Below are 72,089 nucleotides of genomic sequence, written 5' to 3' on the forward strand. Positions count from 1 at the left end.
TCAGTTGATTCGAGCATTATTTCAAAAGGTTGCGGGTTTAATTCCCAATCAGCCCACTTACCTGGGTTTTGGGTTATCCTGGTCGGGGCACACACAGGAGGTAACCAATTCTTCTCTCTCTCTCAAAATACAAACAAAAATCAGTGGATCCCTGGCCGTGGGCTCAATGGTTAGAGCACCAGCCCAAATACCAAAGGGTTTTGGGTTTGATTCCTGATCAAGGGCACGTAGTACCTGGGTTGTGGGTTCGCTTCAGCCCCCAGTTGGGAGGCATACGGGAGGCAACCAATGTGCCTCTCACACCCATGTTTCTCTCTCTTCCCTCCTTCCCTCCCTTTCACAGTCTCTGAAAAGCAATGGAAAAATATCCTTGGGTGAGGATCAACATCAATGGAAAATATTCTCAGGTGAGTTTAAAAAAATGTTTCACACTATAGTTCACCAAAAAAATAGGAAATTCTTTTGTTTTTCAGGTAAGGAGTCAATGCTAAGAGGGTTCATCTTCCAGAATAGCAAGCCTGCCTTCGTGCCATGGGTAATCAGCTGACTTCAGCAGGAATTGGCCTTTGGTACATTCTAGTATTGCTAGTTGGAAAGTGACTGAAATTGTGGTATCTCTTTTGATACCAGAATGAGTTTTTTTAGTGTCCTAGAGATAAGTCTATTTTTTAATGTAGTTTCTTACCAAAGATAGTTCTTGAAATTGCCTTCTCAGTTTTCTCTAGGTTGAGAAAGTTATTTCCCTCCTATTTGTCCTCTAATATTCATTCTGCATTATTTTTCAAAGTAATCCTCCATCTTCAACTCCATAAATAAATGAAAACCAAGCCACACAGTTGGAAATCAAGTTTTGTTTTTATATGAACAGAAGAAGACCATCTAGAAATATTTCAGTTTATTTAAATTGTTAAGTAGAATATGAAACCGAATTTGTAGCTAGTACCAGAGAATGGACTTAACTGTTTGGTATTTAATGAGAACAGCTTCTACACAGGATCCCAAGAGACTTACAGAAAAAGGGGCAACGCCCTAATATTAAGCAAATAAAACTCAAACAGATTATACAAAAATTGATTTATACTCCATTTCCCTTTTTTTTGATATTTAGAAAGTGCAGAGTTAACAAAAGGTAGCCATATCCTTTCTATGTACAATGCCGATTATAATTATGCAAACAACAAAACTGTCAGTCTGTTACCCAAAAATCCCAGTGTTGAGCTCTCAAACCTTAAGTCACTGACTGAATTGAATAAGGATTAAAGGTTAAAAATAAAAAAGCTACTGCCACATTCCAGATAAAGGAAAGCAACAAACACATCAAAATTAATCTGAGAACAGGTTTAACCCAAAGCTTTTCAAGAAGCTTAACATCATTTCATTATTCTTAGAGGAAAATTAGGGATTATTTGGCAATGCTGCTTTTACTAGTAGTAAACAATGATAAAATTCAAGTGAGGGGAAAATAACGAAGAACCATCATCAGGTGAGGCGTAGAAAATGGTTTTTAGGGCACTACCTGAAAAATGCCTGGGTGTCTGGAGCAGATCCGTCCCTGTGTTGTTTATGAGAGCCAAGAGGGCATTAAAATGCTGCCCACGACACAGAAAAGACTTTTCAATGGGAGCTGCTGTCCTAAACTCAGCCTCTGCTAGAAATGAATCATGCTATTCACAATTATTTCAACAAAGGTATCATCTTAGGATGCTAGCAGCATAGCAAACTTAACTTACCCTATCCTACTGATAAGCAATGAAGCAAAACTAGAAAAAATGAAGTGAAAAAAACCGACAGGGTTAGAGATAGCTAGAGATCTTATCTCTCCATGAAAAGCCTTTTGTTCTTTTTCTGAATCCATGGTAATACAAGTTTTCCAAAGGGATGTGAAGAGAGGACTTAAAATTAATAATACACTAAAGTATATCTAAATCTTAAGGTAAAGATAACTTAACACTGAAAAAGTGTTCCCGAGAAGGCCAAATCTCAATATATTTGGCAAACATGTTAATAAATTCCACTCCTCCTTCCCACCTTTTAAAAACAACCTTTACCGGGCTACCAAACTGCTAGAGGAGTTGCCAAAATGAAGATTACTCAAATTTAGGTGAAAGATTTATTCTAGGAAAGTGAATAGGCTATACACCTAATTAGAAAGACAAACCACAACGCCCTCCAAACACTAGCGCATGCAGTGAACTCTTCCGTTTCATAAACTCAATAGTGAGGACAGGAAGGGAGCAAAGAGGGAGGGGAAAGAGGAACATGAAGCCGAACAGCACTTGAAGGAATCTGGGGCAGCAGTTTAGGGGAGACAAAATGAGGGGAAGACACAACTGACTGACGTTTGACTAGTAGGCAGTTAGGACTTTCTTTCAGTTTACTTAGCAAGTTAAATCAGTGCTTTCCGTTAAACTCGACAGACAAACCTACTAGTTTGCCCCTTTCATTTTTAAATAACTCATACCATGAGGGAGGGGGGAGAAAGAAGCAAATAAAGGAGCATGCAGGAAGACAAACAAGGAAAAGTGGCCGAGGAGAGAACGGAGGAGAACAGGTGGCAGGAAATAGTTTTAAATATCAAGGCCACTTAAAATGAGATTCAGCAAACCAAAGCTATTACTTCTGCATTATCCTTTGTCCTCAATTGATTACTTTGAAAATTACAGCCAAGCAAACCACAAATATCTTAATGTTTATATCTGGATGATAACTCCTGCACATGCTTCCATCAAAACAAAAAAGGAAAAACCAAAGAAGTTCCTTTCCACATAAGGCACAGGACAAAATTAACCCATTTACATATTCAAGGCGAAAATGAGTGTTTTCCTGGCTTTTGTTTGTTTCTTTTGTATTACATGTCTATAGATTATAGGGACTCAAGCACATTATCCGTGACAGAAAATTCCACTGTTGTACAAAATAAAATTGTTAATTCTAACTTTTATTCTTATACAATTTGCAGAATAGAGTTGAAATGATTGCTGTAAGTTTTAATGTTGACAAGAATTGGACTATAATACAACTGAAATGCAGTGGTAAGCTGAGTAAGTACATTTAAAAATGAAGTCACAGACATGATTTTTCTATACATTTTTTTGTTTGAAGAAAATTATAAAGTCAGCAAGCAGTTACAGATGAAAGAACAAATAAAACAGGTGGATTGGATAGTTAAGATGAGGAACAAAAATATCTGTTTAGAGTTAAAAATGGACAGAGTGGTTTATTTTGCAGCAAGAAGAGAACACAGGGTGGTGGATGGCAACTGATGGAACAGGAGAACGCTCAGCAGCATTTGCTCTTCCAGCCTGTCACGCCTCCTCCACTGCTGATATCTACATTTTCACTGTTGGGCTCTTTTACAGGGGTCTGGAACAAATACACAAGGAAAGGAACCCATGAAAAAAACATTACCACGGATAAATCAAGATTCAACAGAAACACTCATAAACATTAATCTATGTAACAGAATGCAATTACAGTCACGGGACCCATGCAAAGTAAAGATCTGGAAGCTTTCTTTTCAAAAGTCTTCCTTTTGCCTGCCTTCTCCAAGCTGTGAAATGTCTAGAGGCCTCCCAGCACTCCTTTATAAAACTTCTGAAATCTTCCCTGCCGCTAACACTTCAGCAGAAAGGTTCGTTATCTCCTAGCCTAGAGCCCTGAGAACTTAGGACTTAAAAAGCATTATCATCAAGCATATGCATTAAACCAATGTTAGGTCATGCCTAACTTCAGGAAAGTAAAACAGCCCTTTTCTGTGTAGTTATTTGCCTTTTAAGACTGGAGTTTGTATTATGGTATGACTTTTCTTTTATCAACTCAGGAGAGAAAATACTGCAAAGAAAGTTGCTAGTCAAAAATCACTACTGTAGCCCAGCCAGAGTGGCTCAGTGGTTGAGCATCAACCTATGAATCAGGAGGTCACAGTTTGATTCCCAGCCAGGGCATATGCACGGGGTTATGGGCTCCATTCCTAGTAGAAGGCATGCAGGAAGCAGCCAATTAATGATTCTCTATAATCACTGATGTTTCTATCTCTCTCTCTCTCCCTACCTAACCTTTCCTCTCTGAAGTCAATAAAAATATATTTTTTAAAAAATCACCATTGTATTCCACATCTAGTTTGTTAAGCAAGTTTACATTTGATGTTTTAACTCATATTACCAGATTAAAGTGTATGAAAATAAAGCTATCTCATATTTGGGCCTGCCTACATGGGGAAGATGCTAAACTGAGAGCTTTATTTATTGGTGCATCCATACTTTTTAACCTTTAATATAGTAACAAGAAAGACTGACCTCATGGGGACACAGATTATATCATGACTATATTGCACTAGTCTGTGTGTTTTTTTTAATACGTTTTATTGATTTGAGAGAGAGAAACATCGATCAGTTGCCTCCTGTACTCGCCTGACTGGGGATCAAACCCACAAGCTGGTAAGTGTCCTGAATGGGAATCAAACTGGTGGCCTTTTTGGTGAACAGGACAGCGCTCAGCCAACTGAGCCACACGAACCAGGGCAGCACTAGTTTTTAAAATATGCAAAGATTAATGAGAAGATCAGGGAACACAGTAGGAACAGAAATAAATAAAAACAATGAAGAAGACCAAAATATCCAGAAAGTATACAGAGACAAGGGTATTTCAACAAGTTTTGTGATAAGTTCTGTAAATACTGGAATAATTTTTCACTGAGCCTCACCTACCTCTGAAATAGAAAGTGCTTTCCACCACTTGGTGATTCTGTCCTATATCCCCCTCCTCTTACTCCCTTGGAGTACTCACTATCCTTCCAGTTTATTTGCTAAACATAACCAAAGATGTGTGCGTGCTCATGCATATACGTGTGTTTGGTATCATACATAGTTTTGAAAAATAAGATCACACTACATATATTACATCCTAACTTACTTTTTATTACTCAATATATATTAACTATCAAACTTAATATGCAGGATGTTGACCGATATGAAAGGGCACAACCTTTGTTTTGCAGTCACCCTGAATGGCAATAACTGATAACTATCTTACGCAGTTTGAACACTCAATCACAGTTAACACATAACATTTCCCTCCAGAAAAATTAAGTTGCTTGGTTTCTCAGAAATTTTACTAGATTTTTATTTGATATACCACCTCTATTTTTATACACACACACACACACACACACACACACACACACACACTATCTCTGAGTTGGTTTTTTAAAAAAATATGAATATTTCAAGTATAAAAACAGAAAGGTTACCAGAAGCAATGAAATTTTCTCCTATACACTGTCTGCTTCTCCTTTAGGATTTGTGTCAGATTTCTCTAATTTTATTTGCATATAAATATACCACACACTGAATAGAGAATTCAAGACTCATAACTAAATCTAGTCATTATTATTTTTTACATCACAGATTGAAATGATTCCCTAATGAAACTTGGGGGTAGATTTAGTCTGTTTATTCAGTATATAATATATGCATGCCCTTTATTGGCATGTCTGAGAACGACTGTACAGAAGAATACTGATTCTGTAGCATTAACTTCAGAATACAGTATCGCCACTTACCTTAAATTAAAAATAATAATCTATGGAAATGCGAAGGATGTATGAGAAATCAATCCAAAAGTAAACAGAAAGCCACCACACAATGGATCAGACAAAAAAGGAAAAAAAGGAGTAGGAAATTGGGGCCTAGAGAATAAGCATAGGTGTTCAGAATATTAACTGAACCGACTAGATCCTACAGATTTCTAGATGGCTCCCTGTTCTTCCAGTACCTTACTTCACTTTGAAGGATTAGATACTGGTGATGCGTAACTGTTTTGAAACAGTTAACACCCAAGCCTAATTTTTGGATGTAAATCTAGTACTTTAGAAAAGACTATAAGTATTCAACGATGACACTGGGCACCTTAACAGTAGATAAAAATAGCAGCTTACCTTTCGAAGGATATCTTCAGCTAATGTGAGAAAGGCCTTTTCAATGTTTATATTTGCTTTTGCACTCGTCTCAAAAAATCTAATACCATGCTCCCTTGCAATCTGAAATAGAAGCAAAATGTCATAAAATTATCAAGTACAGATTGCCAACTGATGACTTAAAGGAAATAGTAATATTATGCTATAGGCAGCAGTTTTAACTAGGCTATATAAAACAGATTTAAATGGGTTAAGATTCAAACAGTCAAGCTCTTTAAAAATAAATAAAATAAAAGAATCCTCTCTTCACTATAAGAGTTTACTTCAGATATTCTGAAGTATAGCTGACCCTTGAACAACTCAGGTCTGAACGATATGGGTCCATTTACATGTGGATATTTTCCAGCAGGCAATACAGTATGCCCCCCAAAATGTATACACACACTTTGAATAATTATAAAGGCTTTGTTTATTAAAATACATTTTATTTTCAAAATTGAGCCATCAGCTATTAAAGTATGTACACATTTTGGGGGACATCCTGCATATTTGGCCTTTCATATCCTTGGGTTTTGTATCTGCAGATGCAGAGGGCCAACTGTATGCATTACCCTATGCCATTTTATATGAGATTTGAGCATCCTCAGAGTTTGGTTTCCACGGGGGGTCTAGGACCAAGTCCCTGTGGATACTGAGTGACAACTGTAGCCAAGTTTTTATGTGGATTTTCGATTGCACAGGAGTCAAGGTTCGGCACCCTAAACCCCACATTGTTCAAGGGTCAATTGTGATTTTACCCAAGGGGCAAACTTAAGAAAAGTTCCAAGTGACTTAAGCAGTATCTAGTTTCTGCTTGTCACAGGCTACTGACTGTCAAACTGAAACAATTGATATATTTCTTTAATGTCTTAAATTTAAAAACTGAGATCACTAATTTGTATTTTCCCCTCTTTGTAGTATAAATAAGGCTGAAAATAGTACTGCCACAGAGCTGGTTATGTATTGAAATAAATTCACTCAAATGATAAGCTACTGTTTCCAACAGCATTTAAAGACCGATGTGAGCAGCTCAGGGCACTCCATTACCACTATTATAAAAACAATCAAATGCAATACCATCTTCACAAATTAAGGACAGCACATAAGTTTCATTCAGAACTTTTTACCTGTTCTCCTTTTCCCTTAGGTACAACCCTTTTATCTTCCATATCACACTTGTTTCCTAGTAACATTCTTTCCACATCTTCATTGGCATGCTGAAATGGAATAAAAAATTTTATTTACACACTACCATGAATTATGGCTTAATATTCCCTCCAAATGACTTTTTCTCAATTTACAGTGCCATTTCAATAGTCTGAAAGTTTTAAACCAATCACCCTGAAACCACCCCAAGCTAAAAGCCTACATAAATTCTTAAATTACCTAGAAAAAGAAACAAAGACATATCCCTGTCAAATATTATTTTCCCACTATATAAGGCTGTCTAGTTCCTAGTTATGTTCTCATCAAAAAAGGATCTGGGCAAAAGATCTAAAGCCTAAATCTCTTATGCATAATCTAAATTCAAGCTGGATCATGATTTTAGATCATGTATTATTCTATAGAAGTATAAATTAAAAATTCTACAGAGCCCTTAAAGTCTCAAAACGTTACACTGCTCAGTTAAAAACAAAGGCTCACTCCATCAAAAAGAAATGCTCAATAATAATGACTTCAATAATGATAGTACAGTATATCCTAAAGATCAATTAGAACACTTATTCTTCTCAACCAAGTATACAAATGTGTTTATGAAGGGTTTATGCAATTTCTTCATCTTACCTCATCTATGTTTCTAAGCCATTTGCTGATGTTTTCAAAGCTTTTACCATTGGTGATGTCATATACTAGCATAATACCCATTGCTCCTCTGTAGTAGGAGGTTGTAATGGTGTGAAATCGCTCCTGGCCTGCTGTATCCCTGAAATAAACAACAATAATTTGTTTGTTTTTTTAATATTTTATTGATTTTTTACAGAGAGCAAGGGAGAGGGATAGAGAGTTAGAAACATCAATGAGAGAGAAACATCAATCAGCTGCCTCCTGCACACCTCCCACTGGGGATGTGCCCACACCCAAGGTACATGCCCTTGACTGGAATCGAACCAGGGACCTTTCAGTCCACAGGCTGATGCTCTATCCACTGAACCAAACCGGTTAGGGCAACAACAATTTGTGTTGAGCATTTTGATATTCTATATCCTATGTAATAACCCCCTAATATGCAAATGGACCAAACAGGGCAAACGACTGGTCGCTATTACATGTGCTGACCACCAGGGGGCAGACGCTCAATGCAGGCACTGCCCCCTGGTGGTCAGTGTGCTCCCATAAGGGAAGCACCACTCAGCCAGAAGTTAGCTGACTGCTGGCGAGTGCAGTGGCGGTGGTGGCAGCGTTAAGGACCCCGAGGGGGATGTCTGACTGCTGGGTTAGGCCCACACCCCATGGGGATTGAGCCTAAGCCAGCAGGAGGACATCCCCCAAGGGGTCCCAGACTGCGAGAGGGCCTAGGCCGGGCTTAGGGACCCCCTCCCTCCCCAGTGTACGCATGTCGTGTACTGGGCCTCTAGTTATAGATAAAAGGTGAAACAGTAGAATAGTTTAGTTAAGACAGAAATATATGACACAACACAAAACAGAACCACCACTCATTTAATTCTTAAATGGTTAACCATTATGGTTATCCATAAACATATATGTACATATAAAACTTGTTAGTCAAAGAAAATTAATGACGTACCTATATTGGATGAAAAAGTGGAAGGGAAAACAGTAAGAAGTGACACATAAAACTCTTAAAGTTATTTTTAAACGAACACCAGTAGCCCCGGCCCACGTGGCTCAGTTGGAACGTTATCCTGAACACTGAAGGGTTGTGGGTTTGATTCCCAGTCAGGGCACATGCCCTGGGTTGCAGTGTATATGGAAGGCAGCCATTCGAAGCTTCTGCCTTTTTCTTCCTCTCCCTTCCTCTATCTCTAAAATCAATTAAAAAACAGATGTGTGTGTGTGTGTATGTTGTGGGGGAGGGGGAATTAAAGATTATGTAGGATCTTATCAGCCTCTGCAAGGATTTCTGCTTTCCCTAAGCGAGATAGGAAGTCTATTGGTGCATCTGTGCAAAGAAACACCTGGGTTTATAAAGACTCTGTCTACTGTGTTGAAAATGGGTGTGTGTGTGCAAGAAGCAGAGCTAGGAGTAATGCAACACCTATCCAAAAAACTGCCAAAAGAAATGCCATTTAAGAAAAACCATTGGGGGTAGGGGTGGGGTGGGGCAGAAAGACAGGAAACATCTGTATTACTGTCAACAATTTAAAAAATATTAAAAAGAAAAACCATCTAAGAGACACGCTACCAATTCTTCTAGGTTGTATCCTTAAATCATGTTAAACCAGTAAGAGGATACACACACACACACACACATTTGTATTTATATATTTATTTACATTCTTAGGCTACAATTTTTATCTCCATTACCATTAACATTATATCAACTTATTAAGAATCACTACAAAATCTAGCTCTATGAAAAATTTATCCTGTTTTTGATATAATGCCCCCCCCCCACATTATATTTGTGGGTAACACCCCCTTCCAGTCCCTTTTGTTGCATTGGTTGCCAAAAAGTTTATAGGGCCCTAAGCTGGTTTGGCTCAGTGGATAGAGTGTCAGCCTACAGACTGAAGGGGTCCTGGGTTTGATTCTAGTCAAGGGCACATGTCCAGGTTGTGGGCATTGCAGGAAGCAGACAATCAATGGTGCTCTCTCATCATTGATGTTTCTCTCTCTCTCCCTCTCCCAAATCAATAAAAATGTATTTAACCCTGACCGGTTTGGCTCAGTGGATAGAGCATCAGCCTGTGGACTGAAAGGTCCCAGGTTCGATTCCAGCCAAGGGCATGTACCTTGATTGCGGGCACATCCCCAGTAGGAGGTGTGCAAGAGGCAGCTGATCGATGTTTCTCTCTCATCGATGTTTGTAACTCTCTCTCTCTCTTCCTCTCTGTAAAAAATCAATAAAATATATTTAAAAAAATGTATTTTAAAAAAAAGTTTATAGGTAAATTTTACAAAAGCAAGCATAATAAACAAACTGTCCTTTAGAGATACTATATTTATATCTTCCATTTTTCTGAATTACAAATTCTTATGTTTTATTAATCTTACCTATTTAGTTACAAAGTACCTTAAATCAGGTGTAATTTATAAATGCTTTCATGAAAAAAACACACACAAAAAACTGTCTCTCATCACAGTAGAAATAGTTCAGTTCTTTTCTGAACTGGTAAAAAGTATAAATTAACTAATTATCCTATAACCCCAGAGAGAGATTAACATTCCCTACTTAAAACCCAGGCTGGAAATGCACTTATCCAAGACAGCGTGTACAGGACCTGGGCTTCCAGCAGTGCCAAGCAGCTGTAGTACAGGAGGAATAGAAAACTTTCACTTCAATTTTTGTCATAAGTAGTGACAATTTAGGGAGACCTAACACTACATTCCACTATGAGCACCACCCCAACACTATGTATTATATGCTTCCTTCTTCCCCATTCATTCACCTTACACAATTAGCAAATAATACACACACTTCAGTGTCAAATCTATATCTAAATTCACCACCAAGAAAGAACACTCTGCAAAAGCAACTAAGTCTACATCAACAGCCCTTGGAGAGAAGATTTTATATTATAATGCTGGTTAGTTATGAAATATTAATATAAGAGATAGTGAAACATTAATGGCTTCTGAAAAGAAAAATAATCACTATTTAAGTTCAAAGTAACTTTCTGTTTTGATCCATGGCACACTACTCTATTCTTTAATTTTGTCTCCTCCATCTTCCAAAATCCCTTGCACACAAATATCTTCCCTCTTTTTATATGCTCTCCCTATTAAGGTTTTTAAAACTTTCTATAACCTATTTTCATTTATGCATTTTATACTTTGACACTTTTCAACATCACTGTATCCACCCCACAAGATGATTTGGCTCCTTGACACCTTGATCTCAAATTACCCTTTTCCTGGATCTTCATTATACCAGCCCACACCAATTGTTAAGGCAATCTACAGAGCCCTTTCCCCACTACTGCTAGGCTAATTGGTGACCCTTTGCCCAGAGCTAAAAATAGCCACAGCTGCTTATTCATCCTCAAATTATTTTTAGGTTTGCCCCCACACACATACACCCGGGTCTAAGGACAGCAGGTTGGTTCCAATAAAAGCAGATGTGAACTATCTGGAGAGCAAATAAACATTGTATATATTCAGAATATTTTTTTTATGTCACCATAATACAGGTTTTTACAAAACTACTCACTTGATTTTCCTCTCCCATTAATTTTTTTCTTCTAAACCTATGTATAATAGTCACGTTTCTGAAATTGTAAACCAATGACAATAGAATTCTCCTTACATAAAATGACAATACACAGCTAAGAGAATATTTTTTCCCAATGACACAGTATAAAAGGAGTGATATGTTTTTAGCAACTAAAATAGCTTATTTCCTTAATTGTTAGTCCCACATGCAGGGTCAGGGGAGCTGTGTACTCTAGCTGCTATTATGATAGTTATTTTTAGTCTGGGCACTGACAGCCCTGGAACAGGCCAGAGACAACATCAATCTGCTCTATAAGTTAAAGGCTCCAAATTTAAATTAGGATGTCAAATTTCTCAGACTGAGTTTTATTTTAACAAGATCTGGGTTTCCTCATAGATGTGTAATTTCTCTACATCCAAACCACCATGAGCTTAAATTATTATCTTCATTAAAAAAATAGAAAAAAGTCTAAAACAAAAAAAATCTAAAGCCCAATTCCGGCCCTGCAGAGCTTACAATCCTATGGGGATAGGAATGAACAAGTAAATAAATATATAATCCTAAATTGTGACAAATGCCAACAAGGTAAACAAGGTGGCATGATGAAGAATAAGGTAAGGGAGGAAGTAATCTAGATAAAATGATCAGGGTGTTCCTCTCTATAAAGATGATGCTTAATGTGACGAGAAATATGAACAGAAATTAATGAAAGTCATTTAGTCAATAAATATTTATTGAGTGTCTACATTTGCTAGGCTCTGTTCTAGGTGGTTATATAACCACAAATTAGACAGATTGGACCCCACCCTCAAAAAAGCTTACACTGTAGTGGAAGGGGCAATAAATAATACATTTTAAAAATATGATAAGTTTTGCCCTGGCCAGTGTGGCTCCATGGTTAGAGTGTCAGCCCACACACTGATGGGTCATGGGTTCGATTTCTGGTCAAGGGCACGTACATGGGTTTTGGTTCGCTCCCCTACCCTGAGTTGGGATGCAAGAGCAGAAGGCAACCAATCGATGTGCCTCTCACATTTCTCTCTCTCTCTCTCTGAAAAGCAATGGAAAAAATATCCTCTGGTGAGGAATAAAATAAACAAATAAATTGAGATCTGAATGAGAGAAGACAGGAGGGCAAAGATCTGACGAAAAGCATTCTGAGCAGAAGGAACAGTTTGATATACAACGGCCCTGAAATGGGACCATGCTTGGCATGGTCAAGGGAGGAAAAAAGTGGCCATAGTAACTGGAGCAAAGCTGAGGAGAGATGAGGTTGGAAGGGACAGTAGCCAGAACATGGAGTTTTCAAATTGTATTTCTGTTGAAATGAGAAGCCTCTGGAATGGAGTGGCACTTCGGAATGTTCAGCCTACCTACAGTCGGGAGGAAGTGGGAGGTTAGGGGGTTGAGGGAGGGCTACAGGGAATGTACAGAAGTCCTAACTGGAAAAGAACTTACCATTTTCATGGAATTAAAAGGAGATCAGCTGGGGGCAGAAACTATATATACATAGGAGCACAAAATGAAGTCAGAAAGATGGGCAGGACCCATTCTACAAACTGTAATAAGAAATTTGGGCCGAAACCGGTTTGGATCAGTGGATAGAGCGTCGGCCTGCGGACTGAAGGGTCCCAGGTTCGATTCCGGTCAAGGGCATGTACCTGGGTTGCGGGCATATCCCCAGTGGGAGATGTGCAGGAGGCAGCTGATCGACGTTTCTCTCATCGATGTTTCTAACTCTCTATCTCTCTCCCTTCCTCTCTGTAAAAAATCAATAAAACATATTTAAAAAAAAAAATTTGGATTTGAAATTTGGACTTTCATTTGAAGTGAAATGGAAATTTAAAACGGTTATAAATAGGAGAAGGAATGACAACCATGATGACCAGATTTAGACTTGAAAAGGTTATTACTCTGGCTGTTCTCTGGAAAAAATTACTGGAAGAAGGCAAAAGGGAATTAGGACCTGTTACAATGATTCAAAGAAGTAATAGTGGCTTCCACTAGGGTGGGTAACAATGGAAATGGCAAATTGTATATGGATTCTAGATAAATTTTAAGAGGTTTGCTAAAATTGGGTGTTGGGGTTAAAGGAAATGGAAAGACTCAAAGATGATTCTGAAGTCTCTGGCACCTTACGAAGGTAAACAGTTAATTCCTCTACAATGGGACACTAACAATTTTTAGTGACTGGGGCAAGTACTTCTGACCACCCCTCCTTAAAAAAAAGGCTAACTTGAAGCAACTATGGCTGTTTTCCTGAGAGGACCCGTTATTCCATGAAAAATGTAGTGGAACTTTCTAGAGATCTGGGATTTTAAAAGCTGCAGATACTTCTCTATCAGCCAAACAAGCTAATATTAGGCCTACAGACATGTGCGTTAACCAGGGTGAGACCCATCTCCCACTCTTATGCAACAGATAGACTACAAGTCTCCTGGGAAGAAAACAAGAAGGGAAGATCATTTGAATAAAGAAAAAATAAGACATTAATGAGACATAAATTGTGTCTCAACAAAAATTAAATGGACATTTCAGAATAAATTACTGCTGTGTTAAACACACACACACACACACACACACACACACACACACACACACATATATATATGAAAAAGCTTTAAGCACAGACTGAAGTTTCCAAACCTAAACTTTAATCACAGAACTTTTCATGCTGAAGCAAGAATCTGAATTTATGCATTTAAACTAGGAGGAGCCCAGCTGGCATGGCTCAATAGTTGAGTGTCGACCAATTCAATTCCCAGTCAGGGCACCTGCCCAGGTTGTAGGTTTGATCCCCATTGGGGTGTGTGGCAGGAGGCAGCCAATCAGTGATTCTCTCCCCCTCTCCTTTCCTCTCTGAAACCAGTAAGTAAATTTTTTAAAAAAGGTGGGCAGAGCTGGTTGAAATTCAGAATAACTAACATCCTTTCTTTCCTTGAGATCAGCTTTAGTTATAATGAAACAATATGTTTCATTTGCTGAGTTATTTCTCAAAGTAAGGAAAACACACTGATTATCAATTGGGTTATGTTTCAAATAGATTCATTAAATTTAGAAAACATTTTAGAATGTTTAAATTTTATTTAAATTTGTATTAAATTTTAAAGATGCCATAAAGACTGTACTTCAAATTACACCATCAGGTAATGAAGACGTTTTGGTTAAAAAAAAAACCTACTATTAATTAGCTTCCTTTAAAAGGGAACTAACTTTCTGAAACTGTCTTTTGGATTCTAAGACATTGTTCTCCCCTAATTTTCCTTTTCCCTCTCTAAGTATGGCTTTGCAATCTCCTTTGCTAACTTCCTCCTCTGCTCATATCCTAAAATAAAATATTATTCTTAGGGTTCTATCCTCAGAAAAGGTGATTCCCAAATAGCAGCTATGATTTATTGATCATTAGTTATGCATCAGACACTGCTCTAAGTACTTTACATGTCTCACTCATCCTAATAACCATTCTATGATAGGTCCTTCTACAACGAAACCCAAGGTGAATGCAAACAACACTACTGATTTGCAATGAAGAAAGAAAAGGACATAACTGGAAGGAGCAGCAAAAGCAATTAACAGTGCCACTCTTGTCCGGCTGGTGTGGTCAGTGGTAGACCCAAGAACCAGGATGTCAAGGTTCAATTCCCCATCAGGGCACATGCCCAGTTGTGGACTAGATCTCCAGTAGGGGGCGTGCAGGAGGGAGCCTATCAATGATTTTCTCTCATCATTGATGTTTCTCTCTCTCCCTCTCCCTTCCTCTGTCTGAAATCAATAAAATATATTTTAAAAAAAAAACAATGAAAAAAAGAATGCGACTCTCAACTTATATTCTGAGCAAGTAATGAATTCTAGCTCTGACATTTTCAGGCTACAAGACCTTAGTTAAGCCAAAACCGGTTTGGCTCAGTGGATAGAGCGTCGGCCTGCGGACTGAAAGGTCCCAGGTTCGATTCCGGTCAAGGGCATGTACCTGGGTTGCGGGCACATCCCCAGTAGATGTGCTGGAGGCAGCTGATCGATGTTTCTCTCCCATCGATGTTTCTAACTCTATCTCTCTCCCTTCCTCTCTGTAAAAAATCAATAAAATATATTAAAAAAAAAAAAAAAAAAAAAAAAAGACCTTAGTTAAATCATATCAAAATGCCTGTTTCACTATCTGTAAAACAGAAACAATCCAAGAGAAAATAAAGCATATGCTTATACAAAGATTTATAGCAGTTTTATGGTGAATAAATTGTGATATATCAAAAATGGAACACTATCAGAAATAAAAAGTAACGAACTTACTGATACACATAAAATCATTGATAATTTCCAAAATAATTATACTGAGTAAAAGAAGCCAGATAAGTCCCCCACAAAAAGATGAAAAAAAAAATAATAATAAAACACACAAAAAAAACACTATATGACTGAATTTATGTATAGTACTAGAAAATGGAAACTAAGTCTACAGTGACAGACAGCAGAGGAGTGGTTGCCTGGGGAACAGGGATAGGGAAGAAGGGGAGATTACAGAGGCTTGAGGAAACTTTTGATGAATATGTTCATTACCTTGATTGTGATACGTCTTCACACGTTTATACACATCAAAACTTTCCAATCCACACACTTTAAGTATATACAGCTTATTATGTCAGTTATACTTCAATTTAAAAAAGTAACATTTCACAGGGAAATTATATTTAATAGGTTAAAACACACATGTAAAACTTAATATTCACTGAAAATTACTATTATAATTTTAAAGTCTATGATTCATACTTGATACAAATTTAAAGAATTTTATTATACTTCAATGGGGGGGGCTAAAAGAATTAATAAAAATAATGCCTATAAAGTTACACATTAAAGGAAATAAATATTTCAGCTTAAGCCAAAGTATCAAAAGGATTGTATTAACTTTTTATATTGAGTGTGAGCAAAGTATTGTGCTAGAGGTTTTACATAGATTATTTCATGAAATCCTTATAACAATCTTTTGAGAATCCATTTTCCATATGAAGATATAAGAGGCTCACAATGGATATGTAACTTGCTGAAGTTCATATGGTAAATGGAAAAGGCAAAATACTCAGCTAGATCTCATGGACTCCAAAATCCATGGCAATAATTTTTTTACTTCACTGAAAGGAGGCCACCTGATTGCTGGCTTTAGAAAGGGAAGTCTCACAGAATCTAACAGGTGACAAGACCTTCAGACTTGGAATTCTACACATCAAGTAAGTAAATTAGCGTCACTTACCATATCTGTAGTTTGATCTTCTTTCCTTGTAATTCAACAGTTTTGATCTTAAAGTCTATTCCTACAACATAGGAAAAAAAAAAAAAGGTAAATTGTATCTGGCTCCAAACTGAGCTATATTAAAACTAACTGGAATAAAACATACTTTTAAAATATGCTGTGTATGTTTGGCTTTAGACAGTCACTAAGTACTCAATTCTGAGCAAATGTATCAAATTTTAAACCTGAGTGGTAATATATAAGATCCAAGATGGTAAAGGAAATAGCTATAGAGAAAGAATGAGTTCTTACAATTAGGAAATTTTTTAAAAGTACAATTTAAAATATCTATTGCAAATAAATAAAAGAAATTTCTTACTAGGAAAAAAATGTAGCCTTTCTAGCTTGCAGAGCAAAAGAAAACCATGAGGAATAAGATGGGTCATTTCATAATGACAAAGGGATCAATTAATTAAGAAGGCATATGCATCTAATAATACAGAGCATCGAAATACACGAAGCAAAAGTATTGCAGGTCCCACAGAATCTGCTATTTAACCAACCAAAAAATCTCCAACTTGGTCCCATTATGTTTGCCATACCCAAGGTAAAAGGGGCCACTTATCTGATATTTATAAACCTCAGATTTCAATGTTTACAGCCTCAGGCCATGCCTACATTTGCCTGATTTTAAGATACACACCTATCTGTTTAAGATATAAACCTCATCCAAGACTTCGTGAGTTTCCCTCTCCATCTCACCTCGTCTATCTTCAAACTAATCAGCAGTAGTTGAAGCAATTCCTCATTCTTTTCTGCACAAAAATTCTCCCAGTGTGTCTACCTCTGTGGTTATTCATCAATCTTCATTATTGTTTCTCCTCATCACTCTGACCTTTTCTAAAAATTGCAATGAGCCCTGTCCAGGTAGAGCATCATTCCGATACGCCAAGGCTGTGGGCTCCAACTCAGGTCAGGGCACATATAAGAATTAACCAATGAATGCATACGTATCCTCTCTCTCTCTAAAAATCAATCAATAAATAAAATAAAATTTGCAGTGAACTTCTCTTTTCTATCCGATTTCCTTGATTTCCCCAAATTTCAAGGCTTTAAATTCCTTCCACACACACACTGATAACTCTCAAATTTGTATCACAGCCCAGATCTTCTCTGAAACTCCAACTTAAGATACCCAACTGCTTATTGGCTATCTCAAATCCCATCTTCACAAAGACTAGCAAAAGTGCTAAAATAGTCGATAAAGCCCTACACATTTTGCCCCCCATCCCCACCCTTCCACCTTGCCCTCATCACTTTTAATACCATCTTACTCTGATCTAGCTAGCTGTATTGGCTTCCTTGTTGTTCCACACACAGAACAGGCAGGTTCCTACCTCAAGGCCTTTGCATATACTTATTCCCCCAACCTGGAATACTCTTTCTATCATGGCTCCTTCCCCTAGATCCCCTAACCTAGCTGCAACATTTCCCCATGTCCCCCAACCACATGTCCAATGTCTGGTAATACTTCCTTACTTTTTATCTTTAACATTCCTCAAATATCCTGTATATATTTACTTATTCCAGTTGTTTATTATTATCTGTCCCCCTTTGCCAATATAGAAGATTCATAAGAGTAGGGATTTTTGTCTCTTTAATTCAGTTAAATTCCCAGTACTTAGAGCTATGCCTGACATATAAGCAGGCATTCAAAAAATATTTGTTGAATAAACACCTAAATGATGTTTTCTAGAGAAAGTAAAAGGGTACCAGAGAAGACATATAGATACTTCACCTTCAGGAAAAAGAACAGAAAAAAAAATGACATATAGAAAATAATTTTAAAATTATGCAAGAAAACTTAACAAAAAGAATATTTTAGACTGAAAGACCCACTGCTAAGTGCATAGCATCCTATCCTATATAATAAAACCCTAAAATGCAAATCGACCGAATGGCGGAACGACTGGTGTAACAACCAGTCTCTATGATGCACACTGACCACCAGGGGGCAGACGCTCAACGCAGGAGCTGCCCCCAGCCCTCAGGCCAGCCAAGGCAGGTGCCAGTAGGGGCCCCCAGATCGCCCCACTGGTTGCCCCACACATCGGCCCTGATCGCCGGCCAGGCCTAGGGACCCTACCCATGCATGAATTTTGTGCACTGGGCTTTAGTAATGAATGAAGTAAAATCTATACCAGTGATTGCAAACCTTTTGAGCTCGGTGTGTCAGCATTTTGAAAAACCCTAACTTAACTCTGGCGCTGTGTCACATATAGAAATTTTTTGGTATTTGCAACCATAGTAAAATAAAGACTTATATTTTTGATATTTATTTTATATATTTAAATGCCATTTAACAAAGAAAGATCAACCAAAAAAATGAGTTCACGTGTCACCTCTGACACGCGTGTCATAGGTTCGCCATCACTGATCTATACCAAGTAATATAATCATGACATTTCAAGACATGAGAAATAATAAACTAGGCTAACGAAACAAACTAAATTACAATCAGGAATGACAAGTCTGAAAGCCTCAAAACTTCTTAACAGCAACACTAGAATCCAAAATGCAAAAGGCCATCTGGGCCTTGAGGTTTTATTCAGAAAAATCTTAATTAAGAGTCAATTTCTTTTTTCTTTTTGTTAATCTTGAGGATATTTTTCCATTGATTTTTTAGAGAGAGTGGAAGGGAAAGGGAAAGAAAGAAACACTGATGTGAGAGATACACATCAATTGGTTGCTTCCCATGCACACCCCAACCAGGGCCAGGGATCATGCCCTTGACCAGAACTGAACCCCAGACCCTTCAGTCCACAGGCCAATGCTCTATCCAATGAATCAAACCGGCTAGGGCAAAAGTCAATTTCTTTAATACAGGTCCACTTACTCTATCAACTACTAAAGAATGGTGAAATATCCAACTATGTAATTATGGATTGCCTATTTCTCTTTCCAATTTTGTCAGTTTTTGCTTCAAGTATTTTGAAACTCTGTTATCCTATACTAGAGGCCCAGCGCACGAAACTGCACAAGACCCAGACCTGCTGCACCGCAGGAACCAGTGTCAAGGCCTGCCGGACCCATCAATGCACCTCCTGGTGACCAGTCGTTGGTCATTACGACCACTGGGTTTTTATTATATAGATAATAAAAGAGTAGTATGCAAATTGTCCCCTCGACCGGGAGTTTATCCAGGAGTCCAGCCAGGGGGCGGGCCAGCCAGGGGAAGGGAGGGAGGCCCTGCCTGGTAGCGGCCACCAGAGAAGGGAGGGAGACCCCAGCTGGCAGTGGCAAGTGGCTAGGGGAAGAGAGGGAGTACCTGGCCGGCAGCCACTAGGGACCCTACCACTGCACGAATTTCATGCACCGGGTCTCTGGTTAAATATACAAATATGACAAATGGACACATTTATCATTATTAAAAAACCCTTCGTTCTAATATCCCTTGCTCTGAAATATTCTTTGTCTAATATTAATATAGCCACGTGTGTGTTTTATTAGTAGCTTATTATACTTCATTTTTTTAGTGGTTGTGCTAGGGTTTATAATATACATATTTAACACCACCATCTACCTTCAAACAATTTTATATTGCTTCTTACATTAATACTAGAACTTTACAGTAGTATACTTGTATTTTCTCCCTCCTATTATTGGGCTTTTAAAAACCCATACTTCTACTGGTTATATGTCTAAATTTTACTTTTTAAAACATTCATATTTTTGCTTTAAACATTCCATTGTCTTTGAAATATATTAAAATTTGAGAAAAAAAATTTTCCTTCTCCACATTTTTACAATTTCTTATCCTCTTAATGCTTTGTGTAGATTTGAGTTTCCATCTGGAGTAATTTTCTTCGGCCTGAAAAACTTCCTTGAACATTTTTAATAGTGTGCAAGACTGCCAGCAAGAAATTCTCGCAGCTTTTGTTTGTCTGGAAAATGTCTTTATTTTGCTTTCATTTTTGAAAGATAAAAACGATTTTAGAGAAAACTTGCAGAAATAGCAGCATTCATGTATCGATCTTCTCCTAGTTAACACATACACAACCATTTATCAGAAACAAGAAAGTAACACTAGTACAATGCACCTTTTCTGAGCACTTCTTTGTTTTCTGGCACTAAAGATGTTCCAGGAACATCTTGCATTTCTCCTACCTCAGCTCTGGGAATCAACCAGTTCTTTGAAGAGCCCTGGTTACTTTTATTGAGGATTTGTAGAGTCCGAGATCTGGACATTAAGCATGCCCTTTGCTACCAGAGTGTCATTACTTTGAGGCCTTCCCACAAAACAGAGGAAATATATTTATGTATACTAATCCATGCACATACACATACCTACAATTCCATACCTATCTATATATATATACGTATAAGATAATCAGTTCATACTGACACCTCTGATTGCAATCCAACAGCACAAGAGTTCATCTAGACTTTCTCCTTTTCTTGTAACCCTCTTCTTTAACAATTAGAAACCTGGCTCTCAGTATTTAAAATCTGTTTACTTATATTTTGAGTCCTAGTATACAGTAAACCCTCTTAATGTACTCAATAGGTTCTTGTAAACTGGGACTTTGACAGATGCCATTCTCAGAGGGCCACACCCACTCAGGCTTGGACAATTATACACCAATTCACCTAACATGCATATCTTTAGGATGTGGGAGGAAACCAGAGTACCTGGAGAAAACCCATACAGACATTGGGTGAATGTACAAACTCCACACAAGACAGTGATCCTGGATTTTGCTTCTTATCCATGTTGTAATGAAAGAATATTAAACAAAACTACATTACTTGAGGACCTGCTACATACATAAAGTAGTTTCAGACTTGCTAACCAATGCCCTATGAGAAACTAGATTTGTTAAATACTGGTATACAATTTTCTTTTTATCTTTAGTGTTACAGTATCTAATCAAAATACTATTTTCTAAAGTTACTTTGATATATTTATATCCCCCCCGCCCTCTTAAGATTTCTCTTCATAGATGGTTGGAGTAGGATATGACACAGTGTATCCTACCTAGGTTCATTAGATCTATGGAATTATAGCTTTCATCATATTTGGAAAATTTTCAGCCATTGTTTCTTCAAATGTTTCTTCTGCAACCACAGCTCCCACCTGAGTCTTAGACTCTAAATGTACATATATTAGACTACTTGATAATGTCACATATCACTGAGGCTTTTTCCTCCCAGACTCCCCCCACCCATGCTTCATTTTTAAAAAGTTTCTATTACCCTTTCACTGATCTTTTCTTCTGTAGTGCCTAATCTGCTATTAAACCCATCTGCTGAATTTTTCATTTCAATTGTATTTTTCAATTCTAGAAGTTCTAATAGGTCTTTTTTACATCTTGTATTTCTCTCATGCTCACACTTTCCTTTAAATGCAACATCTGTCTTCTAAATTTATCAACCCTGCCATTTCTAGGTCTATTTCCATTTATTGATTTTTTCTACTAGTTAAGGGCTACATTTTTCTATTTCATCATTATGTCTAGTTATTTTGGATTAGATTAACATTTTGTGTATTTTGTCAATGCATGAATTTTTTATTTAAATTTTAAACATCCATTGCTTCTTTTTAAAAAATACATTTTTACTGATTTTAGAGAGAGAAGGGAGAGGGAGAAACAGAAGCATCAATTAGCTACCCCCTGCATGCTCCCTACAGGGGATCGAACTCACAACCTGGGCATGTACCCTGACCAGGAATGAAATCGGCAACCTCTTGGTACATGGGACCATGCTCAACAGAGATACACTGGCCAGGGCAATGTATGGATTTTTTAAACGTTAAGTTTTGTTCAGGTAGGCAGCTAACTTAGTTGAGAATCACCCTAATCCTTTTGAGGCCTGTTTTTTCAGCACAGTTTTAGAGTAGGGCTGGAGTAGCCTTTTCTCTCGAGTTACTTTAGCCCTACTCCTAGGGAATGCCATTTCTGGGGTCTCTTCCAAATGGCCCTGATATTCAATGAAATCTCTCCACTCTAGCTGGTCAGAACTAAAATATCTCCTAACTCATTATAAACCTCAATACTTTTACCAGCTCTCTGGTAATTGTTCTCCCAATAGCTGTTGTTTATCCAGCCCATGGAGCCCCATGCAGCTTAATATCCAGACAAAGACTCAAAGGAACTCCTCTGCAGATTTCTAGATCTGTTTGTATAACTCCATCTTCAATGGTAATTAATTCCAGCCTCCCCAGTCTCTCATTTCTATTTCCTTGGCCCAACAGGACTGCCTTGCTTTGTTTAGATCCTGCACCGGAATCTAGACAGCCAGGGAGATAGCAGAGCTCAATTTGTTTTCCTTCTCTTGGGGATTGCAGTCCTGCCCTGCCTGTTACCAAATTTTTAAAAAAAGGTTGTTTCATGTGTTTTGTCCAGTTACCTAGCTGTTTATGGCCAAAGGGTAGTCTAGTACCAGTTACTCTGTAATATCTAGAAGTGAAAGTTCTCAACAGCTTTACTGTCTTCTAAAGATGAAGCAATCCTTAATCTCTTTTGGAATATGTTCAAAATAATTTGAGAACCCAACGAAAATCATGGATCCTATGCTCAGTCCCTCTGCCTTCTATTGTTTCATGGTGTTATTCTTTCAAGGTTGTAGGGCCAATTTTTATTTCCTGAAAACTTGCTAAGGTTGGAATTAAAATATTTGAGCCAGGGAAGTCTGTTTTGTTGTTGTTGTTGTTTTACTTTTTTATAGAGTGTCTCCTTTGATCAAAGTTCAGAAAAAAAATCCAGCTACTATTCTTTCTCCACATGTGGCAGCAGATATTTCTCATATCTTCATGGCAACATACTGGCAGTTTGATACTACAGATTTAAGAAACAAAGCCTAAGTAATCTGGACTTGTACCTGATTTCTTAATTTGCTTTCTTTCATTATATAATTATTAAAAAGCAAATTATTTTATTTTACTACTCCCGATCTTGCCACCAGCAACAGTGATACTGAATTATAGATATATATGTGGTAGTCTTCCTTATCTGTGGAGCATACGTTCCAAGACTCTCAGTGGATGCCATGCACAGTACCAAACCCTACATATATGGAGTCTTTCACTATACATACATATTTATGATAAAGTTTAACTTATAAATTAGGCACAGTAAGAAATTAGTAACAATAGCTAATAACAAAATAGATTATATTGTAATAAAATTTATGTGAATGTGTAGATTATATTGTAATAAAATTTATGTGAATGTGGTCACTTGTTTTAGTAGATCTCTTGCTGAAGTCTTCATACAGGCTCAATGCTTTCTGTTGCAACAAGCTGCTGTCAACTGGGAATGCATTTTCTGTTCATGTCTTCCACACACAAACTTAATGCCTTTTCCATATTAACGAAGCATGTAATCATGCACTGTGGCCATAATTTTTTGTTGTTTACAATGCAAAAGTGAAACTAGCACAAATTTCTTTTTCCTTCTTCACTATTTCAAGGATAGCAGATTCATTCTTACCAGATCTTAGCAACTTCAGCATACAATTTTTTTTTTCTTTCCTTATTAAGTCAAGAACTTTCACCTTTTCACTTAAAGGAAGTACGTTCTCTTTGAAGTCTCTCTTTAGCATATCTGAATTGCCAGCATCACTATTCTTGAGTTTTGGGGCCATTAAGTAAAATAACCACCTGTGATTGAGCAGCAGTTGATCTGATAACTAACATAGCCACTAAGTGACTAACTGGGAAGGCCTAGTACACAGTGTTGACACTCTGGACAAAGGGATGATTGACTGACTTCCTGGATTGGATGGGGCAGGACAGAGCATTGTAAAATTTCACCACTGCTACTCAGAAAGATGTGTGATTTAAAACTGATCATTTCTGGAATTTTCCATTTCATGTTTTTGAACCAAAGTTGACTGCAGGTAACTGAAATTGCAGAAAGCAAAACCATGGATAAGGAGGGGCTACTGTATTTCACATACATACCTACTCATTCTTCTCTAAGTGCTGTTAAAAACTGGCACTTTCCTAGATTACTAGTCCTTGGAGCATAAGCCAGTCCTGTCAGGCCAGATGCATGTAAGTAAATACCTCCTCAGAAATCACCATACTCAACAATAAGTACTTACTGATTTAAGTAATGGAGGAGGTTGAGAAGGTAGAGACAGAGTAAACAGGAAAGAAGAGCATTTTAAGATGCTTGATATTTGTTAAAAATCTATTGACCAGAATTTAAAGGTTTATTTCTGAACTCTCAATCAATTCTAATCCACTGATCTGTATGTCTATCTTCATACTAGTACCACACTGTCTTGATTACTATAGCTTTCTTGTAAGTTCTGAAATCAGATAGTGTGTCTTCAACTTTGTGCTTCTTTTTCAAGATTATTTTGGCTACTCTGGGTCCTCTGAATTTTCATGACTCTTAGAGCCACTTGGCAACTTCTAAAAATAAGTTAGCTAGGATTTTAGTAGGAACTACATTGAATCTGTAGATCACTTTGGGCAGTACTGCCATCTTGCCTTCTGATCCATGAATATTGGGTATCTTTCCATTTGCTTAAATCTTCTTTAATCTCTTTGAACAGTGTTTTCAGTATGCAAGTCTTGTACTTCTTATGTTAAATTTATTCCTAAATACTGATTCTTTCTGATGCTATTATAAATGGAATTATTGTCTTAATTACATTGCTAGTATATAGAAATACATTTGATTTCTGTATATTGCTCTTGTATCCCATTATAGACATTTTTCTTTTAAATGATCAAAGTGTTCCCTCCCTTTTTTGGTTTTGCTTTGTTTTGTTTTTAATTGATTTTAGAGAGAGGGAAAGAGACAAAAGGAGAGAAACATCGATCAGCTGCCTCCTGCATGCCCCCTACTAGGAACTGAGCTGGCAACTAGGGCATGTACTCTGACTAGGAATCGAACTAGCAACCTTTATGTACATAGGACAACATTCAACCAACTGCACCAGAGTCCAAGACCCATTTATAGACTTTTAGAAAGCAAAGCATTAAAATTACAAGTGACGACAAAAGTCATTCTAACAAAAAATAATTCCATCCAAGTAAACAAAAGCTGACATTACACAGTTATCCTATCTAATAAAAGAGAAAAATGGTAATTGGCGTACGACGATACCCTTTTCATTGGCTAATCAGGGCTATATGCAAATTAACTGCCAACTAAGATTGGCAGTTAACTGCCAACAAGATGGTGGCTAATTTGCATATGTAGGCACAATGCAGGGAGGTGAAAGGGAAAGCAGGAAGAAGCCCCCTGCCACTGACAGTGATCGGAAACCCAGGGGGGAGCTAAGAGCTGGGGGGCAGGGCAAAGGCGGCCCTGGGGCCGCCTTTGCCCTGCCCCCCAGCCATGATCAGAGAATCAGGCGCCTTTGCTGCCCTGGCCAGTGATAGCAGGAAGTAGGGGTGGAGCCAGCGATGGGAGCTGGGCACGGTCGAAGCTGGCAGTCCCGGGAGCTAGGGGTCCCTTGCCTGGGCCTAAAGCGAAGCCCACGATTGCGGGGCCGCTGCAGCTGCGGGTCCCCGCTGCCCGGGCCAGATGCCTAGGCCAGAGGTGTTAGGCCTGGGCAGGGGCGGAGCCTGTAACCGCAGGGAGCTGGGGGGTCCTCTGCCCAGGCCTGACACCTCTGCCAGAGGCCTCAGGCCTGGTCAAGGGGCCGATCCGGTGATTGGTGATTGGAGGGTGATGAGGGTCAACTCCTCTGGCCGAGGCATCAGGCCTGGGTGGGGGGCGGAGCTGGGGATTGGGGGGATATGATGGTCCCCTTGCCCAGGCCTGAAGCCTGGGTCAGAGGCCTAAGGCCTGGGCGGGGGCCAGAGCCAGTGATCAGGGGGAGATGGGGGCCCCCTGTCCAAGCCTGACACCTCTGGCAGAGGCGTCAGGCCTGGACAAGGGGCCGATCAGGCGATTGGAGGGTGATGGGGGTCTACGCCTCTGGCCGAGGCATCAGGCCTGGGCTGGGGGCAGAACCAGTGATGGGGGGAAATGAGGGTCCCCTGCCCAGGTCTGACGCCTCTGTCAGAGGCGTCAGGCCTGGGCAAGGGGCCGATCCTGCGATTATAGGGTGATGGGGCGTCAACACCTGAGGGCTCCCAGTATGTGAGAGGGGGCAGGCTGGGCTGAGGGACACTCCCCCCCCCCCCACCACACACCCAGTGCACGAATTTCGTGCACCGGGCCCCTAGTTTATATCATAAAAGGCCTGTGGTCGTGACGCCGTAACGGTGGAACGACCAAACAACCAGTCACCAGGAGGTGCTGGAGCACCTCTGGGGGCCCTCTCCCCACACCCCCGGGGAGCCAGCAGCGTCCGTGGAGCGTGTGAGGCATCGCGGGGCAGTGGACATGGCCCTGATGGCAGGCTAGGCCTAGGGGACCCTACACGCACATGACTTAATCGTGCGCTGGGCCTCTAGTCTATAATAATAAAAGCATAATATGCTAACTAGACCGGACAGCCTAACAACCTTCAAGACGTCATTCCGGACATCCTTTCTGATGAAGCCATGGCGGAGGGGGCTAAGGCAGAGGCGGTTAGAGGTGATCAGTCAGGCAGGCAGGCAGAGGTGGTTAGGGGTGATGAGGCAGGCAGGCGAGTGGTTAGAGGCGATGAGGCAGGCAGGTGAGTGGTTAGAGGCGATGAGGCAGGCAAGCGTGTGGTTAGAGGCAATGAGGCAGGCAGGAAAGCAGTTAGGGGCAAGGAGGCAGGCAGGCGAGTGGTTAGGGGCGATCATGCAAGTCAGGTGAGTGGTTAGGGGCGATGAGGCAGGCAGGCAGAGGCGGTTAGGGGCGATGAGGCAGGCAGGCAGAGTGGTTAGGGGTGATCAGGCAGGTAGGCAGGTGAGCAGTTAGGAGCCAGCGGTCCTAGAATGCAAGAGGATGCAGGCCAGGCTGTGGGGGACTCCCCCTGCCTGCCCCCGCCCCCCGTGCATGAATTTCTTGCACCAGGCCTCTAGTATATAACAAAGCCCCCAAATTGCTCAATCTCTAGGTATAAGTCAAGATAAAGAAAGTCTTATTTGTTATGTACTAATTTTAGAGAAACTCCCTTAATTCATAAGGTCGTTTAAGATTCTTAGAAGTAGTATAGTTAGAGAAGACAGCTGGGAAATCTGAAAAATTCCACAATACTTGTTAGTAGACAATAATATAAAAACAAGAAGAGCAACACCATAAAACCAAAGAATTAACATGTTTCTCTGTACACAAAAGTATGCCTTTTGTCACCCAGCTAGAAAAAGTTAAATTTTCTCATTTGAAAATATGATTATCTGTTAGGTTATATACCGTATATCAATAAAAAATACAAATCCTGTGTGAATTCACTTTAGGAATTAAGAAAGGCAGTATGGAGCACAATAATTAAGAGGACACTGGCAAACACGGTCTCTGGCTCTGCCGCATACTAGCTGTGTTGCACTGGGTGAAACTTGAACCTCTCTAGATATACCTCTGGTTTCCCCAACTACAGTATGAATTACGATTTCCAATATGTTGTGAGGATTAAATGAGTCCATGCGTAGATAGCCTATTATGTTAAAAACCCCCAATGAAGCTATTAAATTGGTTCTGAGTACTCCTCTAGCCACTCAACTTCAGCCTTCTCCCTGTCGAATGCTTTGCCACTAGTGAGACAAACTGTCCATCCTCCCTGCAGCTGCCCTTATCGTTTTCTCCTGATTAGGCATCTTGATCCAGTCCAAACTGTATCCCAGACAACAGCAAACAGCATGACTCTTAGGTCAGCAACTCTCTTGTGAATTTTCCCCGAATTTGCTCACTTATCTCCAAAACTTTGTCTGCTTCCCACTTTCCACTCCCTTTTATGGATATGACAACTTGTCACATAATAAAAATTATTTTATTTTTTAAAATATATTTTTATTGATTTCAGAGAGGAAGGGAGATAGAAACATGAATGATGAGAATCACTGATCAGCTACCTCCTGCACGCCCCCTACTGGGGATCGAGCCCACAATCCGGGCATGTGCCCTTGACCGGAATCGAACCTGGGACCCTCTTCAGTCTGCAGGCAGATGCTCTATCCACTGAGCCAAACCAGCCAGGGCAATAAAAGTTATTTTAAACTGTTAAAAAATAAGTTCATATACTATCTCTAAAGGCCACCAAATCGTCAGAATCTAGGACTTTTTGATTAACTGTTTCAAATTTACTAATACATAATGTTTACTCTCCACATAATATCATGACAACCTGTCATTTGTCATGATACTTTTACATCAGAATACTTTGCAATGGTATTTGTTTATCCTGTATTAGATAAAAACACAACTACTTTAAATTTCTGCTAAGTTATTTGGCTTCCACAAACCTTTACCTCCTCCTCACCTCTAGCTTTCAGCTCACATTTTGTTTTGGCTAAAAAAGAACAAAAACCCTTTCAAGCAATCTCTTCTCTAGCTTATTTATCAGAAGACAAAACATCTGCTTAAACAAGTTAAATCTGCACTGATTCATTTAGGATACCACCAGCCAAAGCACAACACCATTTCATTCCAGCAGAGTAGTGGAATTTGAACATTGTTGGTACGTCTCTTGCCAAATAGTTCCAATAAAACAGTGTAAACTTAACTACAAAGAGGGACTGCAAAGCCAGTAAAAGATGCAGTGAAAAATGATAGGGGAGAACTACTAAGCCACTGACAAATGAGGAATGAATATAGAACTAGAAACAGAAGAATGATAGCACAAATGGACCTAAAAATAAAATTATATGAACAAAATATTAAGAGTCCCTGAAAATGAATGCTTTAAAATATATTTTAATGACTCTATGTTCACACTATAAAAGTAAAAAATAAGTTTAAAAGATCTTATTTAAAAAAATTTGTCAGAAAAAGTATGCCAACCCACACTAGAGTCTCTCTCAGTGCTAAATGGTAACTACGAATTAAAATTACAATCTAAGAAAAAATTTATTTTAAAATAATAGACCCATAAATAAACTTTTTATGAAATAAATATATTTTCCAAAACAAAAATAAACTAGTGAGAAAGAGTGGCATGATTTTATAGTTTTGCAAATTTAATGTCCAGCTTAATAGACAATTGGATTTTCATATCTGCTTCTGCAATCTGTTGCAATATGCTATTTTGGTTGAAACATATGAAGAATATGAAAAAAGTCTAGTTGCATACAGATATGTAGTTGGAAAGGGAGGAGCATTTTCAGAGCTATTCAGATAATTCTAAATATTCTTCTTGGACACTATAAAAGTCAATAAGTTATAGTTTCTTAGAGATTAGTCGCAATGTGGAATCTGAAACCTTAGCAATGAATATTTCATATTACATTAAATCCATCTGTTACTTTATACTTTGATTGTATCTTTTTATCCATGCATGATTTTATAACACCATGTATTGGTCATTTGGAAAATATTGGTTCACTACACAGTTCTTCCAAATGTTGACACATTTCATTACACAATATGAAAAAAATCATATTCATTAATATTACCATGGACATCATCAGGGGGATCTCCTAAGTACTGGAAACCTGTCAAGCTCATGGAGGGAGACAAAAATTTTCCAATAATAATGTATTGTCAGATGAAAAATGTTTTTAAATATATGAGATCATAGAGAGGCATAACACAAATCAGAAATTCTTAATTTCAAACCGCCACTGAAATATAAGGAGGTGCATCAGTGGTCCTAGCCATAGTGTACAGTATTCTCTTGAGGAATATGTATGAACTGATATACTAACTGCTCTCCAAAAAAAACTTACTAAAAACAAAACATAAAACTTCTACAAAAGAGGTGTGTGATGTCATTAAGTTTGCTTAGCTGGCTTTAATTAAACCCTGCCCACACAATCTGAGAAAAATGACTCAGCAAGACTCAGCCCATATGTTAACAAGAGTTAAGAGATTAACACTATTAAGTTAAACACATATTTCTCTAACATGCCCAATTTACAAATATAGAAAGATGCTCAGAGGTTAAATGACTTGCTCAAGCTCACAAATTAAATTAACTCTGATTAGAACCCTGCCTCTTGGCTCAATATTCTAATATATTTGGCACTAAAAGTCCATTTCCAGGAAAAATTATAGGCTCATGGTCACTGATAGGTCCTTTTATACAGTCTCCCATGCTCCTTAAAGATTAAATCACTCAATGTATATATGAGTTTAAATACATCTTGATAAATCTTTAACTAGAATCCATTCTGCATTATCACCTGGGCCAGCCATCTTTTTTTTTTATTTAAATGTCACATTCCTCTCAAACCTTCAATGAGATTCAAATCCTTAGCAAGGACTACCAGGCTCTGCTTGATCTGGCCAACACCTGCTCTTCGACATCTGTTTCTGTTCTCCCTACCTGACTCACACCAGAAACACAGACCTTCTTTCCGTGTTTGCACTCAATAGCCTACCTTCTCACCAAGGACCTTTCTGTGACTCTTTCCTCTGCCTGGGATGTCCTTCCTCTCCTTCCTCTTTTCTCCTACCTTACCCCAATAACATCTCAGATACTGGCATAAATGTCAGTTTCTTAGGAGAGAGAGCATTTCCTGATCCACCTGCCCATGCCCTGAAATAGATTAAGAATAAGAACCTCCGTTTATTCTGATTTCACATTTCTGGTTTGGTGTTTTTGTTTATTGGATGAATATTTATCATCCCGCCAAACTGCTGCAGGTAAGGGGACCACTAAATCTGTTTGACCCGAAGAGTCTTCATTTGTCATGTTTTCCAACATCCTGTCCACATGTATTAACTGCCTCAGATTTTACACTTTTAACATAGTTGCTTTAAAGTAAGTGGAGAGGGTTTAGTAGACCTTCAATTGGTACTAAAAATTCTGCCAAGGACTTACACTGTTATGTGAGACAAATGTGCAATGTAAACAGCAACACATGGTTAAATCTAAAAAGATGACCAGTGGTAACCTGCCCCTTTCCCAATCCTCTACAAATGCAAAATACATTTCCCCTTCCAGCACAGCAAGCTGATATCAAGTGTAATAAAAAGCAGCCAACTCCTTCTGGTCTTAACAGATGTTAGGAGGAGAATGTTTAAAACTGTTGCTTCAACAAGATGCAAAAAAAGTCATCAGGTTACCAGACAATGGAATAAATAGGAAACATGGAAAATTATATGTATACATGAAATGTGCATGAGCAGTCCTTTCGGGATATACAGAGAGAGTATAAATGCGTTGGCTACAACGATTCGATCATTATTTTATAGTGTATATCTGTAACTAATCTAACCACTTAGCATACCAGCCAGGGCTACATTCATTTCCTTTTTTTGCTACATTCATTTTTAAAAAATAATCTTGTCTATTTAAAAATGCATACCCAGGTTTTTGTGTGCATTTTTTGGGCGGGGGTGGGGGGGGAGAAACAAAGATAGAGGGAGAAATGTCAATTTGTTGTTCCACTTATTTATGTAGTCTTTGGTTGATTATTGACTGTAATCGAACCTGGGACCCTTCAGTCCAAAGGCCGATGCTCTATCCACTGAGCCAAACCGGTTAGGGCCACATACTCATTTTTTAAAATAACTTTTGAAAACTGTTTTTGAATAGACAAAAACAGTATCAAATATTTCAATAAAAATCAGCCCTCAACATAAGGGTTTGTAAATATATACATTTTGAGAAATGATGTAACTATTTTTAGCACTCTCTTGTTCATGGTTTCCCCAAGACCCAGCACAATGCCCACAGCGCTTCCTAACTGAACAGCTCATCCCTTCAACCTTTCCAATAGTTTATACAGATTAGAGACCTGATATAAATGAATTCACAAATAAGGGGGGAACCTTCTGTCACCTACTATAAACTATTTCAGTTAAAGATATTATCAATTACTAGTTATCCAAGTTAGAAATCTAACTGATTCCTTGCTCTCACCAATCTTGTCCCCAACATCTAATCACAATAAATCAAATCTATTTCTTTTTAAAAATATATTTTTTTTATTTCCAAGAAGAAGGGAGAGGGAGAGATAGAAACATCAATGATGAGAGAGAATCATTTATCAGCTGCCTCCTGCACACATCGAACCTTCAACCTGGGCATGTGCCCTGATCAGGAACCAAACCGTGAGCAGCACCTAGTTCATATGTAGACATTCAACCATTGAGCCACACTGGCTGGGCCAGCTCTATTTCTTTAATATTTTAATGCTTATCTTCCTAGCTCAGCCCCTCATCATCTCTCTCTTGGATTCTGCCCAGCATTTTGCAAATCTTTTGCCTCCATGAACTCCCATGTTAATAGTTTAGTATGCATCTCTTCATATTCTTTTTTACACAAAGTATATAAAGCACACTTTTTAAACAGGAAAAAAGTCGTATCTTGTATCTGAAATCACTGTCCTCTACTTCAAACTTTTGATAACCTTAGAAAATCCAAATTCCTTAACAAGACTTTCAAGGCCTTCTACAATCCAGCCACAATTTATATCCTGCATGGCTTCCACTCTAGCCTCTTTATACTACCTGCAACCTCCAAACATACCATGTACAAACAACTACATTCCTATTCTGTTCCCTCTACCTGAACATAGTCCTCAAACCCTGTACCTTACTAATCATGCTTTAAGGCTCAGCTTAAATGACCTCCTCTGAGGTCTATACTCCCAATCAGAGCTTACCAGGCCCTCCTGTTTCACACATAACATCTTTACATAGCTTTATTATAATTTTACACATTTTATTGAAGTTAGGTGAGCAACAGGATCACTAAATTGTGAGCTCTTTGAAAGAGAAACTTTCATATTTTTTCCTTTCAACTCTACACAAGCATCATGCCCCTTATACACAATACTAGAGTCCCAATGCATGAAATTCGTGCAAGGGGCTCAGCCCTTGCAGCCCTGGCTTCATCTGGAAGGTTGTTCGGCTGCCCGGTCTAATTAGCATAATACACTTTTATTATTATAGATAAACCCAACTAGAGGACTGGCGCACGAAATTCATGTACGGGTAGGGTCCCTAGACCTGACTGGTGGTCAGGGCCGATTGGAGTCTTCCTTCCCCAGGCTGCCAACCGCTGGCTGGGGCCTTCCATCCCCCTGCGCCACCCCGATGGTCAGCGCATGTCATAGCAAGTGTTCGAACTCCCAGTCAAACTCCCAAGGGGACAATTTGCATATTAAGCTTTTATTATATAGGATAAGTGCTTACTGAAATAACCAAAATTCCTTGGTATCACATTGGTTGAAAAGACTTTTCACCATAATCCAGATTTCAACTGCTAACTCCAAAAAAAATTTAATTACAAGGAAATATATACCTCAGTTATTTTTATTGTCAACAACTTTCTTTCTGTAATACTCTATCAAAAGAGATAGAATAAGCCACTTTCTAAAGTAGTATTTTTAACTTAAAGGTCTGTTATATTTTCATTTACAACCATTTTTTTAAAATCTGGAAATTTACCAGACACATGCTATGAACTAAAATTTAGCACTGTTCTAATATATTTTAAGTAAACACAGTTAATTTGAGGTAAAATTAAAAGCTTTTCCTCAGTTTATTTGTCATTGGCAAAATTATCACACGCCCAGCAAGAGTCATATTCCCCAAATTTAAGTATTAACAGTGCCCAGATAAATGTCTTTGGAACTTTACAAACAAATTCTTTCATTCTAAAAAATAGAACCAGTCTTTCTGAGGCATGAAAATGAAATAATTTACTTCAGATTCTTAGTATTCACTCAAAAACTGAATACCAACAAATGCCAAAAATGTAAAGTAATAGGTCATAAGAGTTAATAAGTAGTAGGTAATAAATAATTTAATAAGTATTATGCTCATAATAGGTACATAAAAAACATTTCTGACAAAAAATTAACATAAATACCATATAGGTACGGAAAAGTGTAGATTTCAAAATCTACAAAACAACATATGATTATGCAATTCCAAGCAGGCACGGGACAACACTGTTTTCAGGAAGATGTATTTTAAACAGTCAAAAACAAATTAACAAAAATTCTGAATTATTTACTCTTGAAATTAAGTTAGGCTATAATGCTTTCCTTAAAATTAATATTTAAAGCCCTGGCTGGAGTGACTCAATTGGTTGAGCATCATCCTGTGCATGGAAAGGTTGCCAGTTCAATTCATGGTCTGAGCACATATAGAAGGCAACTATCTCACCCCCCTCTCTCTCTCTCCTTCCCCCTCTTCCTCCCTCGCCCTCTCCTTTGCTCTCTCTAAGCATGTCTTTGGGTGAGGATTTTTAAAAAAATTACAGATAAATAAAAAGCCCACTATTCTTAAGGGAGGCATATTAAGTTTAGAGCATGGCTGACCTCCTGGAAGTCCATCTTAAAGGTTAGGCATAAGCCAGTTTCACAAGGTGCTATTTATGGCTCTGACATTTTCACATCTGTGCAAACCCTTTTGAATCCATTTAAAATAAATCCATTTATTTAAAGGTATTCTTCAATATGGAAAAATCTGTATGTTTATCTTCAAAACTGGTCCATTCACATTTCAAAGGAATCCTCTGACAATCTTAGTACTTGAGGATTGGTGTACTTTATCCACGCTCATATTTTGTTTGTATATTCACCCTCAGGCTTCACTTTTCCATCGATGCATCCAATTTTTAAAATATTTTTGACTATAAGAAGTAATTTTTGTTATTTTAAAATAAATAACTTATCCAGCATCTTGTGGAACAATTATCCCACTAAAGTTAAAGCCTGATTATACATATGGCACTAAAACTTGGTCTTTTTAAATTATGGAAATATAGTTTTAATAGACTATATATTGGCTTGACAGGGAATAGTTACAAAATAGGCATATTAAAGTAACCACCAGATATCAATTTAACAAAAAATTGGGATAAAGAGTGGGATGAGATTATGAGAGGTTAAAATTTTCATCTAATATTAAATTATGACTCAAGAAATGGCAGTATTTGAGCAATTAGAGCAGCGTGACTTTAAATCACTAATCGGTCAGTTTCTCTGTGGAAGAATAAACTTCAGATTGCATCTAAAAACAAAAAAAAAGAAAAAAGAAAAGAAAAGAAATGGCAGTATAAGCTTATCACTTGAAAATACAGAGGTATATAATAGAACAAAGAGCTAGAGGATGCCTCTAGAGCAGACCTGGGGATAGAACAAGAGATTGCTTTCTTGGTTACAGTAACTCTTTTAGCAATATTTTATTTCATATATATATATATTTGATAAAAATTAATTTTTAAAACCTTTCAGAAAACAGTATAAATTATTATAAAAGGGTCAATTTTCACTCCTGCAGTATCATACAGAATCTCTGAAGCCTTCAGACCATCTGCATCATCTGAGATTAAAAAAAAAAAAAAAAATGGCCCTGGCTGGTTTGGCTCAGTGGATAGAGCGTCAGCCTGTGGACTGAGGGGCCCAGGTTTGATTCCGGTCAGGGGCATGTGCCTTGGTTGCGGGCACATCCCCAGTGGGGGGTGTGCAGGAGGCAGCTGATCGATGTTTCTGACTCTGTCCCTCTCACTTCCTCTCTGTGGAAGAATCAATAAAATATGTTTTTAAAAAAATGCCTGCCATATGTAAAAGACCATACATACATAGGCTCTCATGTAAATCGAAAACTATAAAACTTTTAGAAAAATATCTTCAGGATCTAGTATCAGACGAAGTTATTAGACACCAAAAGCATGATCCATAAAAAGAAAAATTAACAAATTAGACTTCACAAAAATTTAAAACTTTTGCTCTGTGAAAGCCCATGTGAAGAAGATGTAGACTGGGAAAAAACATGTGCAAACCACATACCCAACAACGAATTTGTATCTAAAATGTATAAAGAACTCTCAAAACTCAACAGTAAAAAACAATCCAATTAGAAAAATTAGCAACTGACTCAGACATTTCATCAGAATATATACAGAGAGCAAAATAAAGACATAAAAAGATTTCTCAACATCTCTGGCCATCAGGGAAATTAACTTTAAAACACAATGAGATTATTATTACACACTTACCAGAAAAGCTAAAATATAAAATAGTAACACTACCAAATTTTGGTAAGGATACAGAGAAATTACATCACACACATTGCTGATGAGAATGTAAAACAGTGCAGGTACTCTAGAAACAGTTTGGTAGTTTCTTACAAAACTAAACTTGTAATTACTATATGACCCAGTAATTGCAGTACTGGGCATTTATCCCCCCAAAATGAAAACTTATGATTACAGAAAAACCTATGCAAAATATTCATAGAAACTTTATTTATAAAAATTGGAATCAGCCCAGATATTCCTCAATGGGTGAATGGTTAAACTGTGGTGAATGTATACCATGGAACACTACTCAACAATAAAAAAGAAATACTTATGCACACAACTTGGATGAATCTCCAGGGAATTATGCTGAGTGAATAAAAGCCAATCTCAAAAGGTTACATCCTGTATGATTCCATTTACATTACATTTATAAGATGATAAAATTTTATAGAGAACAAATTTTTGGATGAAAGTAGGGGGAGGAGAGAAAAAGAATCTATCTATATAAAACCCTAATATGCAAACAGACTGAACGGCGGAACAACTGAACAACCGGTCGCTATGACGTGAGCTGACCATCAGGTGGCATGCACAGAACATGGTGGGTGTAGACCACAGTGAGATGGTGGAGCAGGTGAGCGGGGGCACCAGACCAAGGCGGGGCACCTGTTGCTATCATTGGGGCGAGCCTCTGGTGGTTACTGAAAATTCTTTGCTGCCGCGCGCTGCAGTCCTGCCCAGCGCTCACACCTGCTGCTGGCACCGAAGCCACCACTCGCACCCACTGCCAGTGCCCAGCGCCAGTCCCTATCGCTCAGTGCCATTAGTGGGTGCAAGTGGCGGCAGCTGGCCCCGATCGCCCCTGAGGGCTTCTCCACCACCCCCTGCTCCTGAGGGACGATCAGGGCAGCAGCTGCTGCCATCATACCCACTGCTGGCACTGGCCCCAATCGCTCGGCACCGTTAGTGGGTGCAAGCAGGGCCAGCACCATCAGTGCGTGGAAGCAGCGGCAGCGGGAGCTGCTGGCAGACAGGGGACCCAGGGGCCGCAGTAGGAGGAGCCAGGCGGGGGCACAGAGGATGGGCCAAGACCCACCCCTGTGCCCACCGCAGCCTCGCAGCCCAGTTCCTTTCAAGGTGCATGAATTCGTGCACTGGGCCCCTAGTCTATAATAATAAAAGCATAATATGCTAATTAGACTGGATGTCCTTCTGAAAGACCTTCCGGATGAAACTGTGGTGGCAGGGGCCGGGGCAGAGGCAGCCGTGGCAGCAGCGGGGGCTGAGCCCCTTGCACGAATTTCATGCACCAGGCCTCTAGTATAGTTATAAAAGAATACCCAGGCCCGGCCAGCATGGCTCAGTGATTGAGCATTGACCTATGAACCAGTAGGTTATAGGCAGATGCCCGGGTTGTGGGCCAGATTCCCAATGTGGGATGTGCAGGAGGCAGCTGATTAATGATTCTCTCTCATCACTGATGTTTCTATTTCTCTCTCCCTCTTCCTTCCTCTCTGAAATGAGTAAAAATATGTTAAAGAAAAAAAAAAGAAGAACCAGGATCCTTGTCCCTTGGAACTGTTCAGTATCTTGACTGTGATGGTGACTTATACATGTGATAAAACTGTAGAGAATTTAACACACACACACACACACACACACACACACACACACACACAGTATAAGTAAAACTGGGGAAATCTGAATAAAAATAGTGTACTACCACAAATGTCAATAACTTGGTTGTGATTATATTCGTTTCACAAAACGTTACCATTGGGAGAAACCAGGCAAAGTGTACAATGGAGCCCTCTGTATTATTTTTTACAACTGTATGTGAATATACAATTGCCTTAAATAAAATTTTCAATTAAAAAAATCTGCATAAGCATTGCTATTGATAGGAATAAAACAAATCAACACTGTCCTCTGTTCTGATTTTGATATGTTGTATTTTTTGAGTCTCCAGAATAACATTTTTTCCATTTTCTAATGTTTTACAACCTTGGATGCTTTGTTTCTGGGTCATACTGGAAACTTAATGTTCCATCACCAGTTGCTGTACTCCTCAAAAACATATTATTTTTCATCTCTGGAAAAAAGGATAAATATCAAGCAATCACTTTTGCATGTAACCCTATATGGCACTGTCATCAAAGAAAATTTCTCATTTTGGATTTCCCTTCAAATGAGTTTTCTTCACCAAATTTTTAGTCTTAATCTTTTCAAATTCCTTTTCTTATAATCCAAATTACTTATTCCATTAATTCCCAATATTTATCTATTTGAAGGAAGCAAACCCATGACCTTTACAAGACTTTTATCAGTTTTATGGATTTAGACAATGTCCTATTAACCCCAACACCCTCTGAAGCTCCTTTAAACTTCCTTTATGACCTATCTCCATAAGCAGTTTTCCCATGCAGATCTCACTAGCCAATCAAACAATTTATATTTTGTGCTAAATAACTATTGTAAATTAACACAACAAGCCTTTGCTTCTCTATTCACCATAGATCCTACCACAGAAAAAACTGGGCAGCCTTGTACTTTTAAAAGTTAAAACAGAATGCCATTATTTCTTCTATCATTCTTTCCATTTTATAAACCAAACATGAATATCAGTATTTCTTTTGCCACATCTTGTACACCATTATACACTACAATTCTTGAAAAGAAAATAATTATCCCTAACATTATCAGCTCAGCTCTGCTATGTTATGCTCTAAATTTGCAAAGAACAAGTAAGCTGAACAAATCACTTGATATTTGGTACTGACTTGTTACTTCTCCATTTCTGTCAAAAAAACAGAACAAAAATACTGCAACTCTACTTTTCAAATTAAAATTAATGAGTAGGAGAATCATCCTATCAATTTTTCCATATGCGTAAAATAATGAAATTCTTAGAATGAGAAACAGGGCTATGAACAGGATAGGATATAGACTCTAATCAAAAGTTTTTCATATAATCTTTTAGAAAATTACTTCACTTGCCTGTTTCCTAACTCTTAAGATTCATTGTAGGGCGCTTTCCTGCATTAATATTCTGTGATTCTAACATTCCATGGAGTTCTATGTAAATACACATAACAAAAACACAAACTTCCTTCAATATCTAAAGATACAGACTAGTGATATTAAGCATGGGAAAGTACCATAAAGGGATCCTCTGGACTCAATGACCACTAGTTAACACTAGTTATTACATGGAATAGTGAGGAGTTAGCTGTCTGTAATCAGATGCTCTTTAGAGAGCTGGATTAAGTGTTGATTAGTTTTTATTTGTTTGGTTTTGGGGTTTTTTTGTAGTAAAATATACATAACAAAATTTACCATTTAAACCATTTTTTTCAATTGAAGTAAAAAACACACACACAAAAAACATAACATTAAATTTACCATGTTAACCATTTTAAATGTAGAGTACAGTGGTGTTAAGTATATTCACATTGTTGTCCAACAAATCTCCAGAACTTTTTCATCTCCCAAAGCTGAAACTCATAACCATTTCTTATTTCACCTCCCTTGTCCTCGGGGACTATCATTTTACTTTCCACCAGTCTACTTTCTGTTTCTATGAAATTGACTTTAGATACCTATAAATGGCATTTTAACAATTTTTAAGTGTATAATTCAGTGGCATTAAATATATTCATATTGGTATGCAACCATCATCACTACCCATCTCCATAACCTTTTCATCTTCCCAAAATGAAATCTGTACCCAATAAGCAATAATTCCCCATTAACTAAAATTCCGTACCCATTAAGCAATAAATAACTTCTTATGACCCAGTTTCCAGGCCCTGGTAACCACTTTCTACTTTATAAACTTGTCTATTCTATGTACCTCATATAAGTGATTTCACATAATATTTGTCCTTTTGTGTCTGGACTGTTTCACTTAGCACAGTGTTTTCAACACTGTGGTAGCATATATCGGGATTTCATTTCTTTTTCTTTTCTTTTTTTTTTAGGCTGAATAATATTCCACCTTATGTATAAACTACATTTTGTGTACCCATTAATCCCTTGGACATTTGAATTATTTCTACATTTTGGCTACTATGAATAATGCTGCTCAACAGATAATAACAAATGTTGATGATGACATGAAGATATTGAAACGTGGGTGCAGGACTAATGGGAATGTACAACAGTGCAGCCACGATGGAAAACAATATGGTGGTTTCTCAAAAAATTAAAAATATAACTATAATATGATCCAGCAATTCCATTTCTAGGTATATACCCCCAAAAGAACGGAAAGCAAGCACTTGAGCAGGTAATTGTATGAGGAAATTCATTTTTTATAAGTCCTAATTGGTGTGAAATGACATCTCATAGTGGTACTGACTTACATTTCTCTAATGATTACTGATGTAGAACATCTTTTCATGTGCTTCTTGGTCATCTGTATATCTTCTTTGGGAAAATGTCTGAATAGTTTTTAATCAATCCTAAAAATATGTGTTTGAATGAAAGAAATTCCTTAGGCACTCTGGCATTCCTGCAGCATGAGCCACTTGTTGCCTGAGTATCACAGCAAAGCACAGACATGTTTAATATGACAAAGGTTTTACTCATTTCTCTAAAAAGTAGCTTCTCCATATAAAATGGGCTCAGTTCAATTTAACCAACCAGTTCTTAAATGCAGATTAGTGAAACCATCCTACTCTTCTAAAGCCAGAAAAACACCCAGAAAGACAACAAAAAGGATGCGTTCATTATACCTTTCCTAGGAACAAGAGGCTTTACCAATTTAATTTCTTATACAAAGCCCAGAGACTCCATTTCCCATGAAAAGTATACCCTATGGAAAAAGTAATAATAGCTTGGCTAGTACAGCTCAGTGGTTGAGTGTTGACCTATGAAATAGGAGGTCACGGTTTGATTCCTGGTCAGGGCACATGCCTGGATTGCAGGCTCCATCCCTAGTAGGGGGCATACAGGAGGCAGCCTATCAATGATTCTGTCATCATTGATGTCTCTTTTCTATCACTTTCTCTCTCTCCCTTCCTCTCTGAAATCAATAAAAATATATACATTTTAAAAAAGTAATAATAATCTAGAGGTGGGAGGATTAACAATACCAAAAGGTATACATTCAGTAAAACAGCCCACCAAAAATTTCTACATAGTCTATGTAATTGCCATTATCACTATAGGGTAATGCTTTCCTGAGCTTTACTGCCAAGAGGGTTATGGTCAGATCAACCACTGAAATCTGCTCATTCAAAACCAGTAACTCTGTTTAGCAAATACTTCTCAATCTTTGAATTTCCAAGACCAGTTTTACCCTAAAATTACTCTATTAGCCAAACAGCTGATATTCTTAAGTAAAATCTGATCCCAATCTACATCACATATATAATACTCAGGAAGTAGGTAGACAGGAAAATATTAAAATAAAACGAGCCCCAATTCTGTATTAGAGAATCCTGCTTGTACTACCTGTCTGCCTGTTTTCAATAATTATTTATCACGAACCCATGAAATGCAAGGACTCTTCTAGGTGCTTAACATCTATCAGCAAAAAAAGAAGACAAAGATCTCTGCCCTTGTGGAGTTTCTACTGTCCTTCTATTCAGTTTGAAATTAGTGAGTATGGAACATACCAGTAATTTTATTTTTTGCAATCATCTGCAATAAATTTTATGAGCATCATACGTAATTTCTCATATAGATGTGTGGAAACTGAAAGTATACAGAAAAATTTAAATACAGTAGTCTTTGTGAGCACTGGAAGCAAGCACCATAAGCCTATAAAAATTATTTCTTCCAAGAATCAATAACCAATAAGTAACTGAAATGGCTGTGCCTGAAAAAATGGTGGCTTTCTTTATATCGACAGTTTGGCCCCTCTGAACCTGCAAGATAACAACTTCTATTCCAACCTCAGGAGGTTTTCACTATCAGGTGACAACTCAAATTTCACTATCATTTATAATTAGAGAATATTTTAGATTTTTTTTTAAAAAAGCAAAATGAAACAGAAAAAAACTCCTAGTCAACTGATAAAATTTTAAATGTCCTAAAAGTAGTGTATATTCAAAGGATTTCTAGTTATCTGCACATTAGACAAATGGCTAGTTTAGACAAACTATATAGACATGCACTGTCCAATATGGTAGCCAACTGCCACACTTAAAATGTGCCTAAATTAAAATGAGCTGTAAGTGCCCTAGCTGGTTTTGCTCAGTGGATAGAGCATCGGCCTGCGGACTGAAGGGTCCCGGGTTCAATTCCGGTCAAGGGCATATGCCCGGGTTGCGGGCTCTATCCCTAGTAGGGGGCATGCAGGAGGCAGCTGATCAATGATTCCCTCTCATCATTGATGTTTCTATCTATCCTACCCTCTCCCTTCCTCTCTGAAATCAATAAAAATATATTTTTTAAAAAATGAGCTGTAAGTATAACATACACACTGGAGAAAAAGAATGTAAAATATCGCAAAACTTTTTAATATTAATTACATAATAAAACATTTTGAATAAAGTAAGCAAAAATATATTATTAAATTCTTCTTTTTACTTTTTTTTTGGTTAATCTTCACCTGAGAATATTTTTTCCATTGATTTTTAGAGAAAGTGGAAGGGAAGGATGGGGGGGTGGGAAGGTGGGAAGGAGGGAATGAGGGAGTGAGGGAGTAACGGAGGGAGAGGGAGAAACATCTATATGAGAGAGACAAATCAACTGGTTGACTCCCACATGCTTCACTCTCCAAAGGCTTGAACCTGCAACCCAGGTGTGTGCCCTTGACTGGGAACAGAGACCGAACCCGAGCTCTAACCACCAGCCAGAGCATCTTTTACTTTTTTAATGTGGCTACTAAAAAATAATATCTTTGTAGCTCACATTTTTTTTTCTTTTGGACAGCACTAGATTAAGACAATATAGACTTCTAAACCTGCACACAGAGCTAATACATGTTAGAACTGTACTCAGAATTTTATATTTATTTATTCATTTCTCAACTTATACTGTTCAACAAACCATATAAAAATAATCAAACATATCAAACATTTTTATATCAAAATGCAGAAGTCTCAGAATCTAAAGTGAAATTGTTTAGCAGAGCACTCGCAAATATGAGGGTGGCCACTTGTGTAGGACATTCAATCCATAAAGTAATTTGTTCTGCCACCCTTGAGCAGCAGAAGGGTCACATATTCTATATATAGCTAATATGTACTGTGCCCTTAGTGTGCCTGGCACCGTGCTAGGCGCTTTACTCACATTGACCCATAAAATCCTCATAACTATCCTATGCGGTAGATACTATCATTAACACTAAAGAAGAAACTGAAACAGAGATATTAAGTAACTTGCCAAAGTGCCAAAGTCCCATTAACCTGCCAAACAATTCCAACCCAGCAGGCTTTATCCAAAACCATCACATATTTTCCCACGTAAAAGGACTACACAAAAACATTATGTCATTATCTTACAGGATTATGTTTTAGTGGAGTGTGCACCCATTACAAAAAAGAGTGGAGTAGATGGAGTTAATGCTTTGTTTCCTGCTTTCCACCCCACCCTTTTCAATGGCAGGTTAAAGTTGATCACATGAATTAAATCCCTGATCTTACTACAGGTTTCTTCTACGGATCCCTTTCCCAGAAAGGCTCTATCCCACCCCTCTAGTCCAATTCCTATCTGTCATTCAGGCTTTATTTTATTTTAGAGAAAACGAGGAATTGAGAGATAGACAGAGACAGACATTGATTTGTTGTTCCACCCATTTATGCATTCACTGGTTGTCTCTTGCATGTGTCCTGCCCGGGGATCAAACCTTGGCATATGGGGATGACGCTCTAACCAACTGAGTGTCCCAGCCAGGAGGCTTCCCAGGGGTGGGCAAACTTTTTGACTCGAGGGCCATAATGGGTTCTTAAACTGGACCGGAGGGCCGGAACAAAAGCATGGATGCAGTGTTTGTGTGAACTAATATAAATTCAAAGTAAACATCATTACATAAAAGGGTACTTTTTTTTTTTTTTTAGTTTTATTAATTTCAAACAGGATCCGGCCCGCAGGCCGTAGTTTGCCCACGGCTGTTTTAACATCATCTCCATGCATGCCAACACAGACTTTCCACAATTGAGGCTAGTCACCCCTCCTTTCTATGCTTACCCCTAATGTAGCACTTTGCACACTCCAATGTGGCTGTCCTCACTAGACGGCCCCCAGAGGGGTCTCTTATCATCACTTATCAGCAGTGCCTACCACAGTGCCCAGCATTACGGACTCGATAAATGTTTGCTTGACTATCTAATCACCTAACTCACCCAGCTACAACTCAAGTGGAATATTAAAAGTAATCTTAGTGGTAGGAGTGCTAACCCACAGGCAGACACAAGTTCTAAGTTTCACTAAATTTATGAGAGGTCAAGAGAACAGTAAAATACTCAGGAAACAATTATTAGGCTGTCACTCCCCCTCCATAAAAAGGGGAACTAAATAAAAATCTATTTTAAATGATCACTTGCTCAATTCAATGTCAATACAACTTATGAGAATGAATTAAGTAGCTGAAATATATGTCATAAGATACAAATCAACTTCAATAATGCTATAAATTGTATGAAATCAGCTTAAGCTTGATAATTTCCAGAGTTCAAAGACTGCAGTTACTTTTAAAAATCGTCTAAACATAAATCTAGTTACACTCAAAAAGATAAAAATTTAAAAAAAAACAACCCACAAAAAACCAAAAAGGAGTTTCACTGCACTGTCCCAAGACCGAGTGCGGGCCTTCAAGGGACAGAGGCAACCAGGTGTCCTTTAAGGTATTTACTGGGGGCGGGATTCGCATACAATCCATTCCACACAATTGGTGTGAATGCCACTAACCGTTCCCACCAGGGTCAACAGGGACTTTCCTAGAGCCTTCCCTTTTCTTTTCCTCAACGGGGAACCGATTAAAAAAAAAAAAAAAAAAAAAAGGTCCATCTTCAGAATCACAGTAATTCTGAAACATGAGGTGAAAGTACATGGGAAGCCCTCTAGGGCTATGACTGGCAAAATACTGACCTGCAAGTTCTAGCGTCAAGTGAAACAGAAACTTTTGGGGGGCGGGGGGGGGGGGGGGAGAGAGAGAGAGAGAGAGAGAGAGAGAGAGAGAGAGAGAGAGAGGGCAGATCCCCTCCCCGGAGACTGCTGCTCTGCCGTCGTCCCGGAAAGCTCAGTGGAGGCCGGTAGGCCAGGGTCCCACCCCAAGCACCGCGAGCCTCCGATTGTTTGACACATCAATGAATCGGTCACCTGAGGCCCAGCTCCCCTCTCCCCTCAAGCTTTAGCGATTCCTCCCACCAACCCTCAAGTTCACTCGAAGTCATGGCCATATGGAATCTTCTCTGTACCCTGAAGTACAGACCAGGCCTTTGCCAAATGACCACCACCGGCCGCTCCCAACGCCACCACTAGAATCCAGCCCGTACCGATACCGACATCTGGGAAGGCCACATGGGTATGGAAAAGGCCAGTCCGGTCGCTTAAAGACACAGTAACCTGTGGGAGCTGCCCATTTTGTACCAACGGGCACCGAGCGGGCAGAGAGGGAGACGCGGACGCAGGAGGCCGGACAGAAAGCCACGGGGAGACCCCGCCCCGGGGAGCTCGGTGCCGATTCAAACACAGTAACTTGGGTCTGTCGCCCGGGATGGGAATCACTGAAACAAAGGCGTCTATTCCGGGAAGCAAGATGTCCGGAGTGAAAAAAGAAACGGTTTGCAGCCACGCAGGCCACACGCCGTCCTCCCACGGGTCTTACCTATGGTGGAAATAAAGGTGGTATTGAAGGCATCGTCCGAAAAGCGGAAAAGGACGCAGGTCTTCCCCACGCCCGAGTCCCCGATCAGGAGCAGCTTGAAAAGCAGGTCGTACGTCTTCTTCGCCATTGGGAGGAGCGGCTCCGGCGCTCGCCGCGGGCGGCCCCCAGGGATCGGTCCCTCTCACTAGGGCCAACTCCTCGCTCGGGTGTCCTCAGGCCGGAGCACCGGGGAAGCGTGGGAAAAAAGGAGGGCTCGAGAGGGCGCGGGCGACCTCCGAACGGCCTCGTCGAGGAAGCACCGACGGTGGCGGCGTTCGGCGCTTCCGAGGGCGGCGACCGCGGCTCCGCAGCCTCTCCCAAGCCGCTCTGCCCGGTTCCGGGGAGTCGGTCGGGACAAAATGGCCTCCCCTCCCCCCTCAGGGCTGCTCGGCCGGGACGCTCCCACGGGCGAGCCAGCGAGCTCGGCCGTCGAGGGAGCGCGGAGGGCGTGAAGACAGTCTCTCTCCCGAGCCGAAACTCCGCGCTAGGGCACGGCGATGGCAGCCAAGGAGGACCCCGAGCCGAGAGCTCAGCTACATAGCCACAGGAAGCCGAGCCGCCCGGCCAGAGCCACCTTTTCCCCGTGCCCTCTCACGCCGGCGTGCGCGCTGCCTGACTCACGCAGGGACGTAGGCCCGCCCTTCCCTCGCGCCCTCGTCCTGCGGGCCGCCTCTGCGCACGCGCGCCAGGGGCTCGGGGGGGGGCAGCCGGGGGCGGGGGGCGGAGCGCTGGGTCTCCGAGCCTCAGCCTCGGGCCAGACGGAGACGAGAGGGGCGGGGCGAGAGAGGGCGAGGCCGCGGGCGCGCTCCCTGCGGCCGCCTGATAGGGTGCGCGGCGGCACGAGCACGCCCCGCGCGGGTGGCGCTGCGTAGTAACTGCGCAGGCGCGGTCGGCTGGCGTAGCCCCTTCACCCCCTTCTCCCTCCCGGGCTCGCCCTGCCCGCTGCGAGGAGGATGCCCCGGGCTGTGTGTCACCGGGTGTCGAGCTGCTCTCGGCGCGGCGGCCGGCTTGGTGGCCCTGGGTTCCTGTGTAGCTGAACCTCGTAAACGCGGCGCCTCGGTCATTTAATACTTGGCTGACATGCAGCGCATCCTGGCGTGCCCTCCGTGGTGGGCTAGTCGTGACAGGGGGAACGTTAAAGCTACATCCCGTTTGACTGAAGGAGCAAGAGTTGGCGTTCGAGAGCTTTGACATGGAAAAGCTGGCCACGCTGCTCTGGCTGGCATGATGTCATCCTCCAGCGCGAGGCGTGGAAGGCTGAGGGACACCCGGGCGCCGGGAGAACCCGCCCAGCACGTGGAACCTTCGGCGCGGTGCTGTCCATGGAGAACCCGCTCCGGGCCTGGGCGTCCACTTAGAATACGGAGAGCCCAAGGGCGCTGTACCGAGCAGGCAGGTCCCCTCCCTCCCGCCAAAATCCAGCCGCCGGTGTCCAAAACTGGAGCATAGCGAAGCCAACCCCAACCCCACACGGTTTCTTCTTGGCACTTTCTTTCCATACGCCTTACATCCTTCCTCTCTCCCATCAGCCTTATTTATAACGACTACCCTTTCCTCTTCCTTTCTGTAATTTAAGTATTCATGCTCCAGCCCAGGCCGGCGTGGCTCAGTGGTTGGGCCTGGACCTATGAACCAGGAGGTCAGGGTTGGATTCCTGGTCAGGGCACATGCCCGAGGTGTGGGCTTAATCGCTTGTGGGGCGTGCAGGAGGCAGCCGATCAATGATTCTCTTATCATTCATGTTTCTCCTCCCTTCCTCTCTGAAATCAATCAATCAATCAATCAATCAATAATCACACTCCTGCTCTACCAGTATCCGTGTGCTTCATGGCTCCAAAGCACAGCTAGGATGGCAGAGTAGTTGAACCTGGGCTGGTTCCACCTGACACAGGGGAAAACGAAGACATCTGATAGCAAGAAACGGCATTGAGAACTACATTTTTAAAAATATATATATTTTATTGATTTTTTACAGAGAGGAAGGGAGAGAGATAGAGAGTTAGAAACATCGATGAGAGAAACATCGATCAGCTGCCTCCTGCACAGCCCCACTGGGGATGTGCCCGCAACCCAGGTACATGCCCTTGACCGGAATCGAACCTGGGACCTTTCAGTCCGCAGACCAACGCTCTATCCTCTGAGCCAAACCGGTTTCGGCGAGAACTACATTTTTACACACACCCACACCCACCACCAAGATGTTTGTGTATTTAATATGTAGCTAAAATTAGTCCTTCAAGGAATTAATCATATCTCAGTCACCCATTCTTTAAAGACTTGTTTTGCGTTCTTCCTTCAAAACGACCCCTGAAGCTTCATTACTAAAGATGCTCATCTTCTCTAGTACATCTTGCTCTTCAGTTTGTTTCTATGCTCGCTCTTTTTAGTCTTGTCATCGAAACGTTGTTCTTTCTTTCAACTGGGAATGTCTTATTATGATAAGGCCAACAATTCTAAAATAGGCGAGCTGTGGGAATGACAAAATGAGCGATGGTCGGTGCTTCTCAGTTTTATTATCAACTCAGAATCAACCCTGAGCACCTCAGGAATATCTTGTTAGCTTGATTCTTTCAAAATAAGTTCTATTAACTCAAGCCTCAGTGTTGTAAAGCATTTTGGAATTGTTATGATTTTTAAATGTAGAGAGCCTAATTAATTTTCCTATATAAATTTGGGGGGTAAGGGGCAGGCAAAAACGAAAAACTTTTAAAAAGTATTCTTTCTACCATGTTTTCAGCAGTTTCATTAATTAGAGCCTTTTCTCCATTGACTCCAAACTTTAAGAACCAATTATCACCCAGTCGGCGAGGCTCAGTGATTGAGCATCAACCTATGAACCAGGATATCATGGTTCAATTCTCCGTTGGGGCACATGCCCATATTGAGGGCTCAATTGGTGCAGGAGACAGCCGATCAATGATTCACTCCCATCATTGATGTTTCTAGCTCCCTCTCCCTTCCTCTCTGAAATCAATAAAAATATTTTTTAAAAGAATTATACTTCTTAATAAAATGTATTTATTATTGGATTAGGATCTTAGAATTTTAGGGCTGTCATATCTTATAAATCATAATTTAACTTGTGCTTGTAATTTACAGATGAGTCTAAGGCTCAGAGAGGTTAGGGACTTGTCAGAAATCACACTGTTAGTGGCAGAGCCAACACTATATGGGCAAGGGGAAGGAGAAGCAAACCTCCACAGGACACCATATTGCATGAAAGTGAGACTTGGAAGGCTCTGTCAGTACTTAATGTTTGGCTTCCCTAAAGTTAATTAAAGGTTTTGCTGGAGTGAGGCCTAAGCCTCGAGCCATATCTACTACTGAAGGCAGCTGGAGTGATCAGGCATGGAAGATCCCCTGACTCTTGAAAAAAAGAATAAAATGGGGGTCTATGTAGGCCTTAAAGGTAAACCTAGAGTTGTGAAGTAATATTTGAAAAAGTTTCAAACTAAATGAAAGAAAGTGCCAGTTTAGTACTAGCTTAGGGTTTATGCCTTTTTCAAAATTGCTCTGCAAAAAATCTAGTCCAAATATTTGCAAAGCCAAGAAAGAAAATTGGTATATTTATATGTTTATACTATTAAGGTGTTATTTCTATATTTTTCTAGAAAACGCACAGCTGGCTGGCTCATAGTTCCAATCGTCAGCATCAACTCTCAGGACCTGCTTTATAAGAAATCTCTGCCTCAAGAGGTATTGACTCTGGGTCATCTTTATCCCTCTTCCTGTGTATATTTTCCAGCCTCTGTACCTGATTTCTTCCTCCTTAATCTCTCCGCCCTTGCTTTCTCTGTTCTTCCTAAGAATGGAGTCTTCCTTTGAATGGTAGCCCCACTGCTATGTCATCACGTTGCTATAAAACCTCAGGGACTTAGCCTATTTATATACTGCCTATTTGCTGTGTCCGTATTCCCAATCGTCTCCCAGGGACTTCCATGAGCTACTAACTACTGATTGCCAAGAGGCTGCAACTTTTCTTATCACCATAGCCTGCCAGTATCCTGCTCTGTCTGCATATCTTGATTTAGTCATACCTCCTGTTAGAGAATTTTTGCCCCCTGAGCCTTCCCCAGCCCACCTGATGTGTTTGTGTTAGTCTCCTCCAGGGATACCTCAGTGTTGGCCACCTCAGTTGGCACTTAAGGGGCTCCAGGCCCTAGCCAATGAGCTTTATTTCCCATCCTAGCTTTCACACACTAGACTCCAGACAAGATGAACTAGTCCTCTTTTTCACAGTTACTATATATCTGCTTGATTTCATGCTTAATTTAATGTGGTTCTCTCTATACAAAATGCACTCTCCTCACCCCAGCTACATCTCTTCAGTCTTCAGCTTAAATGTCCTGACCATAGCTTGTCTTCCCAACACTCTTGCGCAGAAAATCGTATCTCACTTTTAGATATCAATTATGTTTCCCTCTTTTATTTCACAAGTAATATATATTTATTCCTAGATACTTAGAACCTGCCAATAAGCAAAACAAAATTTTTTAATTATTAAACTCCTACCTCCAACCAAAGGGACAGTTACCAGAGGGAGGGAGGGTGAGAGGGTACAAAGGAGAAGGGAAATATAGTCAATAATATTGTGATAAGTTCACCCAGTGACAAATGATTACTAGAATTAATGGGGTGATCACATTGTAAGGTATAAAAATGTCGAATCACTATTTTGTATACCTGAAACTAATATAATCAATATAAGATTGTATAGCAACAATACTTCAATAAAAAAAATAAATTTAAAAAATAGAAAACACTTCTACCCCCAGAGAGAACCACTATTAGTATTTTGGTGAATAGCCCTATGGATATTCTGCCTATAGCTCTCTAATTAGACATATCTTATGACACATTTTCTACATTTTATGAAAGATACTTATGTGCATATCTTATTTTCTCAAATTGGAATATTGAGGGGTGTGACTATTGTATATATCACTTTGTACACTGCCTTAAATATACTAGAAAATCAAAACATGCTTATTGAAGGAAAAAGAAAATGAAACTCAGAAAGAGATTCATGTTTTGTTTCCTAGAAAACAATACTAACTTGGAGAAATTTTCAAAATGTTGGGGGAAAATTGAAAATTCAAAAGTAATGGAAAGATAAAACTGTTGGAGGAATGTTTTACTTATTTATTTATTCATTTATTTAAGAAAATATATGAAGAACTCACCCAACTCCATGATAAAGTTTATTTCTGTGAATAAGAAATACTGTTAAGGCTAATAGAGCAATTGTGATAGTGGAATGAACACTAAGCTGGGAGGTAGAAATTGTACTCACGAACCTGTTCTGTTACTGACTAACTCTGTGACAATGGATGATTCATTTAACCTCACTAAGCATATTTTCTCAATATGTCGAAAGGATATAGTACTTCATGAGGTTGATTCAAAAATTAAACAAGATAATACAAATTAATGTGCTTTATGTAGCATAAAACACTATGCAAATATAGTGATTACCATTATTATTAAGAGGTAAGAGTGATGAGCCCTAACTGGTTTGGCTCAGTGGATAGAGCGTCGGCCTGTGGACTGGAGGGTCCCAGGTTCAATTCCAGTCAAGGGCATATGCTCGGGTTGTGGGCTCCATCCCCAGTAGGGCACACGCAGGAGGCAGCCGGCAATGATTTTCTCTCATCATTGATGTTTCTATCTCTCTCTCTCTCTCTCTCTCTTCCTCTCTGAAATCAATAAAAATATATTTATTAAAAAAAAGAGGTAAGAGTGATGAATTGCACCATAAGGAAAAAGAAAGCAGAAAAATTACAAGTGAGAATACTTATAAATGATCAAAGCAGCAAGCCATACTGGGAGAAAAATGGTCAAAGAAAGTTGAGCTAAGAACAGGAATAGGTGAGAAGGAGAAATGAAAGATTAAAACTAGAAGAAGCAAGAATTGGAATGACTTGAGTTGCCAAGATTCAAAGGTATCATCAAAAGAAGTAATGAGTCAGGCTGGCACGGCTCAGTGGTTGAGCATTGACCTATGAACCAGGAGGTCACAGTTTGATTCCCAGTCTGACCATATGCCTGGGTTGTGAGCTGGATCCCCAGTGTGGGGCATGCAGGAGGCAGCCAATCGATGATTCTCTCTCATCATTGATGTTTCTATCTCTCTCTCCCTCTCCCTTCCTGTCTGAAATCAATAAAAACATTAAAAAAAAAAAGGAGTAATGAGACCAAAAGAAAGAAATTCAGTGGCTAACAGCAGCAGAACCTCACAAACACACGCACTGAAAACTTCATACCGTCAGCTCCATCAGATCAATCCCAGCTCACCTATGTTGGAGCAATTGGTTCAGCATAGTGGTTAAAACATGGGCCTGGAGTTGAGTAAACCTAGGGTTCCACATCTGTCTCTTGTGAGATAGAGACCTTGAGTAAGTTACCTAACCTCTCTGAACCTGTTTTCTATTCTGCAAAGTGAAAACAAGATAGAAATTACTATAGGGTTGAGTGAGGATTAAAGAAGACACTGTCTTTGGCCGTTAGTTAATGTTCAGAAATGTTATTACCAGCACAAGAACTGAGAAAACTTTTTCCATTTGAGGATCAGGGGAGTCCTGGCAAAGTGAGGACAGAGGGCTGCTCAAGGAACCCAAATGGAACAGAAATTAATTCAACTTTAGCTATTTCTCTAGAAAACTGTACCTTCAAGTGTCAAGATCTAGAGACAGATCCATCAGACCTAAAAAGGCAATGACAAAAGAAAATGCTTTAACTCTATGTGAAGCCAAGAAATATGAAACTACATTTATGATATATAGACTCATGGCATGATATAATGGAGTCACAGTTGAATCCCTGTTCTATCTTGAATCCCTGTTGTAGCTCATTTTAACTGGTCATCTTATATAATTACTACTTACTTGAACTTCAGTTTCCTCATCTGGAAAGTGAGGTTATCAGTAACTACCAACACAGGCTATGGTGAAAATTAAAATATTTCATGCAAAGAACCTGGCAGTGAGACTAGCAGTTCCTTAAACATTGGTTTTCTTCCCCTTATAACAGTGGTTCTCAACCTTCCTAATGCCATGACCCTTTAATACAGTTCCTCATGTTGTGGTGATCCCCAATTTCATTGTTACAAATTGAACATAATTAAAGCATAGTGATTAATCACAAAAACAATATGTAATTATATATGTGTTTTCCGATGGTCTTAGGCGACCCCTGTGAAAGGGTCATTCGACCCCCAAAGGGGTCGCGACCCACAGGTTGAGAACCTGCCTTATAAGATGTAAACCATCTGAGGAACTATTGTTGTATCTCTTGTAACACCTAGCCTCCTGTCTTGCATGTAATAGGGGATCAATAAATATTAATTAGAATCAGTTACTTCTGCATTAGAAGAAATCTTGGAGGCCATCTAAACTAATTTTCTGCTCCATGCATAAATGCTCTAACCAATCACAGGCCTGTCCAGCCTCTGTGAATACTGCTTGTGAGCCTCCTGATGCCAAAGAGACTGACTTCTGCCCAGCCAGCGTGGCTCAGTGGTTGAGCATCAACCTATGAGCCAGGAGGTCACAGTTTGATTCCTGGTCAGGGTATATGCCCAGGTTGTGGGCTCAATCCCCAATGTGAGGTGTGCAGGATGATTCTCTCTCATCATTGATGTTTCTATCTATCTCTTCATCTCCCTCCCTCTCTGAAATCAATAATATATATATATATATTTTGAAAAGGACTGACTTTTGACAGAATGGTGTTCCTATACTGCTCACTATGCTTCCCTGTCACATCACCCATTTGCTTTAACTCTGTCCTTTGAAGCAACATAGAATAAACCTTTCCCCACATTCATGTGGTAGCTCTTCAACTAGTTGAAGATAGCATTGGTATTTTCCTCTAAATTGCTCCAAGTGAACTTCCTTCATATAAGACAGCACACCATTCTGGTTTGCATATGACCCTCTTGGAATGTGGCATGCATAATTGAGCACTGTGCTAGAATTGAGGACTTAACCCTGTGGAAATGCCTGGATCAGGCTAACATTAGTAGGTTATAGAAATAAGGGCCGATTGGGATACTCCCTAAGACTGAGGCGATGTAATCCCTGATTGAGAAGAAACCACCTCCCAGATCAAGCTTACATTGTAACCATTCTTTAAGTTACTAAAACTTTCCAATAAATTATGATGAAAATTACATCTTACATATACAAATTAAAATAGACAAAAGAAAGGATCGGCAACTTACAGAAGTATAAGAAAAATATATGAAGAAATATTCAAACTCATTTGTAATTAGATAAATTTAACTTAAAACAACATTAAGATAGTATTTTCTGCCCATTAGAGTATAAAAAATTAGAAAGATGGATATACCAAGTGTTGGTGAGGATGTAGAGAGATAAGAACTCTCATGCGTAGATGGTAGGAGTACAATCTGGTCCAGCTATTCTGCACAGTAATAAGCCAATATTTAATAAAGGATGTGCATGCCTGTGACTCAACAATACCACTCCTGGGTGTGTCCAAGAGAAATTCTCATCGTGGCTTTGATTGTGGCAGCTAGATGTTGAAATCCACCTAAGCCTCTGTTACCAGGGGCATAAGTAAATAAAGGTGGTAGATGCATATTGGTTAGTCCAGGTCCCAAAGGGTCAGCTTGGGTTTGAAAATTGGCTAATAGGGCAACTCAGACCCAAGCCAAGGTTGTTATCACTTCAGTTTTCTAATAAATTAGCAAACAAGCAAAGCAAAAAACAATGTCTTCCTAGTTCCTCACAGAAACAGGCCAAATTCTGGTGATCGGTTCAGGACATTTAGAGGGAAGAAACTGGTCTAATGAGTTCAGAGTCAATTCTAAAGTATTTGTAAGATTAGGCTTGGGAAGGGTTTGGGTCAGCATTCTAGTATCTACCATCTACCATGTAAGAACATCCTCTATTGTACAGAAAATTGAGCTTATAGCATCCCTATCCATGGCTTAGCCCAGATACTATAAAATCTACACTAATAAAAGAGAAAGATGCAAATTGGCCATACCTTTGTGATGTCCACCAGCCAATCAGGAGTGAGTATGCAAATTAACCCAACAAAGATGGCAGGTTAATTTGCATACACAGGCGCCTAGTGGCCAGGGGCAGGGCGGGAGGCTTGCGTCGTCGCCATGGCAATGACACAGGTGTTCTGCACTGCCCCAGCCACTCGGGGCCTCTGGGCAGCGTGGGAAGGCGGAGAGGTGGCTCCAGCCAGAGCGAAGGCAGTGCTGGCAGCCAGGGGAAGGAAGGCCCATTCTTGCACGAATCTTCGTGCATCGGGCCTCTAGTACTGTATAATAGTAATAAGCTAGAAACCAGCTGCACATACAGCAACATGGAGAACTGAAACAAAAAAAACAAAAACAGCCCTAGCTGCTTTGGCTAGGTGGATGGAGCGTCAGCCTGCAGACTGAGGGGTCCCAGGTTCGATTCCGGTCAAGGGCACATGCCCGGGTTGCAGGCTCGATCCCCAGTGTGGGGCATGCAGGAGGCAGCCGATCAATGATTCTCTCATATCATTGATGTTTCTATCTCTCCCTCTTCCTTCCTCTCTGAAATCAATAAAAATATATTAAAAAGACAAACAAAACAAAAACAAAATGGTTTATAGTACAATGCCATTCATGTAAAATTAAAAACATACAAAACTGTACTTTATGAGGTTTCATATATATTTAATAACATACATCAAGTATATTGGAGCAGGAACCTGTGGAGAGGGAGGGCAATGAGAAGGGGGAAAGGGAAAAATATTAAATGAGATAAAATGAGCAGGACCTCGCACAGATTAAAAATGTCAGTGGTTAGTGTGCTAAGAAGCGAGGATGGTTAATTCATTGCTCTTTCTGCCTCCCAGATCTAAAATTTTAAACAAAACAAAAGTGAGGAAGGGATTAAATAGTACATGGAGATAGAGGAAATTTATATTGATGTGCCTTACATATGTCAGATTAATAGCAAAGTGAGAAAAAAACTAAATATTTGATTTGGTTTGATAAAAAGAATACAGATTCTAACTTGTCTGCCTTTATGCCTAATTGCAACGTAACATAACATAGTTATGCAAATTTAAAAATTTGTGACAGATTTGTTTGATCACATTGATTTGATTATGGAAGCTCAGACTTCATGGAATTGTCTGTTCATGAAGCTTGGTGCTCAGCTCTCAGCTGTCACCTGTCAGCCCTTGCCCCGCCCTGTCTGGTTCCAGCTCTCTGGACTAAGCACCCAGTTATTTACAGGCTGCCCCACCTCTTTCCTGGAGCCAGAAAGAGGTAGAAGCTCAGGGTGTCAAAAGCCTTCATGCTACATACAAATTAAATTAGACACGTCAAGATTAATACCTGAGCGCAGCCATCTATGTTGCCCAAAATACCCCCGAGAGGAAGCCAGGCCCTTGCCCATGTAGCTCGTGCATCCAGGGTTCCACTGCCTTTTGTCCTGCCTCGGGGCATTGGTATCCCTGGCAGCCAAATGGAGATCCTGATTCTTTGCCTTGTTCCTAGCAGTGCCGGGCTCCCAGCCGTCACCCATATTCACTCACCTCCTTGAGTAATGAATTTTCCAGATCTTTGGCTGCCCAGCATTGAATTTCCTTCCTTTGACTAGGAAACTCTCCACCACAGATTTTCAGTATGCAGACCCCTCCTCCCACTGTATTCCCTTCCTCAGCACCCACCTCACATTGTCCCCCTAAATACACATCTAGGCTGTGGAGACATGAGCTGGGCTCTACCAGTCTGAGGCACCAGCCTAAAACCTTGACACAGGGGTTAAGGACACAAAAGAGGAGGCACCGTGGAACATGTACTGAGAGGGCAGTAGGGTACGGCAGCAGCACTGGGTTTCCAGGGCACCTGTGTATAATATAATATAATATGATAGGTTATATTGTAATTGATAATATAATCCCCAGAGCCGGATGCTATCCCAGGTCCAGTGCTGGCCATAGCTGTGCTCCGGGCTGCAGAATCTCTTGGTTTCCAGTGGGGACAGTGATGGCCTCATGGTCTGGCCTCAACAGACTGCATCTGTGGTCTGTCTCTGCCCCCCAATACTTCAGCCTGGTTATCCAGTCCTCCCAATAATTCTGAGAGCTTCCCAACAGCCTTTCAATAAATTTATTTTCTGCTTCTATTTGCCAAAGTGTATTTGTGTTGCAGCCAGGATCTCTGACTGACATATTTGTTTCTGGTGGAACTCCTATGTGACTTCAATTTTGCCTGGTATTCCCACCGTGTGCACTTTCTCTTTCCCATCTTCTGCTGACCTTACCACTTGGACATGCCACACCTCTGCTCAGTCTTGGCCCCTGTCTGCCAGTCTTTCTCCTAAGTCCTCTTCCCCGTGTCTCCAACACCTCCTCTAAGTCCCTCCCAGGACTCGGGCGTCCTATGCTCCCACACCATTCTGAGGCCTGGAGAGCTGGGTGGTCATCCTAACCCTGTCGTGATGTCAGCAGTAGGCCTCGTGCTGACAGGAGAGAGTCCTCAGATGCCAGATGGGAGGGTCACCAGGAGGAAAGAGGAGCACAGGCAGAGAGGTGGGAAGGTAGCAGAGACTTTTCCTGTTTTTATATTTTATCTAATAATATAAGTTTTCATTCACTGAGTTCCTGCATTGTGCTGGCCCTTAATATGCATGACCTCACATTAATACTTTGAGGTAGGGACTACTATAGTACCCATTTTCAGATGAGGAAACAAGAGTTTAAAGAGGTTAAGAGGGACACCTGGCAGGCATGGCTCAGTGGTTGACCTATGAATCAGGAGGTCACGGTTTGGTTCCCTGTAAGGGCACATGCCCAGGTTGCAGGCTCCATCCCTAGTGTGGGGTGTGCAGAAGACAGCCAATCAATGATTTTTCTCTCATCATTGATGTTTCTATCTCTCCTTCCTTCCTCTCTTAACTCAATAAAAATATATTTTTTAAGAAGTTAAGAGGAATGGAATGAAATGATGCCTTGGATCTCCTTCAAAGTAATTGGAAGGAGGGGAGATAAGTAGGATGTCGATGAAACAGGATTGGCCATGGGTTGATAATTATACAAGCTGGATAATGGGTGTATGGGAATTTATTATACTATTGTGTCTAATTTGCATGTATTTGAAATTTTTCATAATTAGAAATGTGTTTTGTTTTTCTTTTAAGTTGGGAAACTTGATTAAAGTCATACAAGAAATAAGTAATAAGATTGGGTTTAGATTCCAGACCTTCCTGACTTCAATGCTCGCTCTCTTAACCTCTCTACACGAATCCTCCCCAAGGTACCTAAAAAGACCAAGAGGAACAGATTAGTGATTTTCAGAGCATTCAAAGGGGATTCAGAGGCCTCTTGACAAATTTCTGCTCCTGTTTTCAGGGACATCATGGCAGGGATCAATAGAGTATGGCCAGATATTAATTCCCCATGCCTAGAGCTTATTTTAAAGATGCCCTCATTTTCTCTGCCTGCTTCTGAGTAGGTAGGTGCAGAAGCAGCCTGTAAGAGTCTTTGGCAGCCAAAGTTTTCTAAAAACACCCAGGCAACAGCTGTCCCTGTGCTGTCACCTGACTTGCCAGGCCCTGAATCAGCACCACTCCCCACCCAGCCCCCACTGCTCAGCCAGATCTGACTTGCCCTTTCAAGGCTGGGCTGAACCAGTTGGGCCAGCCCAACCCCGCCCTGTCTCAGCATCTTCCTCAGTCGTTGGCTTCTTGCTCCCTTACTCTCACCTGAGTTCCTACCCTTGCACTGCCCTTGTCATCCAAAACAGCAATCTCATGCCTGGAACTTTAGCTCTGAAGGGAGCTGAAAGACCACCTCCGTGCGATTGGAGATGTAGAAATGGCTCTGGAATCTGTCCCTGGGTAGAAAGGATAAGCTGTGTACCAGAATCTCCTGCCATCTGTCAAGGAAAATCTTCCTTTTCTGGGTGACTCTGGGATTTGCTTTAGGAAAAAAGCAGAAGAAAATATAAAGATACCATTCACCTTCCTCTAGAGGAGGATTCTACCCCTAGACTCAAGTCCAGAAGCAACTAGGGCTGGGGCAATATGGAGACCCAATTCTTTTTGTTTTGTTTTGTTTTGTTTTGTTATTCCTCACCCAAGGATATTTTTCCATTGATTTTTAGGAAGAGTGGAAAAGAGAGGGAAAGACAGAGAGAAACATCAATGTGAAAGAAACACATTGATAGGTTGCCTCCTGCATGAGCCCCCAACTATGGGCCAGGCCAGGGAGGAGCCTGCAACCAAGGTAGGTGCCCTTGACCAGAAACGAAACCTGGACCCAAATAGACAGCTAGCTCCTCCCTTCTCCCCAAATAGCTCCCTGGCCCAGGGAAGGGTGTTACAGCTCTCTTCCCAGGATCAGGGCTTTGTGTAAGCATGCCAGTTTTTCAGTCCCTGTGAAAATCGGATTGGGAGCCACAATCGGGACAATACTCCAGGAATGGTTTGTCCTGATAGGGTAGAAAAGACCGCCGCTTCTCGTGGTGTGCATATGTCCTGGAGTTTATGTAACCTAAGTCATAGGACTTTGGCAGCTATGTCCTAATGTTGCTCTTTTAGGTTTGTGGTTAACTAGAAATTATAGACCTTCATTCACAAACTGCAGGTGTCTCCCAGATGTCATTTTGTACTGTGACAGCTGATTTTATAAGCTCAACTTTAGTATGACATCTATTTATCTCTACTAAATATCACTTTGTTATCAAGATTACTATTTTGGTTTTTTAGCAGATAAAGTGTAAGGGAAAAAGTGTAAGAGGGCAACTTTTAGAATGAAAGAGTCTGACTGGCATAGCTCAGTGATTGTCGACCTATGAACCAAGAGATCATGGTTCAATTCCCAGTCAGGGCACAGGCTTGATCCCCAGTGGGGAGCATACAAGAAGCAGCTGATCAACGATTCTCTCTCATCATTGAAGTTTCTCTCTCTCTCCCTCTCTCCCTCTTCCTCTGCCTCTCCCTCTCCCTCTCCCTTCCTCTCTGAAATAAATACAGTGGGACCTTGACTTACGAGTGTCCCGACTAACGAGTTTTTTGAGATACCAGCTGTCTCTCCGCAGATTTTTTGCATTGAGTTGATAGAGTAATTTGAGTTAACAAGCTCCTTAACGAACTCCTTAATGGGCACAGTTTCAGCATGAATTAAACTCGTAAGTCAAGGCCCCACTGTAAAAATATATATTTAAAAAAGAATGAAAGGGAAACCAAGATGGCGGCATAGGTTAACGCCGGAGATTGCTGCCTCGAACAACCACTTCAAAAAAAACAACTAAAGACGGAACGGACATCATCCAGAACCACAGGAAGGCTGGCTGAGTGGAAATTCTATAACTAGGAGGAAAGAGAATATCATACCCAGACTCAGAGGAGGCGCAGTGCTGAAGTGAAATACTCAGGTGCGGAGTGTGCGTGCGGAGCGGGCTGGCGGCGGAGGGCACAGTTGTTGTTTTCAATCGGGAGGGAGTTTCAGACTCTGAGCTCCAGATATACTGGATAATATATAGAATACTATACAGACTCCCAACAACAGACCAGAGGAGCGCAAGAATCAAGGCAAAGATTTGAAATGTGAAGAAGCAAAAAAACACCCAACCAGAAAAGCAAAATGAAAAAAGAATCCGAAAATACGAAGATAGTGTAAGGAGCCTCTGGGACAGCTTCAAGCGTACCAACATCAGAATTATAGGGGTGCCAGAAGATGAGAGAGACCAAGATATTGAAAACCTATTTGAAGAAATATTGACAGAAAACTTCCCCCACCTGGTGAAAGAAATAGACTTACAAGTCCAGGAAGCGCAGTGAACCCCAAACAAAAGGAATCCAAAGAGGACCACACCAAGGCACATCATAATTAAAATGCCAAGAGCAAAAGACAAAGAGAGAATCTTAAAAGCAGCAAGAGAAAGAAACCCAGTTACCTACAAGGGAATACCCATACAACTGTCAGCTGATTTCTCAACAGAAACTTTGCAGGCCAGAAGGGAATGGCAAGAAATATTCAAAGTGATGAATACCAAGAACCTACAACCAAGATTACTTTATCCAGCAAAGCTATCATTCAGAACTGAAGGTCAGATAAAGAGCTTCACAGATAAGGAAAAGCTAAAGGAGTTCATCACCACCAAACCAGTATTATATGAAATGCTGAAAGGTATCCTTTAAGAAGAGGAAGAAGAAGAAAAAGGTAAAGATACAAATTATGAACAACAAATACACATCTATCAACAAGTGAATCTAAGAATCAAGTGAATAAATAATCTGGTGATCATAATAGAATCAGGGACATAGAAAGGGAATGGACTGACTATTCTTGGGGGGGGGGGGGGAAGGGGTGTGGGAGATGCGGGAAGAGACTGGACAAAAATCGTGCACCTATGGATGAGGACAGTGGGTGGGGAGTGAGGGTGTAGGGTGGGGCGGGAACTGGGAGGAGGGGAGTTATGGGGGGAAAAAAGAGGAACAAATGTAATAATCTGAACAATAAAGATTTAATTTAAAAAAAAAGAATGAAAGAAGCTTAATGATATATCAACCAATTGCAATGTGAGAGTTTTGTTTGGATCCTGATTTAAACAAAAAAACTACAAAATTTATATTTATGAGACAATTGGAAATTTGGAACTGGATATTTGATGATGCTAAGAAATGATTGAAGTTTCTTTTTGGGTGTGATAATAGTGTTAGAGTTTGTTTTTAGCAAACTTAAAATAATGGGAAGGAAGTTCATGGGGGTATAGAAGAAACAAGATCAGCTCTGAGTTGAAAATTGCTGAAGCTGGATGATTGGCACATGAGGTTTCTTATACTGTAACGTCCACATTTGTGAATGTTTGAAACTATCCAAAATGAAAATTAGTTTGTATCTTGCCTCTGTCATCCAGAATATTAACTGCTCTTAGCCCTGTACTCTCCTCCATCTAATAAGTACGATTTCTGTACCTATATCTAAGTTGTTAATAAACAGGTCAACCAGGTCAGAACTAAGAACAGATCTCTATGCTTCACCAAGATCCACAAGGTTGATGCATCAGTCAGTCCTCTTTGGAAATGGCTGATCAATGAACCATGACTCCACCTACCTCAGTTATCCAGTCTTTGTTTACAAGGATAACATGAAAGACTTGTCTAGCTCCTTGCAAAAATAGAAATGCCAAATTTCAAGCATTATCCTTTCCTGCCACTTTTGCAATCTATTTGTTTAGTTAAGAGTTTGATCCATTTGTTCTAAGTGAATTGAAATTGGTTCCAAGTATTCATCTTTCTTTTCCAAAACACCCAAAGATCACATGCTTTTAAAAACCCAATTTGGACATGTATAGCATCAACAATAACTCACTATAGTTTGTCCCTTACCGTAATACTAGGCCAGTCACACATCTGGGGCCACACACATGAGCTAGTCCATGACAGTCAAAGTCTACTCCTGGATTTTTGTTGGGAAAGGCGTTTTCTTTCCCTGCTAAGTTGGAAGGTTGTAATCCTGTAGACACTGGTGGCCATCTTGTCACCACTTGGGCGGAGTCGGCCTGAGAACGAAGCCAACACGGAGGAAAGCAGTGCTGAGAAATGGAAAGAAAGGGATTCTGGAGTTACATCATTTGAGCCTCCAGATTTAGCTACGCCTAAAGCCAACAACCCCTATAATTTTTGGCTATGTGAGCCAATACATTCTATTATTTTCTTAAACCAGTTTAAGCTGAATTTCTGTCACTTGCAAAAGAAGTCCTGACTAATACAGTGTGTGTGTGTAATTGGCTGAGCAGTGCATAATCTAAAATGTTCTATTTTATGTAATAATTTTTGTATGATCATATTGTGTATACAACATTATTTTTATAACAACCTTATTGAGATATAATTCAGGCATCCAAAATTCACTTAAGTATACAATCTAGTGGTGTTTAGTATAGTCACAGAATTGTGCAACTATTACCACCATCTTATTTTGGAATATTGTCATGTCCCCAAAAGAAACTGTATCACCATCACTCCCCAAACTCCATTCCCCCACCTTCCTTTAACCCCTAGTAACCACTAATCCACTTTCTGTCTCTGTGAATTTGCCTATTCTGGACATTTTATGCAAATGGAAGCATATAATATGTGGTCTTTTATGATTGCCTTCTTTCACTTAGCATAATGTTTTTAAGGTTTTGCATGTTGTAGCATGAATTTGTATTTCATTCCTTTTATGGATGAACAATATTGCATTCTATAGATATATCACATTTTGTTTACATATGCATGAATGGTGTACATTTATGTTGTTTCTACTTTTTTGTTATTATAAATTATGCTGCTGTGAACACTTATAGACAAGTTGTTGTGTGGACATATGTTCCAGTTCTCTTTGTTACATACCTAGGAATGGAATTGCTGAGCCATATGGTAACTTCATGTTTAACTTTTTGAGGATCTGTCAAACTGTTTTCCAAAGTAGCTGCATCATTTTAAATTCCTGCTAGCAATGTTTAAGAGTTTTAGTTCTCCACATTCTCAGCAACACATGTCATTATCTTTTTTATGTTAGCTATCCTAGTGGTTTTAATTTGCATTTCCCTAATATTGATAATCTTGAGCATCTTTTCATGTGCTTATTGTCTTTTGTGTATCTTCTTTGGAGAGATGTATATTCAAATCCTTTACCTGGTTTTGAACTGAGTTGTCTTTTTATTTTGTAAGAGTTATTTATATATTCTGAATACAAGTCCCTTATTGCCGGGGTCCAACCCCAGCGGGTCCAGGGGTCCCCAAAGGTGCGGACGGAGTCGGCGAAGAAGGAAGGACATGGAGACAGCGTTCAGTTGATCAGCAGCCTAGCCAGGATCTCTAGCCCGGATCTCCAGCCAAGTTCTGGTCTGGATCTCCAGAGAGGTTCTGCTTCGGATCTCCAGCGAGGTTCTGTAGCCATGTTCCCTCGCTAGGTTCTCCAGCCAGGTTCTGTCCAGGCTCTCTAGTCAGGTTCAGTGTCCAGGTTCCAGTCAGGTTCTCCTGCCAATCTCTGTAGTCAGGTTCAGTCCAGGATCCCTTGCCATGTTCTCCCGCTAGGCTCTGTCTCTAGGCTCCGAGGCCAGTCCCTCTCCAGGATCCTCCGGCATGCTCTCTCCAGCGAAGTTCTTCTGTCTCTAGGCTCCATGTAGGTTCTGTCTTCTTGATTCTGTTCTAAGTTCTGTGTGTTTCTGTCTTGTTACAACTGTATTTATACCAGTTGATTCAATCCTATCAATCTCTATTACAAAGGTTAGGGCGTTTCTTATCTCCATTCCAGGGAGAAAAGATTATGTAGTTTAAGCATGATTGTTCGTAGTTAAAGGGATTAATTACCCACCTGGCACTTAGTTGAGGGGTTTTATTCCCTCCCTAACTTCAGGGGAAAATCCCTACCTGGGGAAAACAACCCTTCTCAGAGACCTTGGTTAAAACACAGCGCCAAGAAGGTGAGCAAACATATTAAGAACCGTATGCCATATATGCCAGGTCCCTTGAAACAGCAAGGATGGACCGGCTCCCGGCACCTTATCAGATATATGATTTACAAATATTTCCTTCCATTCTGTGGGGTTTCTTTTCAGTTTCTTGATGGTGTCCACTGAAGCACAAAAGTTTTAGATTTTGACAGAGTCCAAGTTACCTCTTTTATTTCTCTCTTACTTGTGCTTTTGGTATCATATCTAAAAAACCATTGCCTAATCCAAGGTCAAGAAGAACTATTCCTGTTTTGCCTTTTAAGAGTTTTATAGTTTTAGCTTGTACATTTAGGTTTATAATCCATTTTGAGTTAATCTTTTAATATGGTATGAGGGAGGGGTTCAACTTTATTTTTTTTGTTTCTGGCACCATTTGTTGTATTCTTTCCCCTACTGGTACAACCATATTTTTATAAACATGTTTTTACTTAGAACAGTATTAATATGAGTTTATATCCTCTGAGCACACCCAGTTGTTTTTGTCAGCAGTGTTGCATGCTGGAGATTGAGGAGGAGGGTGATTTTTCTGTGGGTGAGTAAACATTTGACTATAGAATATGATGAGTATGTGTACAATGATGCCAACATGTTGGTGTGCATCATCATAATCTGTGAAACATTTTTTCATGGGAATTCACAAGCTCCACCCCAACTTACTGCATCAGAATTTCCTGGCAACCCTGGCCAGGTAGCTCAGTTGGTTAGAGCATTCTCCCAATATGCCAAGGTTGTGGGTTCCATCCTCCATCAACACACTTACAAGAGTCAATCAGTGAATCCATACATAAGTGGAACAACAAATTGATGTTTCTTCTCTCTCTCTCTCTCTCTCTCTCTCTCTCTCTCTCTCTCTCTCCCCTCTCAGATCCCCCCTCTCTCATAAATAAATAAATATATAAATAAAAGAATTTCCTGGTGATAGTCTATATCTTCCATATATAAAATCATAGACCACTAAGAGCCCATATGGTCACATATTCACCCCCTTATTTTTAAATTGATAATATAACCAGAAGATGATTGGATTATCAACTTATTCCCTGTACCCATCACGGCCAGGCTGAGCATTTTCTTTGCATCCCCCCAATACATTCAAATGCAACAGTATTTATGACTAATGAGATTTTACTGAAGGCCTCATGGGAAGATGGAGAAGAGGATTACATCAAGATCATAAAGCAATACTTAATTAGATCCCTCCATCTGACTAGCTAGACCTGTTCTTCCTCCAAAAGTTTTCTCCCTTGCTACCATATTGCCAGGTCTCTTCTCTTTATCCCTCCTACTACACAACTTTGACATTCCCTCTTTTTTCCCCAAACCATTCAAGCTATGGTACCAAGTTTATATAACACACTCAACAAAACAAAAACACAATGGCTACCTGAAAAGCAACTGACCCTTTTCCCTCAAGCATCCTCTTTGGGAAAGTGGGGAGGTGTCTCAGTTATTATTAGGAAATAATAAATATTTCCTGAAGGCTTATTAAGAACAAAACACTGGCCGAAACCGGTTTGGCTCAGGGGATAGAGCGTCGGCCTGCAGACTGAAAGGTCCCGGGTTCGATTCCGGTCAAGGGCATGTACCTGGGTTGCGGGCATATCCCCAGTGGGAGATGTGCGGGAGGCAGCTGATTGATGTTTCTCTCTCATCGATGTTTCTAACTCTCTATCTCTCTCCCTTCCTCTCTGTAAAAAATCAATAAAATATATTAACAAAAAAAAAAGAACAAAACACTGGGCTAAGTATCTCACAAAATGACTTACTTACTGTCATGTAACTCATTACTGGCAAATCTGGAATGGACCTTTAATTATAAGGGTCAAAGCACAACTTCTGAGCAACTCACTTTCATAATCTTCAGTTTCTTTGGCTTAACAGCCCCGTGGGATACATGGAAAAGGCGTAGTATTTCATCTTCTAAACATAGGGAAATTGAGGTACAGTGACACTGAGTGACTTTGCAACTCAGACAATGGAAGGTTTTGATCCGGGATCTAGGATTGTTTATCTTTAGCAGGGTACGTGAAATTGTGGCCAAAATCTCATTGGGAAGCCACAACAGAAATATGTAACCAGTAAGGGACACTGTGTCATCCTGGATGTGATGTGACGCGATGTCGAGCCTAAAGGAGTGAAGCATTGTCACCAATAGGGAGCACAGAGAAGGGAGAATGAGAGAGGACAGACTGTTAGTCTCTCCCACAGTGACAGGAAAGAGAAGGCAGCATTGGGCAAGGCAGGATCCTGTTTGGCAAGGGAGTCTGTTCCCGTGTGGGAAAGCGTGACTCATCAGGGTGCCACAGCTCAGTGACACAGTCGCTTAAGATCTTCCAAGTCCCCTTAGTCCAACTCTGTATTTACCAAACAGCTCTCAGATCTGCTTGTGGCTTCTGAAGTACGCCTTCCCACAGAGTAAAAAATGTGCTGACTGGGCTTTCTTCGGGCCTATTGTCAATTATGTTCTGCTGGATGAATGAATAATGCTGCATCCGGCCTCTCTTTCATGGGTTTGGTTTAGAGTGAGTTTATTCATTCAACATTAATTCAACAAATATTTACTGAGTGCCATCTATGTGCCAGGCATAGGTCCGAGGCCTTGTGGTGCAAGTCAGATTAAGATCCCTGTCCTCATGGAGTGCACACACTAAGAGAGGTGACAATAACAACACAAATCAATAGATAATTTCACATTGTGATATTTCACACCTAAGGTTACTGAATTCCTTTCTACAGGCTCAGCTGTATCCCAAGTTCTGTGAACCACCCCCCCCATCTCACCTTCACCAGGAAGACTTAAGCTTTAGCCCAATCTCAAAGGATTCAGCATCAAATTTCCCCTCTGGTCTGATCCAGACTCTGAGAGAATGTGTTTCAGTAACTACACTTAAGACCCACTGCCTCTCTTACCACCAAAGTTCTGGTCTCTGGACCTCAGCCTTGTTTCTGAGGCCAAGACTTGCTAACCTCATCCATTTGTTCATTCAACACAACTCTTACTGGCACCACGCATTTTGTTAGGGGCTAGGAATTCAGAAATGAATAAGACACATTCCCTGCCCTCTACTCCAGTTCACAGTCCAAGGGAGGATGCACACATTAATGATTCCTGTGCTTCATCAATGTCTAGGAGAGAGGGAAGTGCGGGGTGCTGTGTGTACAGAAGAGGAGTCCCTAAGTCATACAGGAGAGAGGGGTAATCAGGGGAAATGCCCCTGCGGAGGCAATATTTAAACTGAGGTGGTTGTTTTTTAAAGTAATAGCAAATGTTGAAACTTTAGAAAATACAGAAACAAAGGGCAATTAAAGCCACCCATAAAGGTACCATTGATAACAATTTGGTGGTGTGGACCTTCTAGTCTCTTTGCTATTTGAGCTTAGATTTGAAGGGCAAAGATTTACTTTAACAGCAAAGAAAGGGAGGAAAAAGTATTTGGTAAAGGCAATTGTCCTTAGGTTGCCTTTAAAAACCTAAGGATAGATAAAGGCATGAATATATATATATATATATATATATATATATATATATATATATATATATAAAATCTTTATTGTTCAGATGATTACAGTTGCTCCTCTTTTTCCCCCCCATAGCTCCCCTCCACCCGGTTCCCACCACACCCTCTGCCCTTCCCCCCCCCCACCCGTCCTCATCCATAGGTGTACGATTTTTGTCCAGTCTCTTCCCGCATCCCCCACACCCCTTTCCCCCAGAGAATTGTCAGTCTACTCCCTTTCTATGCCCCTGATTCTATTATATTCACCAGTTTATTCTGTTCATCAGCTTTTTTATTCACTTGATTTTTAGATTCACTTGTTGATAGATAGGTATTTGTTGTTCATAATTTTTTTTATATTTTATTGATTTTTCGCAGAGAGGAAGGGAGAGGGATAGAGAGTTAGAAACATCGATGAGAGAGAAACATCAATCAGCTGCCTCCTGCACACCTCCCACCGGGATTGTGCCCACAACCAATGTACATGCCCTTGACTGGAATTGAACCTGGGACCTTTCAGTCCACAGGCCGACGCTCTATCCACTGAGCCAAACCGGTTAGGGCTGTTGTTCATAATTTTTATCTTTACCTTTTTCTTCTTCTTCCTCTTCTTAAAGAATACCTTTCAGCATTTCATATAACACTGGTTTGGTGGTAATGAACTCCTTTAACTTTTTCTTATCTGTGAAGCTCTTTATCTGACCTTCAATTCTGAATGATAGCTTTGCTGGGTAAAGTAATCTTGGTTGTAGGTTCTGTGGGGGGCTGTTTCTCTCTTTTCCATGTCCCGCATGGAAAAGGAAACAGTCATTTGCTGAGTGGAGGAGCTGGGGATTAAGAAATTAAAGAAAGACCAAGATGCAGAAATAGATTTTAAGCTGGGGCCAGGTGGGCGCCATCCTCTCTGATGGAGAGGCGGCAAAAAGGCAGGCTGATCCACACAGCAGGTTTATTTTAAAGGCCTAGATTTACATATCTAGTTCTGCCCCTGCCTGATTAACATGTCCAGCCTTATTGGGGAAGCATGTTCCCAGGGCGTGGCTCTGCCTATGCTCTGAGTTCAGCTGACAATAATTATAAGAAAATGCCTAGTTGCCTCCCAGGCGGCCCTCTACAGGTTCTTGCTATTCATCACTTTGAATATTTCTTGCCACTCCCTTCTGGCCTGCATAGTTTCTGTTGAGAAATCAGCTGGCAGTCGTATGTACTCCCTTGTAGGTAACTAACTATTTTTCTCTTGCTGCTTTTAAGATTCTCTCTTTGTCTTTTGCTCTTGGCATTTTAATTACGATGTGTCTTGGTGTGGTCCTCTTTGGGTTCCTTTTGTTTGGGGTTCTCTGCGCTTCCTGGACTTGGAAGTCTATTTCTTTCACCAGATAGGGGAAGTTTTCTGTCATTATTTCTTCAAATAGGTTTTTAATATCTTGGTCTCTCTCTTCTTCTGGCACCCCCATAATTCGGATATTGGTACGCTTGAAGCTGTCCCAGAGGCTCCTTACACTATCTTCATATTTTTGTATTCTTTTTTCCTTTTGCTTTTCCAGTTGGGTGTTTTTTGCTTCTTCATATTTCAAATCTTTGACTTGATTCTTGCAATCCTCTAGTCTGCTGTTGGATTTCTGTTTAATATTCTTTATTTCAGTCAGTGTATGCTTAATTTCTAGTTGGTCCTTTTTCATATCCTCGAGGGTCTCACTAGATTTATAGAGGATCTCACTGAATTTATCAGCGGTTTCTAGAAAATTCTTGAAAAACCTTATAACCGTGGTTTTGAACTCTATATCCAGTAGTTTGCTTTCTTCCATTTCTGTCATTTGTGACCTGTTTCTTTGTTTCCACATTTTGGCTGCTTCCCTGTGTTGATAGAGTGGCTTTCTGTGCTAGGTGTCCTATAGGGCCCAGTGGCTCAGCCTCCCCCAATTACCTGAGGTAGACACTCTTGGTGCACCCCTTTGTGGGCTTTGTGCACAGTCTTGTTGTAGTTAAGCCTTGATTGTTGTTGGTATCAGTGGGAGGAATTGACCACCAGGCCAATTGGCTGTGAGATTCAGCTGTGTCTACGGTGGGAGAACTTCTGTGCTGGAGACACCCTTATGGGGCAAGACTTGTTTCAGTGGGGCTTTGGTGCTCTCTGAGTCTGCCCCCTGAGTGTATCCCTTATGGATCTGAGGAGTTGTAATCTGGATGGTCCCACTCTGACCACTGGGTACACTGGCTCTTGGATCTCTAAGGAGGTGCTAATTTAGCCTCTGTCTGAGGCTACCCAGCAGAAGCTACAGAGAGATCTGCAGATTCCTCTTCTTTGTTTGGGGTTTGGAGGTGCCTAAATGAGGCCCAGCTGTAAAGCAATGCAAGCTGCTGTGGGGCCTTGGGCCTTCTTTTGGATGTTCTGGATCTCTCTTACCCAGCTGCAGTTTGTTAGGTAATTTTAGATTGCAAAGGGCCAGGTCATTCATATGCAAAAGCCTCTGCACACAGCTTGGGTGGGGCGGGGTCTCAGGGAATCAACAGGGCAGAGCAAACAGCTATGGCTGATCCACAGTCCTACCCTAAGAGGCCCCGCATCTCAGTGTCCCGGTAATCGCTGCAAGCACCTCTGAGGGAAAGCCGCCCTCGAGTTCCGCCTGATGCCAGATAGTCCAGTTTCTCCCCATATGAGCCTGGGTCCCCAGAGACTCGCCTGGAACTGGAGTTCAGAGCCTTCGGGAGCTTGTGACTCCCTCCCGATTGAAAAAGACAACCGCGTCCTCAGTTGCCAGCCCTTTCTGCGTGTGCCTCCTTACCTCTGCACTTTACTTCCGCACCTCCTCTGAGTCTCAGTGTGCTTTTCTCTTTCCTTCTAGTTGTAGAATTTCCACTCAGCCAGCCTTCCTGTGGTTCTGGATGATGTCTGTTTTGTCTTTTAGTTGTATTTTTGAAGTGGTTGTGTGAGGCAGCAATTTCAGGTGTTTACCTATGCCGCCATCTTGGTTTCTCTCCGAATATACATTTTTGTTGTTGTTGTTCACTGAGATATCACTGGCACCTAGCAAGTACATGGCAGCATAGTTGCTTAACATGTATTTGTTTTAAAAAAAAAAAAAGCCCAGCTGGCATGGCTCAGTGGTTGAGCATCGACCTATGAACCACGAGGTCATAGTTCAGTGATGGTGAACCTTTTGAGTTCGGCGTGTCAGCATTTTGAAAAACCCTAACTTAACTCTGGTGCTGTGTCACATATAGAAATTTTTTTATATTTGCAACCATAGTAAAACAAATATTTATATTTTTGATATTTATTTTATATATTTAAATGCCATTTAACAAAGAAAAATCAACCAAAAAAATGAGTTCACGTGTCACCTCTGACACGCGTGTCATAGGTTCGCCATCACTGTCATAGTTCAATTCCCAGTCAGGGCACATGCCCGAGTTGTAGGCTTGATCCCCATTGTGGGGCATGCAGGAGGCAGCCATTCAATGATTCTCTGTCATCACTGATATTTTTATCTCTTTCTCCATCTCCCTTCCTCTTTGAAATCAATAAAAATATATTTTTTAAAAGATGTAATAGAAAGATGATCTTCTGAATACTGAAGCATAAGAATGCAATTCCTTCTTTGAGGTCCAGCATCTGCAAAACTGAAAAGAGAACATCCTGGAAGGCGGCCACACTAGACCAAGATCTCCTGTCATTTATTAGCACTAATGTGAACTACAAAGACTGACATCTGTGCTTTTTTTTTTTTTTTTTTTTTTTTTTTTGTGGAGGACAATTTGTTTTATTCAATTTGAA

The 72,089-nt window shown here is 40.2% G+C and overlaps 1 protein-coding gene and 3 long non-coding RNA genes across 6 annotated transcripts; 1 reads left to right on the forward strand and 3 right to left on the reverse strand.

Moving 5' to 3' along the window:
• Positions 1 to 880: 880 nt before the first annotated feature.
• RAB10 (RAB10, member RAS oncogene family) lies at positions 881 to 46,970 on the reverse strand. Of its 2 annotated transcripts, XM_059660363.1 has the most exons (6): positions 46,313 to 46,967; positions 16,534 to 16,594; positions 7,739 to 7,877; positions 7,081 to 7,170; positions 5,936 to 6,037; positions 881 to 3,363 (listed from the first exon to the last, which is right to left on the reverse strand). In XM_059660363.1, exons 1-6 carry the CDS (start codon positions 46,437 to 46,439, stop codon positions 3,280 to 3,282), a joined length of 603 nt encoding a protein of 200 aa, XP_059516346.1. In that variant the 5' UTR covers positions 46,440 to 46,967; the 3' UTR covers positions 881 to 3,279. The 2 variants fall into 2 exon arrangements, with proteins under 2 accessions (XP_059516346.1, XP_059516347.1); XM_059660364.1 differs by lacking the exon at positions 5,936 to 6,037 and having other exon boundaries at positions 46,313 to 46,970.
• LOC132213571 (uncharacterized) lies at positions 13,084 to 16,527 on the reverse strand. 2 transcript variants are annotated; one of them, XR_009448028.1, is made up of 3 exons: positions 15,409 to 16,527; positions 13,880 to 15,165; positions 13,084 to 13,835 (listed from the first exon to the last, which is right to left on the reverse strand). It is a non-coding gene; the product is annotated as an uncharacterized LOC132213571 (long non-coding RNA). The 2 variants fall into 2 exon arrangements; XR_009448027.1 differs by having other exon boundaries at positions 13,876 to 15,165.
• On the reverse strand, positions 40,483 to 46,306 carry LOC132213570 (uncharacterized). The gene is made up of 2 exons (XR_009448026.1): positions 44,593 to 46,306; positions 40,483 to 44,383 (listed from the first exon to the last, which is right to left on the reverse strand). It is a non-coding gene; the product is annotated as an uncharacterized LOC132213570 (long non-coding RNA).
• A 2,996-nt stretch (positions 46,971 to 49,966) lies between the features above and the next one.
• Positions 49,967 to 54,033, forward strand: LOC132213572 (uncharacterized). Its single transcript, XR_009448029.1, has 2 exons — positions 49,967 to 50,047; positions 53,786 to 54,033. It is a non-coding gene; the product is annotated as an uncharacterized LOC132213572 (long non-coding RNA).
• The last annotated feature ends 18,056 nt before the right edge of the window (positions 54,034 to 72,089 follow it).

The sequence above is a fragment of the Myotis daubentonii genome, chromosome 12, assembly GCF_963259705.1.
Source record: "Myotis daubentonii chromosome 12, mMyoDau2.1, whole genome shotgun sequence".
Taxonomy (NCBI): Eukaryota; Metazoa; Chordata; class Mammalia; order Chiroptera; family Vespertilionidae; genus Myotis; species Myotis daubentonii.

Bases quoted from the DNA above. Each gene is read 5' to 3' on its own strand.
- RAB10 (XM_059660363.1), bottom strand. From the start codon at position 46,439: ATGGCGAAGAAGACGTACGACCTGCTTTTCAAGCTGCTCCTGATCGGG. The intron at 16,595-46,312 runs GTAAGACCCGTG...CCTATGTTGTAG, and splicing joins CACCTTTATTTCCACCATAG to GAATAGACTTTAAGATCAAA. The intron at 7,878-16,533 runs GTAAGTGACGCT...TGTTTATTTCAG, and splicing joins AAGATCAAACTACAGATATG to GGATACAGCAGGCCAGGAGC.